Source organism: Macaca nemestrina, chromosome 12 (assembly GCF_043159975.1).
Source record: "Macaca nemestrina isolate mMacNem1 chromosome 12, mMacNem.hap1, whole genome shotgun sequence".
Lineage (NCBI taxonomy): Eukaryota > Metazoa > Chordata > Mammalia > Primates > Cercopithecidae > Macaca > Macaca nemestrina.
Genome location: NC_092136.1, coordinates 69,104,957 through 69,177,045, shown reverse-complemented (window position 1 = coordinate 69,177,045; position 72,089 = coordinate 69,104,957). Strand labels below are relative to the sequence as shown.

The 72,089-nt window shown below is 38.7% G+C and overlaps 3 protein-coding genes across 3 annotated transcripts; all 3 read right to left on the bottom strand.

Moving 5' to 3' along the window:
* Positions 1-990: 990 nt before the first annotated feature.
* LOC105481481 (hemoglobin subunit gamma-like) lies at positions 991-2,589 on the bottom strand. The gene is made up of 3 exons (XM_011741090.2): positions 2,438-2,589; positions 2,092-2,314; positions 991-1,207 (listed from the first exon to the last, which is right to left on the bottom strand). The coding sequence occupies exons 1-3, from the start codon at positions 2,527-2,529 to the stop codon at positions 1,079-1,081; spliced, it is 444 nt and encodes a 147-aa protein (XP_011739392.2). The 5' UTR covers positions 2,530-2,589; the 3' UTR covers positions 991-1,078.
* Positions 2,590-17,550: 14,961 nt separating this feature from the next.
* LOC105468621 (hemoglobin subunit epsilon 1) lies at positions 17,551-52,466 on the bottom strand. Its single transcript, XM_024788747.2, has 4 exons — positions 52,313-52,466; positions 19,009-19,480; positions 18,664-18,886; positions 17,551-17,802 (listed from the first exon to the last, which is right to left on the bottom strand). The coding sequence occupies exons 2-4, from the start codon at positions 19,098-19,100 to the stop codon at positions 17,674-17,676; spliced, it is 444 nt and encodes a 147-aa protein (XP_024644515.1). The 5' UTR covers positions 19,101-19,480; positions 52,313-52,466; the 3' UTR covers positions 17,551-17,673.
* A 273-nt stretch (positions 52,467-52,739) lies between these two features.
* Positions 52,740-53,667, bottom strand: LOC105468908 (olfactory receptor 51B4). Its single transcript, XM_011719404.3, is given in 4 exon segments — positions 52,740-52,885; positions 52,888-52,937; positions 52,939-53,037; positions 53,039-53,667. Coding segments are annotated over 4 exon segments (924 nt in total).
* Between the last annotated feature and the right edge of the window lie 18,422 nt (positions 53,668-72,089).

The following is a 72,089-nucleotide window of genomic DNA, read 5'->3' as shown; positions in this document are numbered from 1 at the left end:
TAATTACTTTTCCAAAGCCTCCCAGACAAATGGGGCCAACTGGGAGTTGGGGATTTAGCATGTGAATTTCCTGGAGACACAAGGGTTAGGTTCATAACACCATCACATTAAACTAAACACTCGCTTATAAACATGCATTAACTTTCAATTATATAAGAATTCCAGTGAATCTGCCTTCTCAATTAATGTTATACAAATTCTTCACACTACATTTTCATCTGACAGTGCTGGTCTGCTGCTCAGGCATGACACTATGATGCTGACTTGTGAGCCTCTGCTGGCTCATTTCCTTCACCTAAGTCCCCACCTCCCCTAGAAGCTTACAATGAGGTCTCTTCCTTGAAATGCTGTGACTTAAGGGCATGGGATTAATTTCGCCTCTTTAGGCATGCATCAACACTTAAAACGAAAAGTTTCTTAGTAAAGTAAGGATCACTTCATTGCAGTTACTGTGGAAAGAAAAATCTGTTTCCTGCTCTGATCTCTAACACCTCAACCTCCCCATAGAGCCTCACAAGGACTGAGAAAAGTCAGATGCCATTAGAAATAGTATTGCCCCTAATAAAATAGAATGGCTATCCCTGCCTAAACCTTGACTTCCTAAATTTGGAACACTTTGTCTTCGTTGAGCCCCTTCCTCGCTGCTGTGCTGCAATCCAGCCCCCAGGTCTTCACTGAACCTTTCCCCATCTCTTCCAAAACATCTGTTTCTGAGGAGTCCTGTCCTACAGAGGTCTTTCGTCCCACCAGATTTCTCCTACACTTTTTATTCTCACTTGCATAACTCCCATGTACAAGTTTCTTTATTGTCTAGTTCTTTTAATTGCTCATCAAAACCCACATCTCATGTAAACAAAAAAGTGAGGAATATGCACATGACACTAACACACACAGCCATGTACAAATACACATACACACATCCCTCAACATAAAACCCTTTGTGGTTCATATATTTAAAAAGACATAAAAAAAGAACTGAAGACAACCATGTGTGATCGCTTAGCAGAATAGATTTATTGTTTTTATTGCTTGCAGAATAAAGCCTATCCTTGAAAGCTCTGCATCGTGGGCAGGGGGCTCAGTGGTATCTGGAGGACAGGGCACTGGCCACTCCAGCCACCATCTTCTGCCAGGAAGCCTGCACTTCAGGGGTGAATTCTTTGCCGAAACGGATTGCCAAAACAGTCACCAGCACATTTCCCAGGAGCTGTTGAGATGAAAGGAGACAACAAAAATGAACCCATAGTGAGCTGGGAGCTCCAGCCTGGCCTCCAGAAACTACACACCCAGCTTCCACCCAGAATCAAGCCTATGTTAACTTCCCTCAAAGCCTGAGATTTTGCCTTCCATTAAATGCAGGTAGTTGTTCCCCTTGCAGCACTAGTCACTGACCAAAATTTAAAACTTGCTGTCTTCTTGCCACCACAAACCCTGTATGTTGTAGGCTGAAAACATTAAAAGAAACACAAGCGCGCGCGCGCGCACACACACACACACACACACACACACAAACCCCTGGCTTTCAAAATCTACTCTAGCCCAAATGTTTCAATTGATCCTCACCCCTGGACACACTTTGCCCCCATCTGGAATTAGAGGATATAAGTTTGTAATGAAGTGATAGTGGCATTTTGTATGTGTCCAGCTGATATAGGAATAGCCTCAGACTCTGTTTGGTCACCAGAGTTCCCCACTTTGACTGGGCCAATATATGCCTTCTGCCTGCATCTTTTTAATGACCATACTTGTCCTGCCTCCAGATAGATGTTTTAAAACAAATAACAAAAATGAGGGAAAGATGAAAGTTCTTTCTACCGGAATCTAATAAAGAAAAGTCATTTTCCTCATTTCCACCTCTCTTTTGTCAATGTCAAAATTGTCCGTCTAGATTTTTAGAGGCACTCCTTAGGCCCTAAAACATTACCATTCGGTCTCAGCCCAGTTAGTCCTCTGCAGTTTCTTCACTCCCAACCCCAGTATCTTCAAATAGCTCACACCCAGCAGGTAGATTCGGCTGTCCTCAGATCAATACTCAGTTGTCTAAGTTGCCTTGAGACTGAACTCTAAAACTGCTGAAACTCCTGGACTCACCCTGAAGTTCTCAGGATCCACATGCAGCTTGTCACAGTGCAGCTCACTCAGCTGGGCAAAGGTGCCCTTGAGATCATCCAGGTTCTTTATGGCATCTCCCAAGGAAGTCAGCACCTTCTTGCCGTGTGCCTTGACCTTGGGGTTGCCCATGATGGCAGAGGCAGAGGACAGGTTGCCAAAGCTGTCAAAGAACCTCTGGGTCCATGGGTAGACAACCAGGAGCCTGTGAGATTGAACAAGAGCAGTTTGACAGTCAGAAAGTGCCACAAATCCTGAGAAGTGGCCTGGACTTTTGCCAGGCACAGGGTCCTTCCTTCCCTTCCTTGTCCTGGTCACCAGAGCCTACCTTCCCAGGGTTTCTCCTCCAGCATCTTCCACATTCACCTTGCCCCACAGGCTTGTGATAGTAGCCTTGTCCTCCTCTGTGAAATGACCCATGGTGTCTGGACTAGGAGCTTATTGATAATCTCAGCCGTTCCAGAAGCGAGTGTGTGGAACTGCTGGAGGGTGCTTCCTTTTATTCTTCATCCCTAGCCAGCCACCGGCCCCTGGCCTCACCTGATACTCTAAGACTATTGGTCAAGGTTGCCTTGTCAAGGCTATTGGTCAAGGCAAGACTGGCCAACCCATGGGTGGAGTTTAGCCAGGGACCGTTTCAGACAGATATTTGCATTGAGATAGTGTGGGGAAGGGGCCCCCAAGAGGATATTGCTGCTTAATTTTTTTATAGCCTTTGCCTTGTTCCGATTCAATCATTCCAATTTTTCTCTAATTTATTCTTCCCTTTAGCTAGTTTCCTTCTCCCACCATAGAAGATACCAGGACTTCTTTTGTCAGCCTTTTTTACCTTCTTGTCTCTAGCTCCAGTGAGGCCTGGAGATTAAAGTTAAAGCATGTACCAATTTTTGAAAAGTTCGGGGATTGTGACACGTGTTTTAGGCATAGGTCCAGGATTTTTGATGGGACAAGTCTTAGTCTCATTTAGTAAGCATTATGCTATACTTATCTTTGAAAATACTCTCTGTGGTTTTAGGCCATTATCTCTTAAGTTCTCATTAGTGTAGTGAAAAAAAAAATCATATAAAGCAACGGTTTCAGTGCAGGAATAGATTAATGTTATGTAATATAATATAATACTTAATCCTTACTTTAGTATCTACTTCTCTGTACCTATTTGAAATAAATCATGTGTGTTTCATCTCAGCAAAGGTATTTTTTTTTCTTATTCAGGTATGTATGTAGGCACCCGATGATGTGTATTTATCACTGGATAAGTGTGTGTGCTGGCTGATGACCCAGGTTTTTGGTGTAGCTCTTCTGTGTTCAGTAAAGATGATGGTAGAATGTTCTTTGGCAGGTACTATGGCTTAGAATTAATTATCTTGTATAAATGCTAGGTTCAGTTCTCAGGGAATCTTATTCTAAGACATAAGACATGTAATTGCATGGAAAACAACTCTAAAGAGGCAGGGACTGCTTTAATTGACTAATAGGCCACACACTGTGACAGTTGGGATGTCACTTTAGTTTAGACATCTTTATCTGTAACTCAGTGCTATTTCTGACATATTGGCCACTGAACATGGCAGGAAGTATTCATGGTGTTTTTTCCTTTATTTTTTCTTTTGGATTTTTGTTTCTTGGTGGGTTTGGTTTTGCTTTTGTTTTTTCTCTGAAAGTGATCCATGACCTTGGTAGATTATGATGTCAGAAACTCTGGAAATCTGTTTTATTGGACGGGAGGTCTACTTCCCCTAACCTATCAGATTAATACTAATTATAATAATATTGGTGGAATCCTTTCAGCCTTCATAATCTTGTGTAAAGCTTATATCTGCTCAAAGTGTGAGACGGCTAAAAGACCAGAAAGATACATGTTGACCCATGCAGCAAAGCTGCACATATTGCACTTGTTCTTTGGAAGTTAAAATAAAAGTTGAATAAAAAAGGAAAGAAAAAGATTTGTCAACATATCGGTATCTTCCAGTTATTCACATAATAATAAGTGACTTCTCTCAATCTAAGGGTGGGTGAGAAAGATTTTTATTGGTATGCAGGTACAGATTACAGAGACTGAGGTGAATCCAAATTAGGGTCTCTTTAAGACAGGGGATCTGTGAGATGGGTAGATGGGTGTGTATAGATCTTTGACCATATCTGGGAATCTGGTTGGGTTCCATTTGTAGAATGTCTCAGAGACTGGTGTCTAAGCCCACTGAGGTTTAATCAAGTGAATCTTTTGAATCTGTTTTTGTTGTTGTTGTTGTTGTTGTTGTTGTTGTTGTTGTTGTTGCTGTTGTTTTTGAGATGGAGTCTTGTTCTGTCATCCAGGCTGGAGTGCAGTGGTGTGATCTCAGCTCACTGCAACTCCCGCCTTCCAGGTTCAAGCATTTCTCCTGCCTCAGCCTCCCAAGTAGCTGGGATTACAGGCACTTACCATCATGCCCGGCTAATTTTTGTGTTTTTGTAGAGACGGGGTTTCACCATGTTGGCCAGGTTGGTCTTGAACTCTTGACCTCAGGCGATCTGCTTGTCTTGGCCTCCCAAAGTGGTGGGATTACAGGCGTGAGCCACCGCTCCTAGCCTCTAAACAAGTGAATCTTAATTGCTCCTCCTCAGACTAAGGAATATCTAGGATCCCTCCTGTTTTCAAACAACTTCCCCCTTTATCCAGAAACCAAGGCAGTGATCTAAAAGTCACATATAAACCCTTATTTCCTCTTATGCTTTTGAGGCAATATCTTTTAAGAGTTTATTGATTTCTCCTTGTCCATAACTGTCTTATTCCTCAATTTTTCCTATATCATTGCTTCTGACATTGATTAAATCCTCACTGATAAAACTGTTTCTTTATACCAGCAATTTCAAGTGTTTTCAAGCATTCATTCCCATGTATTTTCAAACATTTGTTCAACAAATATCTGTTTAATAAATGTCATAATTTTTAAAGTACTGGGCATTTAAGTTAAATAAGTCAGAGAATAAAGTTTTCCTCTGAAGATTATAATCTAGGTAGAACATACATACAATTAATAAGTTAAACAGCAAAATAATTTCAGATATTATCTACTAAGAAGAAAATTAAGGAGAAAGTATTCCAACAGAGGCAAAATGACAAGAAGGAATCTGCCATGGGAAGGCATTGCCAAATAAAGTTTAGAAGCTGAAATAGTAAATTTAAAGCTCTGAAGCAGAAGAAAACAAACTCCTGCTGTGCCAGAGAGATAGATAAAGAACCAGTGCCGTTGGTATGTAAATAGTAAAGTGGAGAATAGCAGGTGGTATTTTTTCAGGGAAGCATAAACCTAATGACAAAAACTTGTCTTCAGTGGTAGGGAGTGAGAAGGCATTATAGAATTTTAACTCTGGTAATGACATAGTCTCTAAGCAATCCGTACAATTGGCTGGATTACTATTCTAAGCATGACCTGTTTATCACAACTGTTTTGCTTAAAAAGCCCTTATTGCCTGCGGACAACAATTAGTTATTCTTACAACTATTAAAAATCTTGTCATGCAGATGTGTGTGTGTGTGTGTGTGTGTATTCGTTATGAATTTGCTTTCAATTAAGTTATATTGAATTGGCAATATTTAAATCTAGATATAGCTCCCTAAGGGGTAAAGAGTGTATCCACTGCCCACCCCCCAACATCACCATCCTTGACTCCTTGATATCAAAGGGCAGTATAGTTTTGGGGGACAAGAAAGAGAGAGAAAAAAGAGAGATTGATTAAAAATGCATATTACTGACAAATTAGAGGATAATGACAGATGGGAGGCAGCAGAACTAGATTGCAGCTCCCACTGGGATGCACAGAGCAGCATGTGAAGTCTCACATCATGAACTTTTTTGCAGAACCACATGCAGAAACAAATCAGGAAAGTTGAGAGAACCCACAGATCCTCCGAAAGAAGCAGATTGCTCCTGCAAGACCTGGGAAACACCCCAAATATTGTGAGTGCCCAAACTGTGGAAGTGGGAATGGGGGACCATCCACTCCCAAACACACATCCTCACTGGGGAACTTGAAGGTCTAGACCACAGGAGAAGATTCTGACCTTACCTGCAGCTGAGTCAATTTAGAGGGCCAAGCAAAATACATGGGTAGAGGAAGCAGCAGGAAAAGCCCTGTGGGCTTTCTGGGTCCCTTAGGAAGCCATTTCTGCCTTGCCTCACAGGGGTCCTTTGGGAGGGCTGCCAGAGGAACTGGGAAAAGATGACAGGAAAAAGGAAATCTCCACCTGGCCAGAACTCGGGGCTGGGCAGTGAGGGTTTGGTGGGGGGACATGAATTTGGTGTGCAGACTCCACAGGCAGGGAAGTAGGACAGCCCTACTTGCTTTCACAGCTGGTAGCCTGGGGCAAGTTCTCAGCCTTGCTCACTGACTGCATGGAAACAGACTCGTGCTATTGCGGGGGAGGGTGCACGCTGGAAGTGAGACCAACTTTTTGGGTTGCTTGGGAGCTGTTTGAGTCACGTGACTGCTTGCTTTCTCCCACTTTCCTGACAACCTGCATGACACAGCAGAGGCAGCCATAATCGTCCTAGAAGCATAAATCCATTGACCTGGAAACTACACCCCCATCCCCCACAGTAACCACAGAAAGACCTGCCCAAGGAGACTCTGAGCTCAGACACGACTAGTCCTGCCCCCACCTGATGGTCCTTCCTTATTCACCCTGGTAGCTGAAGACAAAGGGCATATATTTTTGGGAGTTCTAGGGCACCCCCGTCCCCCCAACCATCACCACCTGACTGCCTCTACTGATGCTCTCTAGAAAGTGCCACCTCCTGGCAGGAGGCCAACCACCGCAAAAATAGTGCATTGAACAACCAAAAGTAAGGACCCTCACAGAGTCCATTTCATCCTCTGCCACCTCCATTGGAGCAGGTGGTTGTATCTATGGCTGAGAGACCCATAGATGGTTCATATCACAAGACTCTGTGCAGACAAACTCCAGTATCAGCCCGGAGTCGGTAGACCTGATGGGTGGCTACATCCAGAAGAGAGATAACAATCACTACAGTTTGGCTCTCAGGAAGCCACATCACTAGAAAAAGGGGGACTGTGCTACATCAAGGGAACACCTCATGGGACAAAAGAATCTGAACAACAGCCTTGAGGCCTAGACTTTCCCTCTGACAGAGCCTACCCAAATGAGAAGGAACCAGAAAGCTAACTCTGGTAATATGGAAAACAAGGTTCTTTAACACCCTCCAAAAAATCACACTAGCTCACCAACAATGCATACAAACCAAGAAGAAATCCCTGATTTACCTGAAAAATAATTCAGAAGGTCAGTTATTAAGCTAATCAAGGAGGCATCAAAGGAAGGTGAAGTCCAATTTTAAAAAAATCAAAAATATGCTTCAAGAAATAACAGGAGAAATCTTCAGTGAAAGAGATAGCATAAATAAAAAACAATCAAAACTTCAGGAAACAATGGATGAATGAATGCACTTATAGAAATGCAAAATGCTCTAGAAAGTCTCAGCAATAGAATCAAGCAAACAGAAGAAATTCAGAGCTTGAAGACAAGGTTTTTGAATTAATCCAGTCCAACAAAGACAAAGAAAAAAGAATAAGAAAATATGATCAAAGCCTCCAAGAAATCTGGGATGATGTTAAACAATCAAACCTAAGAATAATCAGCATTCCTGAGAAAGAAGAGAAATCTAAAAGTTTGGAAAACTTATCCAGGGAAATAATCAAGGAAAACATCCCCCGCCTTGCTAGAGATTTAGACATCCAAATACAAGAAGCTCAATAAACACCTGGGAAATTCATCACAAAAAGATCATTGCCTAGGTACATTGTCATCAGAGTATCTAAAGTTAACTAAAGACAAAGAGAATCTTAAGAGCTGTGAGCCAAAAGTATCAGGAAACCTGTGAAAGAAAATCTATCAGATTAAGAGCAGATTTCTCAGCAGAAACCGTATAAGCTAGAAGTGAATAGGGCCCTATCTTCAGCCTTCTTAAACAAAACAATTGTCAGCCAAGAATTTTGTATTCAGTGAAACTAAACTTCATAAATGAAGAAAATATACAGTGCTTTTCAGAAAAACAAATGCTGAGAAAATTCGTCACTACCAAGCCAACACTACAAGAACTGATAAAAGGAGCTCTAAATCTCGAAACAAACCCTGGAAGCACATCAAAACAGAACCTCTTTAAAGCATAAACCCCATAGGACATATACAACAAAAATACAGATTAAAAAGGTATATAGGCAACAAATAGCATGAAGAATGGAATAGTACCTCACACCTCAATACTGATGTTGAATGTAGACTAAATGCTCCACTTAAAATATACAGAATTGCAGAATGAATACGAATTCACCAACCAATTATCTGCCATCTTCAAGAGACTCACCTAACACATAAGGACTCACATAAACTTAAGGTAAAGTGGTGGAAAATGACATTCCACACAAATGGACACCAAAAATGAGCAGGAGCAGCTATTCTCATGTCAGACAAAACAAACTTTAAAGAAACAGCAGTTAAAAAAGACAAACAGGGACATTATGTAATGATAAAAGGCCTTGTCTAATGGGAGAATATTACAGTTCTTAATATATATGCATCTAATACTGGAGAACTCAAATTTGTAGAACAATTACTGCTAGACCTAAGAAATGAGATAGACAGCAACACAGTAATAGTGGGGACTCCAATACTCCACTGACTGCACTAGGCAGGTCATCAAGACAGAAAGTGTACAAAGAAACAATGAATTTAAACTATATCCTGGAACAAAAGGACTTAACAGATATTTACAGGACATTCTACCCAACAACTGCAGAATATACATTATATTCATCAGCACATGGAACTTTCTCCAAGACAAGCCATATGGTATGCCACAAAACAAGCCTCAATACATTTTTAAAGATTGAAATTATACCAAGCACTCTCTCAGACCACAGTAGAATAAAGTTGGAAATCAACTACAAAAGGAACCTTCAAAACCATGCAAACACCTGGAAATTAAAAAACCTGCTCCTGAATGATCATTGGGTCAACAACGAAATCAAGATGGAAATTTAAAAATTATTTGCTTTGAAAACTGGCACAAGACAAGGATTCCCTCTCTCCACTCCTACTCAACGTAGTATTGGAATTTCTGGCCAGGGCAATCAGGTAAGAGAAAGAAATAAGGGTATTCAAATAGGAAGAGAGGAAGTTAACTTGTCTCTGTTTGCAGATGACATGATTGCATACTTAGAAGACCCCGTCGTCTCAGCCCAAAATATTAAGCTGACAAATAGATTCAGCAAATTCTCAAGACACAAAATCAATGTGCAAAAGTCACAAGCATTCCTATATGCCAACAATAGACAGAGAGGCAAATCATGAGTGAACTCCCATTCACAACTGCTGCAAAGAGAATAAAATACCTAGAAATACAACTTATAAGGGATGTGAAGAACCTCTTCAAGGACAACTACAAACCACTGCTCAAGGAAATAAGAAAGGACACAAACAAATGGAAAAATATTCCATACTCATAGATAGGAAGAATCAATATCATTAAAATGACCATACTGCCCAAAGTAATTTATAGATTCAATGCTATCCCCATCAAGCTACCACTGACTTTTTTCAAAGAATTAGAAAAAACTGCTTTAAATTTCATATGTAATCAAAAAAGAGCTCATATAGCCAATATAATCCTAAACAAAAAGAACAAAGCTGGAGGCATGATGCTACCTACAGTAAAAGAAAACAGCATGGTACTGGTACTAAAACAGATATATAGACCAACAGAACAGAACAGAAGCCTCAGAAATAATGCCACACATCTATAACCATCTGATCTTTGAAAACATCACAAAAACAAGCAATGGGGAAAGAATTTCCTATTTAATAAATGGTGTTGGAAAAACTGGCTAGCAATATGCAGAAAACTGAAACTGGACCCCTTCCTTACGCCTTATACAAAAATTAACTCAAGGTGGATTAAAGACTTAAATGTGAAACCTAAAACCATAAAAACCCTAGAAGAAAACTTAGGCAATACCATTCAGGACATAGGCATGGGCAAATACTTCATGACTAAAACATCAAAAGCAATGACAACAAAGGTCAAAATTGACATAGAGGATCTAACTAAACTAAAGAACTTCTGCACAGCAAAAGAAACTATCATCAGAGTGAACAGGCAACCTACAGAATGGGAGAAAATTTTTGCAATCTATCCATCTAACCAAGGGCCAATATCCAAAATCTACAAAGAACTTCAACAAATTTACAAGAATAAAACTAACAACCCCATCAAAAAGTGGACAAAGGATATGAACAGATGCTTCTCTAAAGAAGCCATTTATGTGGCTAACAAACACATGAAAAAAAACTCATCATCACTGGTCATTAGAGAAAAGCAAATCAAAACCACAATGAGATACCATCTCATGCCAGTTAGAATGGCAATCATTAAAAAGTCAGGAGACAACAGGTGCTGTAGAGGATGTGGAGGAATAGGAACACTTTTATACTGTTGATGGGTGTGTAAATAGGTTCAAACATTGTGGAAGACACTGTGATGATTCCTCAAGGATCTAGAACCAGAAATACTGTTTGACCCAGCAATCCCATTATTGGGTATATATCCAAAGAATTATAAATCATTCTACTATAAAGACACATGCACATGTATGTTTATTGCAGCACTATTCACAATAGCAAATACTTGGAACCAACCCAAATGGCCAGCAATGATAGAATGGATAAGAAAATGTGGGACATTATACACCACAGAATACTATACAGCCATAAAAAAGGATGAGTTCATGTCTTTGCAGGGACATGGATGAAGCTGGAGACCATCATTCTGAGCAAACTAACACAGGAACAGAAAAACCAAACACCTCATGTTCTCACTCATAAGTGGGAGTTGAACAGTGAGAACACATGGACACAGGGAGGGGAATATCACATACCAGGGCCTATCAGGGGGTGGGGGACTAGGAGAGGGATAGCATTAAAAGAAATACCTAAAGTAGATGACAGGTTGATGGGTGCAGCAAACCACCACGGCATGTCTATACCTATGTAACAAACCTGCATATTCTGCACATGTATCCCAGGACTTAAAGTATAATAATAACACCACAATTATTTGAACTGACCAACAATAGTGACACAACCTATCAAAACCTCTAGGATACAGCAAAGGTGGTGCTAAAAGGAAAGTTCATAGCCCTAAATGTCAATGTCAGAGTCTGAAAGAGCACAAGCAGACAATATAAGGTCACACCTCAAGGAACTAGAGAAACCAAAAACAAACAGAACCAAAACCCAGCAAAAGAAAGGGAATAACCAAGATAAAAGGAGAACTAAATGAAATTAAAACAACTACAAAAAAACACAAAAGCTACATTCAATAAAAAGCTGGTTCTTTGAAAAGATAAATAAATCTGATAGACCATTAGCAAGATTATCCAAGAAAAGAAGAGAAAAGTCCAAATAAGCTCAATTAAAAATGAAACGGGAGATATTACTACTGATACCACAGAAATACAAAAGATTATTCAAGGCTACTATGAACACCTTTACCTGCATAAACTAGAAAACCTAAAGGAGATGGATGAATTCCTGGAAACATACAGCACTCTAGCTTAAATCAGGAAGAATTAGATACCCTGAACAGACCAGTAATAAGCAGCAAGATTGAAATGATAATAAAAAGTTACCAACAACAAAAAAGTCCAGGACCAGAGAGATTCACAGCTGAATTCTACCAGACATTCAAAGAAGAATTGATACCAATTCTATTGACACTATTCTATAAGATAGAGAAAGAGAGAATCCTCCCTAAATCATTCTATGAAGCCAGTATCTCCTTAATACCAAAACTGGGAAATAACATAACCAAAAACAACAACAACAACAAAACACTGCAGACCAATATCCCTGATGATCATAGCTGCTAACATCCTTGACAAAATACTAGCTAAAAGCATCTGACAACATATCAAAACCCAGGATCAAGTGTGTTTCATACAAGGGATGCAGGAATGGTTTAACATATGCAAGTCAATAAATGTGATACACAACAAAAACAAAATTGGAGACAAAAATCACATGATTATCTCAATAGCCACAGAAACTGCATTCAACAAAATTCAACATCCCTTTATGACTAAAACTCTCAGTAAAATTGGTTTACAAATGACATACCTCAATGTAATAACAGTCATCTGTGGTAAACACACAACCAACATTTTATTGAATGGGAAAAAGTTAAAAGCATTCCCTCTGAGAACTGGAATGAGACAAGGATGCCCACTCTCACCACATATTTTAACATACTTTAACATATTACTGTGTGGTGTAGCATGTATTACACCACACACTTTAACATATTACTGGAAGAGCAATCAGTCAAGAGAAAGAAATAAAGTGCATCCAGACTGTTAAAGAGGAAGTCAAACTGTCACTGTTTGCTTGTGATATGATTGTGTATCTAGAAAACTCTAAAGACTTTTCCAAAACCTCCTAGAACTGATAAAAGAATTCAGCAAAGTTTTTGGATACAAAATTAACGTACACCAATCAGTTGCTCTCTTACATACCAGTAATGACTAAGCTGAGAATAAAATCAAGAACTCAACCCCTTTTACAATAGCTGCAAATAAAATAAATAAATAAATAAATAAACTTAGGAACGTATACCTAACCAATGAAGTGACAGACATCTACAAGGAAAACTACAAAACACTGCTGAAAGTAATCATATAAGACACAAACAAATGGCATTCTCATAGACAGGTAGAATCAATATTGTGAAAATGACCATAATGCCAAAAGCAACCTACAAATTCATTGCAATTCCCATCAAAATACCACCATTATTCTTCACAAAACTAGAAAAAACAATCCTAAAATTCTTATGCAACCAAAAAAGAGCCCACATAAACAAAGCAAGACTAAACAAAAAGAACAAATCTGAAGGCGTTACATTACCTCATTTCAAACTATACAATAAGGTCATAGTCACCAAAACAGCATGATGCTGGTATACAAATAGGCACATAGACCAATGGAACAGAATAGAGAACCCAGAAATAAACTCAAATACTTACCACCAACTGATCTTTGACAAAGCAAACAAAAACATAAAGTGGGGAAAGGGCACCCTATTCAACAAATGGTGTGGGGATAGCTAGCAAGCTGCATAGCTAGGAGAATGAAACTGGATCTTCATCTCTCACCTTATACAAAAATCAACTCAAGATGGATCAAGAACTTAAATCTAGGCCCGAAAACTATAAAAATTCTAGAAGATAACATCAGAAAAACCCTTCTACACATAGGCTTAGGCAAAGATTCCGTGACCAAGAACACAAATGCAAATACATAAAAGCAAAGATAAATATCTGGGACTAAATTAAACTAAAGAGCTTTTGCATGGCAAAAGGAAGAGTCTGCAGAATAAACAGACAACCCACAGAGTGGGAGAAAATCTTCACAATCTATATGTCTGACAAAAGAATAATATCCAGGCTCTAAAATGAACATAAATAAATTATCAAGAAAATAACAAACAATCCCATTTAAAAAGTAGGCTTAAGGACATGAATAGACAATTCTCAGAAAAAGAGATACAAATGACCAACAAACATATGAAAAAATTCTCAACGTGACTAATGATCAGGGAAATGCAAATCAAAACCACAATGCAATACCACCTAACACCTGTAACCATGGTCATAATAAAAAAAAAAAATTTTAATTGATGCTAGCGTGGATGTGGTGAACAGAGAACACTTCTATACTGCTGATGGGAATGTAAACTAGTACAACCACTATGGAAAACAGTGCAGAGATTCCTTAAAGAACTGAAAGTAGATCTACCATTTGATCCAGCAATCCCACTACTGGGTATCTACACAGAGGAAAAGAAGTTGTTATATGAAAAAAATACTTGCACACACATGTTTACAGCAGCACAATGTGCAATTGCTAAAAGGTGGAACCAACCCAAATGCCCATCAATCAATTAGTGGATAAAGAAACTGTGTATATATGTGGCATATATATGTGTGGGGTGTGTGTGTGTATATATATACACATATATATACATGGTATGTATATGTATATATATGTGGTATAGAAACTGTGGTGTATATATATAGTGTGTATATATATGGTATATATATGGGCTGTGTGTATATATGCCATATATATATGATGAGTATATATATGATTCCATCATATATATGATGGGATATATATAATGGGATATATATATATATATGATGGGATACTACTCAGCCATAAAAATGAGTGAATTAAAAGCATTTGCAGCAACCTGGATGAGATTGGAGACCTTTATTCTAAGTGAAGTAACTCAGGAATGGAAAACCAAAAATTATATGTTCTCATTCATAAATGGGAGCTAGAACTAGGCTATGAGAATGCAAAGATATAAGGATGACACAAGGGAAAGCGGGTGAAGGGAATGAGAGATAAAAGACTACAAATTGGGTGCAGGGTATACTGTTTGGGTGATGGGTGCACCAATATCTCACAAATCACCACTTAATAACTTATGCATATAACAAAACACCACCTGTTTCCCCAATAACCTACGGAAATAAAAATTTTTTTAAATGCATGTTGCTTGTATGTTTTTATTTTATTTTTTGCTCTTGAGTTGCCTGAGTTCTTTTCATTTTCTGGATATCAGATCCTTGTCAGATGAGTAGTTTGCAAATATTTTTTCCTATTCAACAAGTTGACTCTTCACTGCAGTGATTGTTTTCTTTGTTGTGCAAAAGCTTTTTAATATATATCCGTTTTGTCTATTTTTGCTTTTGTTGCCTGTGTTTTTGGGGTTCCAGCTGTAAAATATTTGCCTACACCTGGGCAAAGATTAGTTCTGAGTAGACATTTTTCAAAAGAAGACATGCACATGGCCAACAGATATATGAAAAAAATGCTCAGCATCCCAGTCATTAGGGAAATACAAATCAAAACTACAATGAGATATCTACTTACCCTAGTTAAAATGGTTATTAACAAAAAGACAAAAAATAACAGATCCTTGTGAGGATATGGAGAAAAGGGAACTCTCTTACACACTCTTGGTGGGAATGTAAAATAGTACAGCCGTTATGGAAAACAGTATGAAGATTTCTCAATAAACTAAAAATAGTACTACATACAATCCAGCCATCTCACTAGTGGATATTTATCCAAAAGAAAGGAAATCAGTATATCCAATGGACACATTACACTCATGTTTATTGAAGAACTATTCACAATAGTTAAGGTTTGGGATCAACCTAAGTGTCTATCAACAGACGAATGGATAAAAAAAAAAAAAATTGACATCTTTGCACAGAACTATTTTGCCATGAAAAAGAATGAAATCTTGTCATTTGTAGCAACATGGATGGAACTAGAGGTCATTATGTTAATTGAAAGTTCTGAAGCAGAACAAAAACAAACTCTTGGTATGCCAAAGAGATAGATAATAAAATAAGCCAGACACAGAAAGTCAAATATGACATGTTTTTATTCATCTGTGGGAGCTAAAAAAGTGGGTGTCATGGTGGTAGAGAGTAGAATGATAGTTATCAGAGGCTGGGAAAAGTGTGAGCGTGTATGGAAGGGGATTTAACAGATGTTGGTTAATAGGTACAAACACAGTTAGAAGGATTAAGCCATAATGTTTGATATTTGAGTACAGTGACGATAGTTAATTACTATTTATTATGTATTTCAAAATGGCTAGAAATGAGGACTTGAAATTTTCTCAACACATAGAAATGATAAATGCTCAAAGCAATGGATATCCTAAATATCTAGACTTAATCATTACATGTTCTATGCATGTAAGTATCACATGTACCCCATAAATATATAGAAATATTATGTTTTTTAAAAATGCACATTGCTCTCATTTGTTGACTGACTGACTAGGTGAAAATATTTAGTATGATGAATAATCCCTGTTTACTCTGTATATGGGCATATTGAAAGGTTATAAGGCTCAGAGAGACCAGTGTTATTGATAGCCTGCAACTACAATAATTGTTTGTCTCTCTTCCACATTCTGGATATATATAGCCAAATTCAAAAGTAATTCTCAGGAAAAAGTCTGATCAATGTGGGGGAGGCAATAAAATTACTAATAAAGTTATATTTGCCAAAATATGGCACTCTAACTTTGAAAATGCGAAGGTCCCTTTATATGAAAGACACAAGACCTGAAGGTCAAAACTCCCTGAGCAATCTAGCACTTCCTCGAAAGTAAATCCGTTAATATCCCTCTACCCTTCATACATGAGAGTCCCCAGGTCAGTGCCTGGTTTCCTCCTGTTATCTTCATCAGCCTCGGAGCTTTCAGTCATTTATCGCTTCCTTCTTCCTTCTCATCCCCCACCGTCAATCGAATACTATGTCTTTCTCACTCCACCTTGGCCATCCTTCAAATTCCACAGACTCACTGCTCATCTTGGGTTTGAACTATTGTATCTGCCCCCTTGAATCATCATCCATATTTTATTTTATCTGCAAACTTAAATCCATTTTGTGCACATAAGCAGATTACTTTTTCCCAAAATCTTATTTCCTGAGTCACTTAATATCCTAATGTTTATTGTTTAGTATTGCAATAGCATAGTAAAAGCTTGTATTTTTGTAGCCAGGCCCTGTACTATCTGGTCTTTCCTAGTCCTCCCTACCTATGTCTTACTCTCCCTTCTACTTCCAGAGAGCCAGTTTCATGCAAGTCACAAAGCCCTAGCTAGCTGGTTTTAGAATTTAAGCCTTTATCAGTATTCTATCTCCTACAGAAAGTCTTCATCACACCCTACAAAAACGTTCCCACTTAGATCCTAACTCTAACTTTATTTTAGTGCATGTTACATTCTATCAGAAGATAATGCACAATGATATCATGTGTCTTAGCCTCGGCTAACCCATGAAATAATGGAATCCTTCAGGAAAGAGCAGGCTATTGTTGATACACACTCAATTCATCTTCTTATCTCCAAATCAATTTCATAAAACATGTGACAAGCTAGTTACTTCAAAATGTAAATAACAGTAAATTAAAATAGTAATTCTAGCCTATATCTTGGCTATCTACAAAGTTTTGTTTTGTTTTGTTTTTGTTTTTAATGAAAAGTGACATGTACCACAAATCTGCTTTCTCGGGTACCACTAACACCTCCTTCTTTCCCCTGTGCAGTAAAAACTGTCTAGGAGTCTCTGTCTACTTAACTAACCATTTTCCCACCCTTATAAAGATTTTTCTTCATCATATCATCCTCCTTGGAATCCTGGAATTCTCCCATAACATCTGCATTAATTTTACAAGCCCCCATACATTTCTTAAGGAAGCTCTTGGTTCTTCCTATGTTTCTCTCCATCCCTTAGCCCATGAACACTTTTTCCTTTAACACAAGAGTAAAAGATGGAGTATATAAAATTGCAACTTTTGATTACTGAAGAAAACGTGCTTTATTAGACAGAAGACTTTCTCTCAAGGCCAAGCCCAGTCCCCACGTGCAGAAGGAGGGTGTCAGGGTCATAGGAACACTGGCAAACTGGAAGAGAACTCAGTGGTACTTATGGGCCAGGGCAATGGCGACAGCAGACACCAGCTTCTGCCAGGCAGCCTGCACTTCAGGGGTGAACTCCTTGCCAAAGTGAGTAGCCAGAATAATCACCATCACGTTACCCAGGAGCTGTTAGGCAAAAGACAAAATAACACATAAGCATGTTGAGTAGAAGTTTCCGAAAAAAACTTGCTGAAAAAACAAACAAACAAACAAACAAAAACGGCTTTATACCTACATTCCTTGACAACCCTGACCTCAAACTGTTCCAAGGTTTGTGCCTACCCAGAAAATTCAGATAACCTTAGGTTCAATTTTATTTTATGAGCCCTACATTCAACATTCTACCTACCTGCATCCTCACCCTCTCTTCCCATTTTACCAGTATTATTGGGCTCCCTCTCTCCCTATTTTTCTTTAAGCAGTTGTCTAATTTCTGTAAATGTAGAATGGGAGTGCAGCAAGAGTTCTCAGCGGGAGTTTAAAATCCCTAACAAATTCAGAAACAAGCCTTCACTTGGTTACAATACTGATGGGAAATTTAATATCTTTTAGAAAATGTGTCTTATTTTTCTTTGAGAAAATCTTTTATTTTTTTTGCAAAAATCTCTTTCTAAACCTCAATTATCATGACCCACATAAAATAAGGCATTTCTATTTCCTTGAAATGGACTTTCATCTACCAAAAGCCAAATTTCATTCTTCTTTCACAAGTCTACAATTCTATAATACAATTCTCCGGGATAAACACATCAAGTTCTGGCAAGATTTCCTGAAAAGTTGAGCCAATTCAGGCTGTTAGTAGTCCTTTACTGTCACTAGTTCTGAATCAGGTTAGTCTTGGTTATGCTCACTAGAAGTCTGCTGTTCTAACATCAAACTCGACCCATGATTTCTGAGATCTTTGTTGATCTTTCCAATAAGATCCTAAGCTTTAATTAATGTCAAACTATAAAGCCAAAAAATCATATCACCCACAACTGAACTCACCTTGAAGTTCTCAGGATCCACATGCAGCTTGTCACAGTGCAGCTCACTCAGCTTAGCAAAGGTGGTCTTGAGGTTGTCCATGTTTTTAATAGCATCTCCAAAGGAAGTCAGCACCTTCTTGCCATGGGCCTTGACCTTGGGGTTGCCCAGGATGGCAGAGGGAGATGACAGGTTTCCAAAGCTGTCAAAAAATCTCTGGGTCCAGGGGTAAACAACGAGGAGCCTATGAAATGACACCATATCAGATACAAAATTAGAGATGCAAAAAATCTTGAGGACTTTCCCAATCAACTTGCTAGGGTAATATTCACCCTTCGCTCCCATGCATTAAGAACCAATGCTTACCTGCCCAAGGCTTCACCTCCAGTCTCTTCCACATTCATCTTGCTCCACAGGCTAGTGACGGCAGCCTTCTCCTCAGCAGTAAAATGCACCATGATGCCAGGCCTGAGAGCTTGCTGGTGACTGCAGCTGTGTCAGAAGCAGATATGTGCTACTGCCTCTCTGTATGGCCTTTTATTCTTTACTGTCAAAGTTCTGGCCCCCTGTTCTCCATGGTACTTAAAAGTCATTGGTCAAGGCTGACCTGTGTCCCTCAGGGGTGGAGTCAGGTCCGGAGAGGGTCAGTAGTGATGGATGTATAGCAAGTTTGTGATAATGTGTGCTGGATCCTGAGGCCCTTTTTTGTTGGCTCCTCATCTGTCTGCAACACAAATTTCCATTTGTCCCCCTTTTTTACCTTCTTCATCATCTTCCAAAATGATATCCATCTATCCCATTCTCCATTTCCAAGAAAGCCTCATATAAAGGAGCAAATCTCAAAAGAGGAAAAAGAAGTTTCAGCCAAAGCACATTCAATATTTACCTTAAAGGTGGTGACAGTGACAAAAACAGGGCCAAGAAAAAGAAAATAAAGCTGTTAAAACAGAATCTCACCCAGTTCTAGCTCTCTTAGGGAGTGCATTGTAAACAAAACGTCTGCACCTTAGTTCCTCTAGGGACACAAAAACCATACATAGTTCCTTCTAGAAACTGAACAGAATAGCAAGGAGTCTACAGTGGGACTAAAACCTTAATCCCAAAGTACAATACCTTGGGGTGATTCCCTGGAGAGGACAGACAGAAAAGATTACATCCAATGCTTCCAGGGAATCCTCTCTCTTTTCATTTTTCTATGACCACAGGGGACATTGCCCACTTTGTGAGTATGGCCTGGGGCTCTCTTCTTGCTTGCCTGTCTGTCCTGCTTATACTTCTCACTGGGAAGGGAGCTGAGAAGCCTAAACTCCTAAAATTATTTAAAACCAAAATTTGTCATCAGGGAAAAAAGTGAATCGATATATTAATTAGGCTAGGAGTCAGGGTATATTATTCCTCTGGTGTCTTTTTTTTTTTTTTTTAATGTCCCCATTGTGATGACTTGCTAGCTCTTTACCTGGTAGAGCTGAAACTGGAAGTTGAGATTTACAGTGTATTCAATTCGATCCATGTGCCTGAAGAACATTGCCTATGGTATATCACTTAATCTGCCTTTATAATACCATTGTCATTATCCTCATATTTTAGAATCAAGGAATAAAGTCACAGAAGTTATTTAACTATCAATGTGACAGAAGTAATGATTGGGGGAATAACAGAAATAGAGTTCCACAAATTCCAGCATTGTTAATTCTAGAAAAGTCCCTTACATCACCATAATCTCATTGCCCCAGCCCAGTTCCTCCTTCTGGCTTGTTCTCCATCCATTTCTTTTCTTTCTTTCTTTTTTTTTTTTTGTTTGAGACAGAGTATCACTCTGTTGCCAGACTGGAGTGCAATGGCACGATCTCAGCTCACTGCAACCTCTGCCTCCTGGGTTCAAACGATTCTCCTGCCTCAGCCTCCCGAGTAGCTGGGACTACAGGTGTGCACCACCACACCCAGCTGATTTTTGTATTTTTAGTAGAGACGGGATTTCACCATGTTGGTCAGGATGGTCTTGATCTCTTGACCTCATGATCCACCCACCTCTGCCTCCCTCTCCATGCATTTCTATCATTTCTTTCGCCTATGACTCCCCTTGCCCTGCCAGATCTGGGAATTTCTCTTCCTACAGTTTCCTACATCTTCAGGCCCTAGAGGTTCTTGGTCTTTTTTACTTAGCAGTATGGCTTCTGTCTCCCAAGTCAAGTGCCTTTGGGGATTCTATATTCCAAGTTTACTAAGAGTGTTTCTCTATTCTATAACCTGACCTTGTTATTTATTATATTTTCTTATGTTTGTGATTTAAAAAAAAAAAACAAAAACAAAAACAAAAAGAACCACTTGTGGCAATTAAGAATGTCTCCCTTGCTTTTCTCCCATGATTGCAGAAGTCTTCACCTGACTTAATGACTGCCCAGATTGTTATTATTCCAGGCCACTGAATTTCTACTCCATTTTCTTTTAGCTATTAACCAAGGGTATCTTTCTGGACATATATTCTAACCATTGGCTAACACAGACATAACCAGGAATTCCTAAACTTGTTTTGTGTCACAGGCTAGTTTGGCAGACTGTAAGTGCTAAAAAAATATGTTTTCTTGCATAAAATAATATACATTGGATTGTTAAGTTTAATTATACTGAAATACCATTATCAAACATCCAAACTTCACATTCGTGGTATAGTATTTATTATATTTGCTTCTTTATGAAAGCATTAGACCTAGGATTGGGTCTACAGCTACCTTAAGATCCAAGTAGTGATGCAGATGAATGTTAATTAAAAATATCTGCAATGGGCCGGGCACAGTGGCTCACACCTATAATTCCAGCACTTTGGGAGGCCAAGGAGGGCAGATCACCTGAGGTCAGGAGATCGAGACCAGCCTGGCCAACATGGTGAAACCCTGTCTCTACTAAAAACACAAAAATTAGATGGGCATGGTGGCGGGCGCCTGTAATCCCAGCTACTTGGGAGACTGAGGCAGGAGAATCTCTCAAACACAGGAAGGGGAGGTTGCAGTGAGCCAAAATCGTGCCACTGCGCTCCAGCCTGGGCAGCAAAAGCAAAACTCCGTCTCAAACAAAAACAAAAATATCTGCAATGACTATGGTGTAGTATGAAAATATCTGTGGTTTCTCTTTATAACTATGTAATAGGTACTGATTATATCACTCTAGTTTGTTCTTTGCATTCAAAGTAGAAGAAAATGCTAAATTTCAGTTACATGTATGTAAAAATACAGATTTTTTTCTATAAACTTCACCAGCCCCCTAGTGTTCTGTGGACCCCAGATTAAGACTTCCTGGGACAAAATATATAGCCTAGGAAGACAGGATTCTAGGTTTGTAGAGAACATACTTGATCACTCAAGTAAAAGAATAATGAATAGACAAAAAGCTAGCTCAGCTGCTTGTAGCTTGAACCAAGCTGAGCTTGGCTACTCAGAGAAGAACAGTCCTTGAGATAACACAATTTCTTTAACCAATTAAGATACAGATCCGGGTTTTCAGGGGGAATTTGCTACAGATGCACAGTATGAAGGCAGTGGCCCTTCCTCAGAACTTGAATGTGAGGGTCAGACATTGCCAAAGTCCAAGGAATAAGGACCAGGTCTCTCAAGGTCAAGAGTTTAGAGAACGGGTTTCTCCTAAAACAAACCCTATGGGTAATCCCATCATTCTTCCCATTCAGAGTGTGGACACCAGTCTTCTCTTAGATTCAGAGTATGGGGCTGATCTTCTCCTGCTCCCTCAGAGCCAGTTGCAGGGCCTACATTTTCTTTTCTTACAGGTTCCAGACCTGGCTTGCATCCAGGGATCTGGCCCATTCCATGCTTCCTGGTGGCTAAAGGTGGTAGGGAGGAGCTTCAAGAAAGGTTATAGCATTGAAAGGCCCAGGTTTGTGTCTCAGTAACAAGGCTTATAAATCCTGACTCAGAAGTCAGGTAGGCTGCAGGCAGTCTCATTATTGCTTCGATGCTTGTTGGTTCAAGATAAATTGCTTTACCTGCTCATTTTTAAGCATTTTATTTGTTTATCATAGGAGATACCATCAAAAATGGATTATTGCCTTTCTTTCCTATATTAAAAGCCCAAAGTTTAGAGATAAGTGTTATGGCCATCCAGGATAGATCAGAAAGATTAGATAGTCAGAAAAAGTAATCAGTAAGAATATTCATTTATTGTCTATGTAATTAAAATTAGTAAAATAAAATCTATGTTTGTCTTAAGACATTTAAGTATAAAGGACTTTTAGAAAGAAACACCCAAATTTAATGAAGATTAATTCCTGCTTCTTTGGGTTTGCTTTAGCATTTGTAATTTCATAAGTTCTATGCAGGATTCTGAAAACTGTAAGATGCCTAATTTAAACAAAGAAACATCCAATATTTTCTCTTTTTTTTTTTTTTTTTTTTTTTTTGAGATGGAGTCTCGCTCTGTCGCCCAGGCTGGAGTGCAGCGGCGGGATCTCAGCTCACTGCAAGCGCCGCCTCCCGAGTTTACGCCATTCTCCTGCCTCAGCCTCCCGAGCAGCTGGGACTATAGGCGCCGGCTACCTCGCTTGGCTAGTTTTTTGTATTTTTAGTAGAGACGGGGTTTCACCGGGTTAGCCAGGATGGTCTCGATCTCCTGACCTCGTGATCCTCCCGTCTCGGCCTCCCAAAGTGCTGGGATTACAGGCTTGAGCCACCGCGCCCGGCCACATCCAGTATTTTCTTAAATCTTTCTGGCTAATTACGACATGTATTTAACCTAAAGAGTCAAACATTGTACTGTTGTTAGATGCTATTAGTATGAAAAATTATATGAATTAGATTATTGTTAGGTAAAGTAGGCCCTTCACTTCACTGAATGTTTTCCATGATATTATCTAATAAATACTTTAATGAATATTCTTTACCACAAATAACTTACTTTATTTTTAATTTTAAAATAGGAAAATTGTTAACAAGGCTTGTAAACCACTGATGGGAAAAGGGCTGCTTAGGATTCTAAATTAGCCAGATTTTAAATTATTCTGCTTCCATTATTTTCTGAATTTATTTTCTCAGAACAGAAATAGATGTAAGCAAATGATTCGACTAGATTTTGTATTAGATTTTGCATTAGCCAGGAATGACTTAGATATCACAAGTCATATATTCTGTGGCTGCCTTGCAGGAAGCCTGTGGCTATTTTCTAGTGTCATTGTAAAGAATGAGAGAATAGACCATAACAAGTGTGCAAACGGTTGCTTTCTTTCTTTTTTTTTTTTTTTTTTTTTTTTACTTTTATTTTAAGTTCAGGGGTACATGTACAGGATGTGCAGGTTTGTTTCATAGATAAATGAGTGTCAAGGGGGTTTGTTGTATAGGTGATCTCATCACTCAAGTATTAAGCTTAGTATCCATTAGTCATTTTTCCTGATCCTCTCCTTCTCTCACCCTCCACCCTTTGATAGGCCCCAGTGTGCATTGTTTCCCTCTATGTGTCCACGTGTTCTCGTCATTTAGCTACTAACTGTTGTTTTCATAGTGTGCCTCTGCCTCATTTCTCAAAAAGTTTGCAGGTGAGTTTGAGCCAGGGCTGGGGCTCATTCTAAAGAGTGATCTCTCTCCCTGGCAACTTGGAGCACAGACATCCTATTGTGTGACGGACCTCGGGAGCCACTGTGCCTAAAGCAGAACCAGAGACACTTGTGAATGTTAATTAAGCAGGCGGGATCGTCAATGGGAAAAAGGAGTAGAAAGCCAGAATCAGCCAGTTATCGCCACACTTTCCTACATCATGGGCCTTGAAGGTTAAAACTTGAGTCTGTCAACTTAGAAAACTCATAAATATCCCATTTTCCTCTGAAATATAGCTTTCCTTTCCTGGTTTCTTTGACCTTTTGAGACCTTGAGTAAATAAAGTTGTCTTCATTTATTTTCATGATTAAAATTCTAAAAAATTCTCGGGGTTTTTAAATTAAATTGCATTGCCTAATGTATTCTATGAACTAAGAACATAGAAATAAAACAATACTCTAAAGTAGTTCAGAATGTGCTTTCAAATTATATAAAGAGTTAATTCAAATGAGACTATTTTAAGTGCAGGGCTTTGAATCCTATGTCTAGAAATTTTGAAAAACATCTGAGTATATGCTAAGATTCCACCTCTAGCGCTGAAACTGAGAAGGCCTTGACTTGGTGATCTTTTTTAAATTCTGAAACAACAGCAACATAAAGCTAATGACTTTTTCTTACCTACGCATGCTATCTTCAGTACTTTGATTATTTAGTACTGAAACTATAACATAGTATGTTTCCTGAATAAAAAAAAATGTGTATTTCTCTAGGGAAGGTTAAAACTGAGGATTGGCACGTGAGCAAGGCTTAAATGGAAGAAGCAATGATTTCGTCAGACCGCTTTCATTAACAAGATCACCCACCATGAGGAATTATGGGAAATCAGGTCCCTTTGTTTTGTGTTACTAAGGGTGAGGATGCTTAATGATTTTTCCCTCCTCCAGGCTTCTTTTAGCCATCGATAATTCTAGCCCCACACGAGTTTGTTCTGAAAGTAAATTCCTGCAACCCTGAGCTTATTGAGGCTGAGGCGTCTGTAAAGGAAACAAACATCTCCTCTAAACCACTATGCTGCTAGAGCTCTTTCCTATACTCAAGCCTCATTCAGACCCCAGTGTCACCAGTCTCTTCATGTACCTATTGTTTTTGCTTCTTCTTCGTGCTTATTTGGTCATGTTTTTTGGGAGGTTAGGGGCTTATTTTATTTATTTATTTATTTTTTTAATCAACAGAGATGGGCAAACCCATTTTTTTTTTCTTTAGACTTGGGATGGTGATAACTGGGCAGCGTCAGAAACTGTGTGTGGATATAGATAAGAGCTCAGGACTATGCTGAGCTGCAGTGAGGGAGGGACCTAGCTAAAGACAGTGAGAGTTAGAATGCTCCTGCTGTTGCCTTCTCAGTCCCCATGCTTAGTTTCTACACAAGTAGATAAATGGGAAAAGCTGTAGGTTAGTGTTTGAGAGTCCTGCATGATTAGTTGCTCAGAAATGCCTGATAAATATGTCATGTGTGTATATGTGTGTATGTATGTATGTGTGTATAGTGTGTGTGTGTGTGTTGTGTTTACAAATATGTGACTATCATTAAAATGTGAGGGCTAAAGTGACCAGATAACTTGCAAGTCCTAGGATACCAGGAAAATAAATTACATTCCAAAAAACTAACTGAGACTTAAAAAAAAAAAAAAAAAGTGATCCATGGACACAGGGAGGGAACATCACACACTGGGGCCTGTTGGGAGGTGGGGGACTAGGGGAAGGACAATATTAGGAGAAATACCTAATGTAGGTGACAGGTTGATGGGTGCAGAAAACCACCATGGCACGTGTATACCTATGTAACAAAACTGTATGTTCTGCGCATGTACCCCAGAACTTAAAGTATAAAAAAAAACAGTGATCATAAAAGAGGCTCAAATTTAGCTATAAGAGATGGAATGACTCCCAGAATTCTTAAATATAATCTGACAGGATATTCTCATGTATAAATAGAGTATGTTTATCATTAGAGATTTGGCCAGCCAGGAAAGCACAGAAAAAAAAAGGAAGGAAGGAAAGAAGGAAAGAAAGAAAGAAAGAAAGAAAGAAAGAAAGAAAGAAAGAAAGAAAGAAAGAAAGAAAGAAAGAAAGAAAGAAAGAAAGAAAGAAAGAGAGAGAAAGGAAGAAAGAAAGAAAGAGAAAGAAAGAGAAAGAAAAGAAAGAAAGAAAGAAAGAAAGAAAGAAAGAAAGAAAGAAAGAAAGAAAGAAAGAAAGAAAGAAAGAAAGAAAGAAAGAAAGAAAAAGAAAAAGGAGCTCTGTTGCCCTACAGTACGGAGATGTTTTGAACCTTACATAACACTGATGTCCAGGCCGAGGCCATCCTCCCTATGAAGATGGATGAATAAACCATATCTGACACCTATGAAATAATGTTTATTTTAGTGGCATGATTGCATTAGGCTACCTGCCTTGGCACAGTTTTTCTTTACTTTTACCTGACTGATGAAAGGAAACAATTAATTGCTTACATAAACATGACTGCGCCAGTTATAAATTTCAGTGTAAATAAACATCCTGGTTTTGATATTCATCTTTTGGGTCTTTTATTTTGGTCAGAACAAGTTTTCAAGAGCAAATCTCTGCCTACAAAACAAATGAGTCCAATTCTAGAACTCAGTAATCCCATCAAGGCTCTGCCTGCTGAGGGCTAACTAGCTCAAGTCAGGCTTAGCACTTCCAGCACTACTCCACTGGCTTCTTAGTGTGTGCAAAGCAGTGGATGTGTCAGCATATATCCTTTTACTTGCAGTTGTATGTGTGTTTGGCTGCTCATTCATTCATTCGAAATTGTAAAATTGCTAAGAATAGAGCACAAAAACAGAATAGAGGAATAAAGTTCCTGTTTTCATGGACTTGATAGTGGAAAGAGCTTGACACTAAATAAGCAAATGAAACATGTTATATACCGATGAGGTTAGGTGCTATGGAGGAAAAAAAAAAAACTGAAATGAAGGCCAGAGTATGATTAGGACAGGGTGAAATGGTATTGCTACTTTAAGCAGTATGGCAGGAAAGTCCTCACTATAAAGTTAACACCAGAGAGGGTACCCATAGATGATGAGGAACCTATTTATATGAAACTGTGATTAAATATTTAAGGCATAGGGAATGGCAAATGTAAATACCCTAAAGATGTAAGATGCTTAGAATTTTCAAGGAATATCAATAAGGCCAATGTAGGATTAGATTAAGTGAAGGGGAGAGTAAAAGATGAGTTCATAGAAGTCCTAAATTAAAAAATTTGGGACACTAATGATACCTACATCATAGAGTTGTAAGAAAAAAACTCTACACACATGCACACACACACATATATATATATTTATATGAGAACTATATATATGTATCTGTAATAAACACAATATATGCATGAACAATTATTGTAGAGAATTGTAAAGAATTGACTTTATTATAAGTGATATAGGAAGCTATCAGAAGACTTTGAACAAAGAGGTGACCATATATGACTTACATTTTGAAAAGATTAATTTGGATGCTATATTGGGAAGAAACTGTAGTGGGGCAGTGGTAGAAGCAGGAAGATTGTTATGAGTCAACAGCTATAATTTAGTTGGTGGTGATAGTGACTTAGACCAGAGTGGTAGCATTGGAGGTGAAGGCAAGGGGTCAGTCTCTGAACACATCCTTTAAAGAAAAAACAACAAGATTTTCTGACAGAGAATATGGAACTGGTGTGTGTGTTGCACTCATGCACACTCTAGTGCATGCTAATTTCTGGGAGAGAGTATGTGTCAGAGTAAGGATTTTGAAGCTAGGCAAAATGAGTCTTTGGGTTGAGTTTTGTCAAGGTCTTTGTTCATCACAGTCTCTACCTCAGAATCGGCTTTAAAGTTGGAAAGCTGTGGATAGGGAAATGAGAAACCATCTGTGGAGCTTGTCTACACATCATGCCTTTAGCCAAAGTGACATCAGCAAGTATTTCTTGAATGCTGACCACAGGCTTATGAGCCAGGCCCCTCTACCTGAAGGAAGTTCACAGTTTCTTTAAGGAGGGAAAATGGTAAGATAAGTCAGAGAACAATCAGACAGAATTCTGTCCAGTCAGGGAATTTGACGGTTTTTTTGTTGTTGTTGTTTTGGTTTTTTTTTGTTTGTTTGTTTTTCTTGAGACAGAGTCTCGCTCTGGAGGCTGGAGTGCAATGGCACGATCTCTGCTCAGTGCAAACTCTGCCTCCCCCGTTCAAGCAATTCTCCTGCCTCAGCCTCCCAAGTAGCTGGAATACAGGCTCCTGCCACCACATCCAGCTAATTTTTATATTTTTTAGCAGAGACCAGGTTTCACTATTTGGCTGGGCTGGGTCTCGAGGTCCTGACCTCAAGTGATCTTCCCACCTTGGCCTCCCAAAGTGCTGTGATTACAGGTGTGAGCCACCACACCTCAAGGAATTTGATGTTTAGGCTGTGACCTCCACACTAGGAAAGGAAGGTTAACCACTCCCACCCCCGCTTCTTCCTGCGAATACTCAATCACACTGCAGAACAACACCTGCCTTCCCTAGAGGCATGCCTCCATCCCTGATGAGTTATTCCTCCATGTGTAGAATGGAATAAGAAGGATAGAATTCAATTTAACAAACTTTGAGTACTTACTACAGCCTAGGTATTGTGTTGACAACTATGTTAGAGAGAGAAATAGACAAGGTATAAACTTTTCCTCAGGACCATCTACATCATTTCTAGCCCCAATATAAAATGAAAATGAATAGGCTCTTTGTCAAAAATTATTAAGGATTTCATGTCAGGAACAGCAAGGATGTTAAACCAAGCATGGGGCCATCAGGCTATATCTGCTATTCACGGTATGAAAAAATAGATAGTATTCTAGTTATTTAGTGACATCTTTCAAGTTTAGTCTGATGTCACCCTTTAAACACTTCCACTCAACCCAAACGCTGCTAGTCTTTCTAGACCCATCCATGGAATTTTTTCCCTACTGTTTTGTTTCTAATTAATTTGTGATTTAAATGGCTCATATTCCAGCCTGTGCCATAGTTATTACACATTTAACTCACTCTCTGTATTCTGTTGTCTGTATAAATACTCTTGAGGTTGATTTCCTTTCTTAATGTTTGCGTTTATGTTAGACATGCATCATGTAGCCTGTCTTCATTCCTATCACAAACATATACTTGAATCAAAAAGTAACTTTTAGCATAACATCACTAAATCTTCTCTCTGTGCTCTTAGCGAAACCAAGCAGACTGACAAGAGGTCATTCATTCACCAATGAATACAAAAATCAATGTCAAGTACATGTGAGGTCCTGTAATGGGTCCTGGGCCTGCAAAACTGTCACAGCTGCTGACCTCAAGAAGCTCAGTGGAGATATAAAATTCATCTGAAAATTCCTTACGGGTCTGTTGAACTAATTTATCTGCCTCCTTTATATTTGTCCCTTTTTGTATAGTTCCTTAAATCATGTCACATTTCTGAAACATCTTTGCCACTGCGAACTCCTACAGAAGCCAGTTTCAAAGCCATTCTTCTGGAAGCCTTCTCTGACCCTTGACCTGTTTTTTCTCCCTGCGAGCATTATCTCTGTCATTGTTTTTCATCCTCTTGTAGTCCTGCACATTTACCCACACAGGTGAACCCTTTTAGCCCTCCTGGAGGAATGTTTCTTTCATTTCAGGATCAGAGTTGCCTACATTTTCCCAATAGCACCACAGCTGGCCTGAGATGTGTCCTTAAGGTGAGAGCTTCCCAGTAGCACCCCTAGTCAGATCTGACCCTGTATATGAGCATGTGTCCTCTAACAGCACTGGCCTTTTGTCACCGAGCTGTCCAGGGGTGCCTTAAAATGGCAAACAAGGTTTGTTTTCTTTTCCTTTTTTCATGCCTTCCTCTTCCATATCCTTTTTTCAATCCATGTCTCCAGGACTCTGTGCAATGTACATATTCAGTATGTGAATCCTAGAAAGGTGAGAGCTGAAAAGATCCTTTAGCCACCCAACCCTGCACATAATTATATATAGGAGGAAACCTGTAGGTAAGGTTTTGCCCTGGATTATAGGGTGCATGAGAACATGTCAGGGAATTCACTAGCATAGGCTGTATGCTTCAAACGACTCTAATAGTATTTGATTAATGACAATACATTTTATGAACTAAAAATCTATACCCATGTATTAATAAAGCCTGATTCTGCCACTTCTAGGTATAGAGGCCACCTGCGAGATAAATATTTGATTCACAATAACTAATCATTATATGGCAATTGATAACAATAACAAATATATATATATTTTTTTTTTCCAGGAAATAATATATTCTAGAATATGTCACATTTTATCTCAGGCATCCATTTTCTTTATGATGCTGTTTGAGGTGGAGTTTTAGTCAGGTGGTCAACTTCTCCTTTTTCTTGCCATCTGTCCTATAAGCATCCTGCTGGGGACCCAGATAGGAGTCATCACTCTAAGCTGAGAACATCTGGGCACACACCCTAAGCCTCAGCATGACTCAGCATGATTCAGCATTGCTGTGCTGGAGCCAGAGGGTTTGCCTAGAAGTTTACACAGAACCAGAAGGCAGGGGACAGGGCATTGACCCCAAGTGGAGCCTGGCCAGAACTGCTCATGCTTGGACTATGGGAAGTCACTAATGGAGACACACAGAAATGTAACAGGAACTAAGGAAAAACTGAAGCTTGTTTAATCAGAGATAAGGAAGCTGGAAGGGATAGAGGGAGCTGGGCTTGTAAAAAGTAGAGTAATCATTCAGTAAATGGTTTTGAAGCACCTGCTGGATGCTAAACCCTATTTTCAGTGCTTGAATCATAAATAAGAATAAAACATGTATTTTATTCCCTGCAAGACTCCAAGTAAAAAGTAATAATTAATTATAACACGTGCTCTGTTACCTAGGCTAGAATGCAGTGGCACGATCTCAGCTCACTGCAACCTCCACCTCCTGGGTTCAAGCAATTCTCCTGCCTCAGCCACCCGAATAGCTGGGATTACACGTGCACACCACCTTGCCAGGCTAATTTTTGTACTTTTTATAGAGACAGGCTATCACCATATTGTCCAAGATGGCCTTGAACTCCTGAGTTCCAAGCAATCCACCCACCTTAGCCTCCCAAAGTGCTGGGATTACAGGTGTGAGACACCATGCTCAGATTTTCCATATTTAATAGAGGTGTTTAAGGATGGAGGAAAAGAATGTTTCTCTCACCATGGATTATTTTAGAGGGTGGAGAATGGTCAAGAAGTTTTTTTTAAAATTAAGAAAACATAAGTTAGACCTTGAGAGATGGAAATTTATTTTTTGGATGGAGAATACCCATTCTCTACCTCCCATCAGGGCAAGGTACAAGGAACTGGCTACGACACAGTGAGACAGGGTGGCTTAGTCTTAGGGGCCCCACTGGTACCTAGATGAGGAGGCACCTTCATCACTCATCACAATCAGCTCTGCGTTTCTCCTCTCTTCTACATCAGAAATTTTGTAAGTCTACTAAGGTCAGCAGATCACACAAGAAAAGAGGATGCCAGGTAAGGTCTGCAATGAATATGAGCCCATCCCTGATGAATTAAGGCAATCAACACTTTAGCCAGCCAAATGTTGCCATGAGAGATTAGGAGGGGCCCAATGAGCCCAGAAATACCACCTACTTCTTAGATGATCTTGAGCAAGTTGCTTAACTTCTTGAAGCCTCTGAAATATAGGATGATAATATGTATTAGCTAATAGAATTATGAGGATGAGATTGGTTTATTGTGTAAAGAGCTAGGGACACAGTATATATTCAGTAAGTGTTTTCTGTTACAGTATTATGATAAATATATACTTGCAACAATTACAGTTGCATGCTACCTTAAAGAATAATTGGAAGTACAGTTATTCAGAGGTAGTTCTTGACTGTGAATGTTGGCAGCAGATTCAGCTTATTTTACAACACGATTCAGACCTCCCACAATAATTCCCTAGGAGACATTTAGACAACAAGCCATCATGTTGTAACTTCTCATCTGTCTTCTCTCTCTTACCCTCTCATTCACCCACCTCTTTTGCTCTCTGTTTCTGTGAAAGTACCCTTCTACTTAGCCTGCTTCTGACCGGTGTGCATGTCACTGGGTAATACAAGACCTCTAAGCTTTGGCTTAGAAGAAAATACAATAATAGCTAATTTTTTAGAAAGAGGAACTCTAGCCCATCATGGATGATATAGGGAGTTCTGTAGGACTGAGTTCTTCCATTCTTTTTACAGATGAGATAGACAATGTGAAGCCCAAAATGATTGTAAAGTAGTTAGCATATGGATAAATGGCTTGCACTGGTAAATTTTGGGGAAACTTTGTTGTCAGACCCTGAAAAGGGAGATGCAGAGAATTTGCAGTTTCTTCTCATTTTTTTGTATACCTATCACAGTGTCACAGCACTATCCCTAGCATAGTTTAGGGCCCTCGGTTCTTGACCCTAGTTAGAATTTCACACAAACTTAAACTAGACAAATATACGTATGTTTCTGAGGCAGTGAGATTACTACAGGATGAAGACAGAGCCAATGGGTTAGACCAGAAGAGTAAATGAATACTATAACATATAAACACTCCCTTTAACCAAAGTTGCAGCTGACCAAGGGTTCAAAGGGTAATTTGGGCAGGCATGGGCCTTCAGTTTTTTCAAGTATCTGCTTATAATCTGTCATATGACAATCTCTGTAACCCAGGAGAGAGTCTCTTTATTCTGAAATTGTTTCTAAATTTTTATTTACCTCTTTCTCCCTCAAACTTTCCTGAGGAGATGAAATTATGTTTGAGGAAGTATGATCTGCAACTGTGGCTTGAACCATAACTTCCAGTCGCCAAGAAGTAAAAGTAAGAAGAAAGAGCCACAGGGCAGGAATATCTACTTCTAATTTCTTGGGTCCACAGTATCTGAGTTGGTGTTTTGCTGCTGAAAAAACACTGTCTTCAGTGGTTGTAGAACTGCGCCTACATCCTAGCCTCACTATTTGGTGGCTCTGTAAACTTGGACAGATTATTTCATCTCTTCGATCTTCAAGTCCCCAGTTAATGAGAGCTCATGTAATGTAGACAGTAGGAGAGCTCAGACCATCTGGCTTCTAATCACTAATTATCTACTTATTAGCTTGTGCTTTCCATAAGTTGATTTACACTACAAGTACATTGGGCTCCTCATCAATAAATGAGGTAATAATCTACTCCTGAGTATTGGTGTGAGTAAAACTAAGTTAATTCATATAATACACTTTTTTAAAATGAAAGGATGTTTGATGTTTATTTCCACCTTGCGCTCAGGCCTGAGCCACAAGTACATTAAGACATTGAATGATATCACCCAGGGAATACGTAACCAGACAACATACAAGACAGAGATGCGCAAGTGGTGGTGGTGGTGGTAATTCATGCAGAAGGAACCAGACGGTAAAACAAAAATTGCAGAACACACCAAATGATCAAATCTGACACCTTTAGGATAGGCAAACTTGATTGCTGGGTTAAGAACCCTAGAGGTCAGTTAAGGTGGGCAGTGAAGGGGTTTTCTCAGATTAGATTGAGAAACAGGACACTGACATGTACTGTTAAACTTTTACATCTAATTGCCAGCAAGTGCTACACATATGATTTCATGAGAAACCAAGTCCTTAAAGGGAAAGGTATCCCTTTGACCAGATCTTATGGCTTAAATTGGTCAGATTTGGAAAACCTCAGAGTCTCCATAACCAAAGCTAGGGAGAGGCTCTATATGGTAGAAGCAGTACCTCATCACTGCAGGTGGTCTGGGCTTTAACCCTCTGCAGGGAGACTGATTGCAGCACCAAGTACCTGGCTTTTTAGACACGATATAGGAATTCCACCATAATTAAAAGATGTATAAACTTGACCTACAGACTAAATCCCAATATGCTTCCCTCAAGAACACCAACAGTGTTCAAGCTTAGCTTTGTTACAGAAAATGAGGTCGGGTGCAGTGGCTCACACCTGTAATCTCAGTAGTTTGGGAGGCCAAGGCAGGTGCATCAGCTGAGGTTAAGAGTTTGAGACCAGCCTTGTCAAAATGATGAAACCCCATCTGTACTAAAACTACAAAAATTAGCTGGGCATGGAGGCACATGCCTGTAATCCCAGCTACTCAGGAAGCTGAGGCACGAGAATCGCTTGAACCCGGGAGGCGGAGGCTGCGGTGAGCTGAGATCGCGCCACTGCACTCTAGAAAAAAAAAAAAAAAAAAAGAACGGTAACAGATGTTTCAATTTGTGACATTAGTCATCTTGAAGAACACCTCTAAATGCATGAACTCAGTGCACCTGGTCCAACCTCTTATTTCTGGCTCCTTGCTTTTCCTGCCTCTGCCTACCTTTAAGAGACAGGGTCTCACTGTGGCACCCAGGCTGGAGTACAGTGGCATAATCATAGCTCACTCTGGGCTCAAGCAATCCTCCCATGTCAGCCTCCAGATCAGCTAGGACTAGGCATGCACCACCAGGCCAGGCTATTTATTTTTTGTAGAGACAAGATGCCAGGACCTGTATGCTTTAGGATGAAGTTCTCATCATCAAATTTCTCCTCGTAGATGGACTTGCCGCCAGTGCCATTATGGCATGTGAAGTCACCACCCTGACACATAAACCCTGGAATAATTCTGTGAAAGCAGGAGCCCTTATAACCAAATCCTTTCTCTCCAGTGCTCAGAGCACGAAAATTTTCTGCTGTCTTTGGAATCTTGTTTGCAAACAGCTCGAAAGAGATGCAACCCAACGGCTCGCCGTCGATGGCAATGTCGAAGAACACGGTGGGGTTGACCATGGCTAATAGTACAGGATTTTCCTCAGTGGCAGTGTCTATAAAGCCAACTTTTTTTTTTCTTTTTTCCGGGACGGTGTCTCACTCTGTTGCGTAGGCTGGAATACAGCAGTGCAATCTTAGCTCACTGCAACCTCCGCCTCCTGGGTTCAAATGATTCTCCTGCCTCAGCCTCCTACGCAGCTGGGATTATAGATGCGTGCCAGCATACCTGGCGAATTTTTTGTGTTTTTTAGTAGAGGAGGGGTTTCACCATGTTGGCCAGGCTGGTCTGGAACTCCTGACCTCAGGTAATCGCATTGCCTTGGCCTCCCAAAATGCTGGGATTACAGGCATGAGCCACCATGCCCGGCCTCATATAATAAACTTAAATTTGATTCTAGCATATACTAAGTACTCGAGAGGTGTTATTTATCATTAGTATTAATTACAATATGTTCAATAATACATACCTCACAGAATTACCATATGTAATGAGATTATTGAATATCATAAAATGGCACCTGACGTATAGAAAGATTTCAGTAAGTATTAACTCCCATTTCTCTTTCATTTACCTCCAGCCTAAATCTACACTATTTCCTCGTGTCTCTCATGTGGTTTCTAGTCCCTTCACCATCTTGTTTCCCTCTCAACTCCTGTGCAGATTCCTAAAAATTTCTCATGTTCAGAACCTTGGGCTTCCATGTTTCCAGTTAAATGAGATTTTTTTAGATGGCAAAGTTGCTGTTAGACAATTTCATCTGTGTTCTGCTTAGGAGCTTAATCTTTAATGAAAGCTAAGTTTGGACTTTGACTGAAGCATCTGGTTAGATGGTTCTTCTGGAGGAGGGTCCCAGTCCGTTGCTAAATTAACATCAGGCTCTGAGACTGGCACCATATCTCTAACAGTGGCTGGTACTATCTTCTGGAACTTGCCTGCTACGTTGAGACCACTGACCCATAGGAAGCCCATAGCTCTGTTCTGAATTGTTAGGTCACTGGTCCAGAGAGTGTGCATCTCCTTTGATCCTCATAATAACCCCACAAGATAGACACAATTATTACTCTTACTTTATAGATGGTGAGCCTGAAAACATCAGAGTCAAGGCACTTGCCCCTAGCTGGGGGGATAGGGGAATAGCCCCATGTAGTAGTAGAATGAAAAATGCTGCTATGCTGTGCCTCCCCCACCTTTCCCATGCCTGCCCTATACTCATGGTCTATCTCTCCTGGCTCCTGGGAGGCATGGACTCCACCCAGCACAACCAACCTGACCTAACCACCTATCTGAGCCTGCCAGCCTATAACCCATCTGGGCCCTGATAGCTGGTGGCCAGGCCTGGCCCCACCCTCCCTGGGACCTCTGATAGACACATCTTGCACACCAGCTCCCAAAGTCACCATGAGGGTCTTGGGTTTGCTGAGTCAAAATTCCTTGAAATCCAAGTCCTCAGAGACTCCTGCTCCCAAATTTACAGGCACAGACTTCTTCATGGCTGCCTCCTTTATCCTCAGAATGATTCATTTGCTTCATTGCCCCATCCATCTGATCCTCCTCATCAGTGCAGCACAGGGCCCATGAGCAGTAGCCACAGAGTCTCACGTGGGTCTGGCACTGCCTCTGACATGTCTGACCTAAGGCAAATGCTTGACTCTTCTGAGCTCAGTCTCGTCATAGCAAATTAAAGATAATAATAGTGTTTATTTATGGAGTTAGTACAAGGATGGAAAACAATAGCAAAATTGAGTACACTTCAGACTGTTAAAGGTCTCAACAAATAGTAGATTTTATCATCCACTAATCCTTTCCCTCTCCTCTCTTACTCATCCCATCACGTATGCCTCTTAATTTTCCCTTACCTACAGTGATTTCTCTTATTATATTCTTCTTATAGTGATTCTGGATATTAGAGTGGGAATGGGGTCAAGCCAGTAATGAAGAAGATGTTTCTCAAAGAAGCCATTCTCCCCACAGATCATCTCAGCAGGGTTCAGGAACATAAGGGAGGATCAAGGTCAAAGGTAGGAGCTAAGGAAGAACATTGGGCAAGCAGATCCAGGTTGTCCAACGTTGAAAGTGGGAATCTGAATACTTGTCTCTGGATTCTAGGAGGGCCTCCACATGGGTAACTCTTTCAACTAGCCAGGGCCTAGACAGTGGAGAAACCATTCCCAGATAGAAGTGAGCAGATTTCAGCAGGAAAGACTTCAGAGAGGGATCCCTGGAAGTTTGGGGCAGGCAGGAGGCTCCCTGTCACAAGAAGGAAACCTGCTCAGCATAGGCTCTGGGTTCTTTCCTACTCTTATCCAATGGGGCTTCTGATTTTAAGCCAGGCTTCACAAAGCCCCAGATTTCTACCTGCTGGAGCCCTGAATGGGGAGGAAGAATTGTGGTTTCCATTTCACTCAGAGCTCTTTCTTGCTCTGCTTCCCCATAGTTTGTCTCAACATTTCTGTTGATAATCTGATTCATGCATCCAAGACTTATGAGAGAGCCTTCAGTCATGCCTAGGCCTGCGTTTATTGTTGTGTATATGATGGGGTAGCAGACAAGAAAACGTAGTAGCATAGACCTTCTCAGAGCTATATGAGTTTGGGAATTAATCAGGACCAGCATTTTGCTTAGGGTAGGAATCCCCTATGGGGATTTATTCAATGATGGGTTAAAAGCTTTCTATATGGTGAGAAGCTCACATATTTTCCAAGCCCTTGTTTTTGCTAGACAGCTTAATGTTTACAAAATTCTTACATACAGAAGAATCTTCTAATCCTGGGTTACATATTATAACTTGATATGTTATTCCTGAAGATAAAATTCCATATTCTGAAGCATTCATGCATTTGTTAAACACAAATAATAGGCATAGTGACAAGTGCCAGAACTCTAACAGTCAACCAGAGAGCCACAGTTTTCAGCTTCACAAAGTTAACCATCTAACTGAAGATAGCAATCAAAACCCCCACACCTTCTCCACATGGTGTAGTCTTTCCTGATGTCAGGGATGTTATGCTCAGGTTAGGAACATCAGACTATCATCCCAGAGCAGGCCACAGAGGAATGTAGTGTATTTTTTACTACATGCAGTATAATTTTTTAGTCATTTAGGAAAAACAGTGGAATGCAGAGATTAAAAAATGCTTTCTGAATGAATAACTTGGCCTGGGAGGCCTTTGGAAGCAAAGACTGGAGTTTAAATTTTAACACCTTTGTATCCCCAGCATCCAGCATACAGACTGCCAAGAAGTACATGTCAATAAATATTTATTGGATAGTGAGCAAAGAGATACTTAGGACCAAATCTCAATTCTACTATTTGCTAGTAGTTTATGTTTGCATGTGTGAGAGAGAGTGTACATGTATGCTTGAGCAAGTTGAGAAGTAGTTTTTTTAACTGTAGTAAAATGGGATAATAATAGTATCTACCTGAAAGAATCCAAGAGTATTAAATATGATAAATTATGCAAAGCACTTATTACAGTCTCTGATAGCCTTCAATAAATGTCAGTTATTTTTATTATTACTGTTCAAGATGAACAGGCATAAAGTACAGAACAATAGTTTTCAGCTGCAGCAAGAACGAGTGCAGTTAAACAAAAAATACTAGCAAACATTTCTAGAGTAGTTAGCATTTATAAGGCACTACTTTAAACTCTTTGCATGTATTAAGTCACTCAGGCTGCACAACAATCTTATGAGCCTATTAAAACCCCTGTAATCATGCTTATAATCCCAGCACTTTGGAAGGCCAAGGCAGGCAGATTGCTTGAGCTCAGGAGTTTGAGATCAGCCTGTGTAATATGTGAAACCCCATCTCTATCAAAAATACAAAAAATTAGCCAGGTGTGGTGGTGTGTACTGTGGCTCCAGTTACTCAGGACGCTGGTGAGCCTGGGAGGTAGAAGATGCAGTGAGCCAAGATTGTGCCACTGCACTCCAACCCTGTCTCAAAAAACAAACAAACAAAAAACCCTCCATTTTGCAGATGAAGAGACTGAGTTATACAACTACTAAGAGAAACTGAGTCACTAACGACTCAGGTAGTCTGGCTCCAGAGTCTGTACTCTTAACCTCTGCTGTATACTGCCCAAGACTTTTATAAAGCCAAGGGTTGAATCACTGAAATGAGTTATTGGGATGGCTATTTGGGAAGGGTGGTAAGTTCTTTCCTAAAGGTGTGTGAGAATATAAAGGAAAGAAGTATCCTCTTTTTTACACACATGAACTAGTGCATGCACATCTGATACTCAGTGGGCCTGGTTGAAGATGAGAATTTTATTGCCGAGTGAGAGCCTTGGGGGACATCTTGCCAGTCAAGGAGTCTCAGGTTCAATTTCCTTCTCAGTCTTGGAGTTAATGGGGGCTCATGAATGGAATCAACAGAAATTTTGTATTAAAATGAGAGGTATTGGAAATCATTCACTCCCGACTACTACTTATAAAAAAGGAAACTGAGCCTCAGAGAAGGGTGGGGGCTTTCTCAGTATGATGTAATTTATCATGGAAATGATCAGGCTTGGATTCAAAGCTCCTGACTTGCTGTCCAGTGTATGTGCAGTGAGCTCGTTTGCCTCTCACTGAGAGAAGGAAAAAAAAAATGGAACCTAAAATATTCTACATAGTTTCCATGTCACAGCCAAGGCTGGGCAGTCTCCTATTATTTCTTTAAAAATGAATATATCATTTAAATGCATAAATAAGCAAACCATGCTCAGAGATGGGAGGGAGAGTTTCTGGAGTCCACCCCTTCTCGGCCCTGGCTCTGCAGATAGTGCTATCAAAGCCCTGACAGAGCCCTACCCATTGCTGGACCTTGGAGTGAGTCAGCCTCGTACAGGGGCAGGGCAAGCCATCTCATAGCTGCTGAGTGGGAGAGAGGAAAGGGCTCATCATTGATAAACTCAAGCCATGACTATTCTTATTCTCCCACTAAGAAAAAGAATAATATGAGATGTCTACATATACCCTGCATCCCCTCTTGTGTACTTGGGCCCCCAAGAGCTCTCTAAAAGTGATGGCAAAGTCATTGCACTAGATGCTGTCCCATCTATTATAAACCCGCATTTGTCCTCACACACCAGTCATGGACAATAACCCTCCTCGCAGGTTCATGTGCTTGTCTTTGTACAATACTCAAGGAATTTCGGAACATGTATTCTTTCAATCTTGTTCTGTTATTCCTGTTTCAATGGCTTAGTAGAAAAAGTATATACTTGTTTCCCCATAAATTGACAATAGACAATTTCACATCAACGTCTATATGGGTCGTTGTGTTTGTGTAAATTCACAATAACTTTATATTGTTACTACTCTACGAAAGTTACAATATAGTGAATAAAAGAGAAAGCTATTACAAGTCCAGAAAATGAAAGTTATCATCTTGAGAGCTAGCTTTCTAGGAATAATACCAATATCAGAAAATTAATCTAATAATTGTGAACAGCAATGAGATAATGTGTACAAATTACCCAGACCTACATGGTAGAGCATCAAGGAAGCGCATTGCAGAGTATTTTTGTTTGTTTGTTTGTTTGCTTGTTTTTGTGTTTTGTTTTGTGAGGCAAGGTTTCACTCTGCCGTCCAGGCTGGAGTGCAGTGGCAGGATCATGTCTCACTGCAGCCTTGACCTCCTGAGCTCAAGCAATCCTCCCAATTCAGCCTCCTGAGTAGCTGGGACTAAACGTATGCATCACCATGCCTGGCTAATTTTTTTTTTTTTTTTTTAAGTAAAGACGAGGTCTTGCTGTGTTTTCCAGGATAATATCAAACTCCTGAGCTCAAGCAGTCCTCCCATCTCTACCTCGCAAGTGCTGGAATTACAGACATGAGCCATCACTCCTGGCTTGCAGACTGTTTAAACGACTCATTCCTGACACTACCTGAGGGATACTAGACAGTAGACAACACATCTTTAATGTACCAAATGGGTGACTGTAGGGTTGAGAGGGAGATTAGAATTCAATTTTTTATGAACAAAAAGGGCTTAAATCAAGCACCAGCTTAGGTCTTTTCAACTGTGGGGACCGGATTGAAAGAGTGCAGTTCAAGGTCCTGTAGTTGCTGTTTAACTGTTCCCAGGTGGAAGTCTCTTCAAAGAACTACTGGTGCAAAAAGGGAACTACCTGGAGACAAACATTTCCTCCAGAATGGGGGAAAGTGCAAGTTCCCCTACCAAAAGCACCAGGCAAGTCCTTGTCTACTTTCCCTGAAGTTATCAAAGAAGTAAGACCCTTGTTTTAGAGAAGATTAGAGAAGGCTTGAAAAGTTTGAGCTGCGCCTTTGGAGGCCAACATACTTTTCTCCTCTTTTGACCAAGTTCAGCTCCCCTGTATACTTCCAAGGTCTGTTGCATCAAGAGTGAGAATTCAAGGTCTTAGAAGCTGGGATCTCAGATGTAGGGAAAAGAGATTTCCTGTCCACTCACTGTTAACATGTGGCTGAAACTTTTTGATCTAGTTATCTACAAAGCATGAGTTGTGGGTCAGAAATTGTTTTTCACATCTTTTTACTTCCTTTGACATCAGAATATAACCTAGGAATTGACGACTTAAGTGAAGGTAAGGTACTTTGGTCTGGGCAGGAGCATTTTGAACAAGGTAGGGAGACAGCTATGAAGGCAAGCATTTATTCTATCTATCATCTATCTATCTATTTATCTATCGATCTATCTATCTATCTATTCTTTCATCCACTTATTTATACATTTAAACAAAAAGTATAGAGCATAGTATAATATGTAAGTGCTCATGGATTGCTTGAAATCAAACTAAAGTGGGAGTATAATTCTACTGCTACCCTAACCCTGTGGTCCCTACACTACCCTGCAAGACTCTTAGCTGCTTAGCTTAATTGTGAGGCTGTTTGGGGGGATAGCACCCCATCCTCTCTGTCTTTCGACATCCTCATAATAACTAGAGAATAATTTTATAAAATACCACAATAGGGTCATGTTTAGTAGGGTGATATATAAAATTAGATAAGCCACAGTTTGAGTTTACGCTTTTGAATAAATATATGACAAAAGGTATTTAATTATCTTTATGACTCTAGAGGTATCCAGTATGAAATATAGATAATACCTGCCTTCTAGTATTGAAATTAGAACTTAACGATATAATGCATCGATGAACTTATAGTTTCTAGCACAAAGTAAGAACCCTTTCAGTGTGTGTGTGTGTGTGTATTTATCTGTTACTAATAGGAATCTTATGTGCATTATCTCACTTAATCCTTATTAATAACTATGAAGCAGGTATTTATTTGAGTTTTCCAAGTGAGTAAAGTATAGCCTACAATAAGTAAGGAAATATCCACAGATTACATAGCTAGTATACAACTGAGAAATAATTTTATTTATATTATAAAACAAACTAACAATACAGATGCATGTAAACTAAAAAACTGAAAGGGCTCACGCAACCCTACCTTCTCAGTATCACTTCTCTGCTTAGAAAAAAACAGCCTTAGCTGTCTGCTGTGAATCCTTTCAAAATATATTTCTGAGAAATGAGAGAGAGAAATGGGGAGGGTGGAAGGAAGGAAGACAGTGTAAGAGACAGAGAAGGAGGTGTGGGGAAAGAAATTAAATTATTCTTTTCTCTGTCTCTCAAAAGAACTCTTTCCATTACATTGAATCAAAGGTGATGTTGCCATTTCTGGACTCTTGGAATAAAGAAAGACCAATATATGAAATCATTTCAAAAGTCTATGGGGGCCGGGCGCGGTGGCTCATGCCTGTAATCCCAGCACTTTGGGAGGCCGAGACGGGCGGATCACGAGATCAGGAGATCGAGACCATCCTGGCTAACACGGTGAAACCCCGTCTCTACTAAAAAATACAAAAAAAAAAACTAGCCGGGCGAGGTGGCGGGCGCCTGTAGTCCCAGCTACTCAGGAGGCTGAGACAGGAGAATGGCCCGAACCCGGGAGGCGGAGCTTGCAGTGAGCTGAGATCCGGCCACTGCACTCCAGCCTGGGCGACGGAGCGAGACTCCGTCTCAAAAAAAAAAAAAAAAAAAAAAAAAAAAAGTCTATGGGATTTTCAAAATGCAAGGTGATGTCTTACTAACTAGCCTTGCTTTATTATTAGGAATGGGGAAGTGAGTATAGACATTTTATCAGGAGATATACTAGGAAAATGGGAAACTGGAGAAACTGGGAGGAGTATGCAGATGTCCTGTCCCTGTGAGGTGGGGGCACCCAGCTTCAATCAAAAGGCCTCCTTGGCGGGGCGCGGTGGCTCAAGCCTGTAATCCCAGCACTTTGAGAGGCCGAGACGGCCGGATCAAGAGGTCAGGAGATCGAGACCATCCTGGCTAACACGGTGATACCCCGTCTCTACTAAAAATAAAAAAAAAACTAGCCGGGTGTGGTGGTGGGCGCCTGTAGTCCTAGCTACTTGGGAGACTGAGGCAGGACAATGGCGTAAACTCAGGAGGCGGAGCTTGCAGTGAGCTGAGATCCGGCCACTGCACTCCAGCCTGGGCGACAGTGCGAGACTCCGTCCCAAAAAAAAAAAAAAAAAAAAAAAAAAAAAAAAAAGGCCTCCTTAACACTTTCCTTGCTTGTGGCTCCGCCATCTTGGACCATTAGCTGCACAGGTATCTTCTTCCCTCTAGTGGTCATAACAGCAGCTTCAGCTACTTCTCTAAAGAGTCCTGCCACATATATGTCAGGAAATCTAATCCGTTAATAAAAATAAAAACAATATTTTGACTGTAGTTATTTGTTTTTTGTCACTGTGACTACCAATAACATTCTCACTCTTTCATTAGTAATCACTCAGGTTATTCTGTGATCAACAGACTGTGGGAAAAATCAGAGAAGAAGGCATCCTTGTACTTACTAGCCTAAACTGAAATTGCCACAGCAGCGTGAACCAGGTTTACAGATATTTTCCACAAAGAGTAAACGGATTGAAGCCTTCTCCAGATCAATGCATAGGAAATAATAATGGACCATATAACCCATATTATGATGAAAAACATAAGGATAAGTCCATATCAATTTTTAATCCAGACATGAGCACAGACTACTTGAGGCATGTCCAAATGTCATTTTTTATTTTATTTTAAATTGACAAATAATAATTGTGTGTATTCATGGGGTACAACATGATGTTTTGGTATATGTTTTCTCATTAAATGGTTAAATAAGGCTAATTAACAAATCTACCACTTATTTTTTGTGTTGAAAAGATTTAAAATCTACTCTTCTCATTCAAAAATCTGGAACATAGTTAAAATGTCATATGTGTCGGAATGCAGTAATGGATTTAGAAAACATTGAATGATTCCTTGCAAATCATGACTAATGATCAATCGAAGAAAACCTGTGAAAATGAGAAAATTTTGGAGCCTGAACTAAAAATATCTTTATCACTTTTGGAGTTCAGGAATTCAGATTCATTTTTCTCAGCCTGTAAGGTAAGAGCTTGAAATGGCATTATAGCAGAATGTAGGCCTTGAGTGGACTGATGTGGAAGCAAAACAAGCCACAAATAAAGACAAACGTGCAACATCAGAAACATGAGTTGTGCTGTTAATTTTAAGCAGTTTCATATGAAATGTGGGTTTGTTTATTGCTACGTCAAAGTCAGATGGTGATGGTCCTGAGTGCTCTCCTCCAAGCAGTGGGCCAGGAATCCAGGTGCCTTCCTGTGATTGACTTTATTATTTCAGAATCTTTTACTTTCTGCCACATAGAGGAGGGGAAAGAAAATGATAGAAGGGCACTCTGCCTTGGGGAGTAACACATTATTATTTCCACATTATTTTAGTCACAATCAGTCACATGGCCAAGTTAATTGCAAAGGCTGTTGGAAATTGTTGAGAAGTATATTGATTTTAGTTACTCATATTGTTTCTGCCATACTAGTCACTAGTAATTAGCATTATCCCACACCCTATGCTTCCAAAAATAACAGGAATATTATTGTAAAATCAAAGGCATAATAAGTCATATTTTTATTATGTTTAAGCAGTAAAAGTAAAACCTGGAGTGCCAAAAGACTACCAAATTCTGTAATATTTCATGGTATCTAAGCTTTCTCACTCAAACTATATCTTATTTCAGAGCAAATAACTTAGGCTTTAAAAAATGTTTCCTCATGAATTATTATTGTATAATGGTTCAGAGCATATATTCTAGAGCCAAGTATCATGAGTTGAATTATGCCCTCTGTCAATTAGTAGCTGTTTTATCTTGGAATATTAATTTAGGGCCCTGTGCCTCAGTTTCCTCCTCTTAAAGGGTATTACAATAGTATTTGAGTCACAGAGTTACTGTGAATACTAAATGAAGTAATATATCAACAGTGCCTTGTGCATAGTATAAGCTATAATCATTTTATTGTTATTATTACTACTACTATTATTACTACTTTTATGCTATCCTAGTATACATATTGAGGATGTAGGGGCTTACAGCAAAGACATGAAGGTCACATATGGGTAGAGATGGGAATAAATAAATGAGATTACATTGTCAAGGATTACACACGAGTCTTTCTCTGCGAAGAAAGAGGGAAGGTTAGTCTCTTTCAGAGAGCATCATGGCAAAAACAACATTTTTTTCAAGAGAACCCATGCATTTTACGTCCACGTAGTTGCAAACAATGCCAAGTAGAACTCTGATCCAGAGCTAAGTGGGGCTGTAGGAACTATGTACCAATTGACAGACACGCTAGTTTTTGACTCAGAGGTGGATAAGAGACAAAACTCTTGTCTTCTTAGATGTACTAAAAAGTAGTTAATCTAGAAGTATTTAGAAGACTTTGGACAGGAAAGTGATTTTATCAGGTAAATCAAAAATAGAGGATATTTCTGAAAGAAGCAACTAGAACCAAGTTACACACAGGAAATACCTGTAATGTACATATATTTTTGACTAGAGTAGCATGTGCAAATTTGTATAAAAGTATTTGCAGGTAAGTTAGGTAATGCAATATGTGAGACTCTAAGTTTGTAGGAAACTTAGAACTGTTTCAGTTTTCTACATTGTTCTTAAATATTTAAAATGCTATGAAATTATTTTGCAGATTTTTCTGAGATGTTTATACTGATAAGTGAGAATATATGAGATAGTCTATTCCCGTGGTGTATAACTCTGTTTAAAATATCTTTTATAAAATGATAAAAAATCTGTCTCTTTGTAAGTTACCACAGCAGATTTGTATTATTTTATGTGAAGGAACTCAGAATATGGATTATTGTTTTTCCTTAAATTACCACTTTTATAAGGAGCTGCTATCTATCCATCTTATTTTCTTTATGTAAACCAGTTTTTTAATGCTTCTCATTTTCTATGATTAGTAGGTCTTTGTCATCTTTATTCTCTTTTTCTTTCTCCAACTTTTTGTATCTACAGGTTCCTATCTTAATTTATATTTTAAAGTAGGTGAACAAATGCATTTTAACACCCCAAGATAGATTTAGATTAAAACATCTAACCAGGATAAACATTGCTGTCTAAATGTATTTGTTGTTTTAATCTCTTCCATCATTGTAACATGATGAGGAGATATGGAAAGAAAACTTCTGCTAATTTCTCCTTTAAAGTCACTTCACATTAGTTATCTCTTACATATGAGTCCCTGGCACTGTCAGTTGACCATTCCTTTTCATGACCCTGAAGACTTCTGATAAATATACTGCATTTTTCTATAGCTCATTTCAACCTACACATGCCTTTATCCCTAACTAGGCTACACAGCTGTTTAAATTAGGAATCATACATTTTGCCAGATAATTCTATATCTGATACAGATTAGGCATTTAATAAATTTTGATGAATAGGTAAACACTAAATTGTTCCTCAAACACTTATCAGATATTCACTATGATACATACTGATTGAGAAACAAGTAAATAGAGATATTCAGACACATTAGAGAAGTATACACTTACAAACTCAAAGTGTTTGACACCCCTAGGCACATGAAATGCTTATGAGTGTATAGCACACTTTTACATATACATTATTCATAAACATTGCCAATGCAGGCAGAAAGAAGCTTAATGGGGATTTTACATATACTTTCATGAACATAGCCTTGCCAACATCCTTTCCCTTTCTGTTAGACTCACCTGCCTTCATGCATCCCTTGCATATGATACCTTGAGTTATTCCCACACCCAAATCTTCAACAGACAGAAATGTAAAGTCCCATCTAATGTGTGATAGGTGAACTAAATATTCTATCTCAGTATTCATCTGACTGCATAGGAAGGAGAGAAATCCCTCTACCTCACTTATACCACATATTGTGTTTCTATGGCTGAATTAGCTTAGGTTCTACATTGTGTGGTTTTGGATAAATTACTTAACCTACCTAAGTAAGGCACCTACGTGTCAGTCTCTTCACGTGTAGTCAGAATTATAATGAAAAGTAACTTGAAGTATTTTTGTGACAATCAGTTAGATAAAAATGTGAACTTCTTAAGACACTAGCAACTTAAATACATAATTGATGTTTTATTCTATTATAATTATATACTGAACTCATGTGAGGATCCAGTTTCTATATCTAGACTTTTCAAACTACCTTAGAGAAATACTTGTATATCTTCCTTGTAGTTATGGAGTAAAATACTAAGCTCAGGTTTAGTACCAACGCTTATCCCTATTATGCAAGTTTTATTTTCTGTTCCTTATTGGTCACTACTTTTGGATCCAGCCGTTCAACTGTGATAACACTTGATAATAATGCCAAGAGGCTGGGGTGAGCTATAAGAGGAGTTAAGGCTAATGAATACAGCAAGAGTAATGAATAAGAAGCCAGATAAAGGGAATGGCATGGGAGGGTGTTTCCTGAGGGAATATTTATGAGACAAACAGAGAAGAAAGGAAGGGAATGATAAATATAATATAGACATATTAAGATACAAGTGATTTCTAGAAAGTGCATGAATAAGACAGCTAGAAAGATAGAAGGACCTGGCACTTCAAGTGAATGTAAACAGTTCTGGCTGAGAGAAATATCTCAGGAATGGCCATGGGAAAGGGTGGTCAAAATGGAACAGAAGTAGAGATTACCACTAACCAATGGACAATTATAGGGAAATGGTAGGAAAACTGTTACCTCCATATAATGAAACATTCATATAAGGAATGTTACTCAAGTAAAGAGGAATATTGATAAAGATGTCAACTGATCTGAATCTCAAAGTTATGCTAAGTCAAATCATCTGACCTCAAAGAGTTACATACTGTATCGTTTTTGTTGTATGACATTTTGAAAAGACAAAACTATCATAGTAGAAAATAGATCAGTGGTTGCCAGGGGTTAGAGGTAGGTGTGTTATTTGGGATGAGGGAGTTATTTGGGGATGATAGAACTGTTCTTTATACTGAATACGTCAATTTTAAAGTATGCTAATTAAGAGTGAGAGAGACAGAGAGTGACAGAGACAGAGATAAAGGAAAACAAAGAAAGAGAGAAAATGCTCTAGTTTTAGAGACAGGGAAACTGATGACTGAGGCCTGGAGAATATCACATGGCCAGAAAGATGGGAAACACACCCCTGCCACACACAGCCCCCCAACAGGTAGGTGTATGCATAGGCATGCCCATGTCTGTGAGCCACCCATGAAGGAATGGGAAGGAGACAGGGCCCAGAGAAAGGAGATTTTTAGAGGCTTAGTAAAATATTTGTTAATGTACTAGTAAAAAATATTTCTTAGATTTCAAGCAAAAAGAAAAGAAAAACTACAACATTTTGTTACCATGTTTAAGTCATTAAACATCTAAAACAATAACCTCCCACTTATGAATCAGTATTGTTAAATTTTTGCCTAATACTGTCTTCATAAATAAGATGTTTGAAAGTTAAATGTTACTTTTGTGTGTGTGTATATTCCTGTGTGAGTGCATTTGTCCCTTCTTAAGTAAGAAGGGGTCCAAACATGAAATAAATTGATTCATGTAAAACTTGGAACAACAGCTGAAATAGGATGTTTCCTACAACTGTAAGAAATCAAAGTCTCTTGTGAATTCAATAAATCAGTTCTGTGGTTGGGTGCAATGGCTCACACCTCTAATCCCAGCACTTTAGTGAAACAGGAAATTTTCCTTTGACCTCTTCATGGGCCTCAAAACAGGGGTGCATCTCTTACTCAGCCTGCCACTCTCAACCCCTTGCAGGAGGGGGAGCATGCAGGTGAGACAGTGCAGGAGCTGGGTGAGTGCTTTTGGGTACCAGCAGGAGCAAAACTCCATGCAGGTCCCCCAGCAGCATCCATGGGGAGTGTCTGTGACCTCCCAAGTCCCAAAGGGCATGGTTGCAGTGCGCTCTTTTAGCTTTTTAGCTTTGCCTTCCACAAATGGCTTAAGCTCAGTGGACCCTCTGTCTTTTCCTGAGGGCAGAGGGCCAGTGTGACAGCTTTCTGTATCCTAGGCCCTTATCTAGCATCCAGGAAAAATCAGGTCACAGGAAAGAATTGCAAGATAGTAAGTGCAGGGGATTTTACTGCCAATGGAAGTGCTTCTCAATGGGGAGGGGAGCAAGGAAGGGGATGGGGCAAGAAGGTATTCTTCCCCTGAAGTCCAGCTGTCCCTGGCTGGGCTCTTCTCAAGAGTTCTACCATCAGGCCATTCCCCTAAAGTCAAGCTGCTTCTCTCCGACGACGTTCAGCTGCTTTCTCCCCTTCTCTGCTCTCCGACAGTGGCACCTGGGGTTTTTATGGATCCAGGATGGGGGGCAGGGCAGACCAGAAGTTGTTTGGGAAAACGCAACATTGGAGTGGGGAAAACAGGAATGTAGAGTTCTCACTTTGGGCCGTGGTTCCAGGCTTGAGGGTAGGGCGCACACCAGGGATCTCGCCCTTTTCTGCCTAAAACTTCTCTTCCTCCTGTCCCTATTATTAGGAGGCCAGAGTGGGATGCTTGCTTGAGGCTGGGAGTTGGAGAGCAGCCTGGGCAACACAACATGATCCCATATTTACAAAAAAGAAAAACATTAGCCAGGTGTGGTGGCATGAACCTGTAGTCCTAGGTACTCAAAAAACTGAGGCAGAAGGATTGCTCGAGCCCAGGATTTCAAGGTTGCAGTGAGCTGTGATGGCACCACTGCACTCAGGCCTGGGCAACAGAGCAAGATCATGTCTATAAAAATAAATAAATAAATAAATAAATAAATAAATAAATAAATAAATAAGCTTTAGCCACACCAGACAAATAACATTGTGTATTTTTAAAGAACTGCATTAATAACTTTGGGGGTTTATAGAATGGCAGGTAGTTATCCTTGGGAAGACAATCTGCTGATAAGGAAATACAATTGCTGCCCTGGCTGAACTAACAGTGTGACAGAGAATTAACTGTGCTGACTTGATAATTCCTCCGAGCAGAGCTCTAAGAGAGCTTATAGACACAACGCCTGCTTCACAAAGGTCTCCAGTATGGCAAACTTGTCAGTCAGGGTAAGAGTGAGGATGAGGTCTAAGAGACTTGTCTGGAAGCTGCACTTGTTTGAAAGCACACTGATTTTACTTCAATGGTGCAGTAAATGTCCTTATATATCACTGGATCAGCAGGTGGATGTTGGCTTAATAATCGAAAAGGTTTTTCAAACTAAGAAGCTGTAAAAAATAATATATAGGTTATGAATATAATTAAAATTAAAACCCATAAATGTACATTTACCTAAGAAAATGAGTGATTTTTAAAATTTATCCTTTTTAAATGATTTTTGGCTATTGATACAGGCTGTTTAAAGATCAATAGGCTATAATATCATATTATGCCATCCCTTGCTAACACATGAGAAAACCTGAGTTCTCAACTTGATCTTACCACTTCTTCTTATTTATAATTAGATACCTCTGCTTCTTAGACTTCACTATCATACCTAAGTTTGCATTACACATTTACACATCGTTGTAGGCTGTCTTCTTATAACAATCAAGAAAATAGCATTGTAATCCCCTACTGACAAATACATTGCATTTGCCACTTTTACAAAAAAAAAAAAAAAACCCTTATTTGCCTGAAAATTTTAATAACACTATGTTTTTTACTCTTACAGACATCCTTTCAGTGGTCAATAGAGATGCGGCTTTCCTAAATGTAGTTTGTATGTTAGTACAATGTGCATTTTAGACCAGATAACAAAGGTAACCAGAAAATGATGTTTCTAAATAGAATACACTCTGTATGCCAACTTGGGAAAAATAAATAAATAAATTTTACACAGAGAATAACAACTAAAATGACAATGAATAAACCCCCTAGGTCTTACTTTCAAAGAACAAACCATTAGCACAATAACTGAATCCTTCAGGAGTAGACATTTATTAGTTTTGATTTTTCCTGCATCCAAATGGCTCTTCTAATTTGGGGAAATCCTACATTATTTAGCTTTAGTTTTTGGTAAGTATTTTCTTATCAAATCTCTGGAATATTTTCAGAGTGCTCACTGCCCAGATATAAAATAAATATGAAAGATTTCTTAAGTGAGGCAGAGAGAATTTAGAATGGAATAATTATATACTGGGTTCTGAACATGGACTTTCAATCAAAAAAGAAGATATTAGAAGCAAGCTTGACGAGAATTTAAAAATAGGAAGAAACAGCTGTCTTCAGAGGGGAATGAATGCAACTTTTGAGACTGGTTTTCTATAAGGAGACCAGCTGCAAATACTAGCATAGAACTAACAGTAGATGGAGAAATTGTCATCCCTGTTACATTAATAGCAAGTAGTAGACTGTGGTTTAGCCACAATGAACAGCATAAAAACTTACAAGCACTTTGAAGAAGGTTGAAGGAAAAAACTATTCCATCAGTGAAAACTTCCTAAAATATAATATTACTTTTGCCAAGTTTTTGCATTAATTATCAAAACTATTTCATGAAGTGAAAAAGTCCCGAGTGTTTTTATGTGAGAAGCAAGAGGGGAAATAGAAATGGGTGGTGATATCTAAATCTACAGTTGGTTATTTTTTTTCAGAAGAAAAATGTCAGGAGATAAAATAGAAAGCTAGAAAGAAGAAAAATTATTAAGTTAGTTTCAGCAAACAATGGGAAGAAGGAAAACGGGGCTGAGATATCTGGATTCCACCAGATGATAAGAAATGTGTTTGGTGCTATTTAGCTGTTAGTCTGTATCACAAGCCTTTTAGTAATAAATATGCTGATATACTAAGTGAAATTACATTTCAGGAATAAGCTTCCTAAAGTTCTAGATATTTGCTGTTTGGCCTCACACAAGTGTGCTTACTAATCAAGCAAAATCCTTTTCACAGTAATTAGATTCCAAGTATGGAGATGAAAATATGATCATGTGTTATTGAAATTCACGTTTATAAGACACATAAAATGTACCTCCAACCGCACATTTTTCTTTACATGAACTGTATTTGACCCAAGCTGCTTTAGTCCACTTATCTTGACTATTTCTGAAATCGTAGTTACTCTTCTTTTGGATACAGAACCCAGATTGTTCTATCTCCTCTGCTTCCTGTATTCTTTTTCTTCAACATCACTGGGGAAATAGCAAGAGGGGAAATAGAAATTGGTGGTGATATCTAAGTCTATAGTTCGTTATTTTTTAATACATACACGTATGTATTTTTAATACATACACATAAATGTATAAAAATTTCTTGCTCACATCAGCTTTTTCATATAATAATTACAATTGAATCTAACTCTGAAGAAAAAAAAGAGTGTGGATATAAAACCAAGATTCCCTTTCAGTAATGGGAGAGGGACAGAAATCCCAGAGATCTCGAGATTCTGAAATAAGGGTTCAAGCCCTACTCTGCCCAGAACATAGGCGAACAATGCTTCTTTGAATCTGCTTGGTCTTGATGCTGTAAATGATAGGATTCATGAATGGAGGAAAGAGAAAATGGACATAGCTCATGGTAATGAGGACCATATGAGGTGCATGTTTCCAAACCTGTGAATGACTGACAGTCCCATCACAGTGATGTGAAATACTAGGACAGTCAATATGGGAGACACGAGTGTTGAGAGCTTTAGCTTGCTCTTGTCCAGACGCAATGCCCATCACTGTCTTAAGGATTAGTATATATATTAGAGCATCTAGCATCTAAAAACACAGTTAAAGCAGTCAGAATAATTGGATATATGTGATTAAACATAATATCAGGACAGGCAAATTTTATGACATCTTGGTGAAGGCAAAATGTGCGCAAGAGAACATGGGAACCACACTATGGGTAGCAGTAGAGTGAAAGAATTAGGGGCAAAATGGACATAAAACCTCTCATCAGTACCCCCAGTCCTATGTTCATCACTCGGAAATTGGTAAGAATGGAGTTGTACCTCAGTGGTGTGTGGATGGCAATGAAATGGTCATAGGCCATAAAAAGCAAGATACCTGATTCTACTATGGCCAGTGAATGAATGAAGAAGGACTGAGTGAAAAAGGCAGCCTGGGCAATCTCCCTCTGGTCTAGCAGCAGGACACCCAGGACAGTGGGCATCTTAGTGAGTGTCATCCCAAGGTCCGTGCCTGCCAGCATAGCCAGGAAGTAGTACATGGGCTCATGGAGGCTGTGGTCATTCCAAATGAGGACAAGAAGTGTGCCATTTCTAAAAAGGATGCAGAAGTAGATGACAAAGAAGGGAATAGAGATCCAGTGGTGAATTGCCTCTGAGCCCAGGAAACCAGTCAGCAGGAAGGGGGTAGCACTGTTGTCAGATCACATGGTAGGTTTTGCAGGTGGAGAGGATCTATTTTAGGGATTATGACTTCCAAATATCCAGTTTTCTTTTTTTCTCTCACAATCTTCTTGTAGCACATCATCAGGCCACTTTTTACCTCAAAGCTTAAATATTTTTCTGAATTGTCTCATACTTAATTAATCGTAAGCCTGTATTCACAAGGCCTCTCCCTAGAAAAACAAATAACAATAATCATAGTCAGAATAATAATTCCAATTCACTGTGAAGCATACAACCTTTATTTTTTCAACACTCATCTTATGTCTATGCTCCTAGCCTTGACTCTTGGTCGCAAATAGGATCCTTGCTTCTCTTTCATTCCCTTCACTCTTCTATTCCTCCTCATATTATTTATCATATGGGATCTTGTGGTATTTCTATCCAATTTGAGTCAGTTCAAATTTTTCCACTTGAAATTAATGAGATAATTGTCTTCAGAATTAATTACCAAGCAAAATGCCTAATAAATATAAATAAGCCAACTACCATGAAACAATTGAGAAATATTGTAATCAATATTGCTATATCAAGTGGACTGTGAATAAAAAGAGAACTCAGACTGGCAAACATAGCAAGAGACATGAAATTAATGAGATATTTGTTTTCAGAATTAACCACCGAGAAAAAAATGCCTAATCAACAGAAATGAGCCAGCTACCATGAAATAATTGAGAAATGTTTTAATCAATATAGCCATATCAAGTGGACTGTGAATAAGAAGAGAAATCAGCCTGGGAAACATAACAAGACCCTGTCTGTAAAAAAGAAAAAAATATATTCACTGGAAATGATAGTATGCATCTCTGTTCCTAGCTACTGGGGAGGCTGAGGCAAAAGGATCGCTAAAGTCCAGGACTTTGATGCTACAGTGAGCTATGACCACACCACACCACTGCACTCCAGCCTGAGCAACAGAGTCAAACTCTCTCTCTCTCTCTCAAAACAGGAAAGAACTTATCTCATGACAGTGTCTACAGAAATCTTGACAGGTGAGCAGTTAGTAAACTCATTTTAGAAAGATGAAATGACTTAGTGTACTTGAAATTCAGCAAATTCTCAGTGCTGTAAAAAGTCTGAGACCTATAACATCAGAGACAAACTTTAAAACAGGAAAAGAGACTCAAGTTGGAAGCTCCTAACAGAAATATTTTAAAGATAGATTGCTACAATGAGGACCTCCACAAAAGCCTAATACTTATATAGAGTCATAGATTTTAAAATATGTTCATCTGAAGGGCAATAGTAACACCAGAAATTGGTGACTGAATTCATAAACTTCACAAAGCCAGTTCTAGAGAAAATATAAGGACACCTAGAGAGAAAATATGGCAACTATATTGCTGATAGACACAATCATATAGACCCTCTAATCATTATGAATCTACGAAGCTCATATTGAGAAAAATGTATAAGGATCTTCATAGGGAACTTTGAAACATAACCTATTTATAATTACACTCTTTCAAAATCAGGCTTTCTTTGTTTGCATGTCACCAAGAAATTTTGTAACAGATTTATTATAATAATAACAAAGAGAATGACAAGGGAAACATCAGTTTCTCCCCAATCCCACATAGAATATGATTCTATATGTGTCCAGAATCTTTTAAAATACCACTTGCTATTATAAATGTTACTACTGATACTATGAAAAAGGAACTCAGAAAAAATAAAATGAAACAATCTGTGCACCATTTTCATTTTAGAAAAAAAGAAACAATAATAATTATATGTCTGAGAATATGGGCACATAGTAACATCTAACAATAAGCAACTACTGGTGAGAGGAGATGGATAGAGAAAATATGAAAGGACTTTGGAAATGGCTGTCACTTCACGAGACACCGTTGATGACAAAAATGTTAGTCTGGGCACTGAAGTAGCAGATACCCTGTTGATGTGAGTGCTAAAAATACTGCCAGCTAACTTGATCCTCTGAACTATGACGTATGTGGGGCTCACATTGGCAACACTGACCTGCCTCCACAGGAGCGACGTGTATATCATTATAAGTCCTCTTAACCTTCCAAATTGCCTTGTAAGAGAATGGATAAATGCCACAATTTGCTGTACAGGATAGGGGTTAACCACATATTTAGGTTTACTGTCACCCAGAAAGTTAACCCGAAGGAGGAAGAGGAGGAAGCGGGAGAAGACCCAATTATACTTAAAACTGTGTTTCAAAGCCTGGGATGCTCTGGCGTTAGGAACTAAAACGGCATGGTAATCACTTGCAGTGATTATACAATTTATGAGTATGTTTGTATTAACCTAAAGATAGTACCCTATTTATTATCTGTAGTCCCTAGCAGCAGCCACACTGGCATTTGATTGTGGCAAATTTGGTAGTACCAGAAGCTGTCCACATACCCAAATATTCTGGGGGAACAGCTACTCAGTTTAGCGAGTCTCCTAGAATATGACACATGACATTAGTGACAGTCATAACTTGGGTGGAATTTATCACTCTGAAGCAAGCATAGAGGCCCCATGAGGGATTCAAGCATGACTGGAGCTCACTATTCTCTTGCCCCTTTCTGAGTGCCTTTAGACTGATTCTTTGAAAGCAACTATCCCAGAGTCCTTAAGAGTTTCTGAAGGTAACATAGATCCATCATCCAGAGCTTCTTCAACTTGCCATGCTGACTAGAGGCCGAGAAAGTGTTTCACAAACCATTCATAAATACATAAATTGAAAAGTGAAGACAGAAAGGGTGTATTAAGATCCTGTTAATCAAACGGAAAAGAAAGTCTTCTACTTAGTTCCAGATAATCTGCAAGCACCCTGTACAATCAGTATCCCCTGAATCCACACCTTTTCATCTTCATGTATTGCCCAAGAATTGTGTTCCTTTAGAAGAAATTAACAAAATGAAATAAAATTTAAAAGTCAACTGATAATGGGAAGCCATTGGGATGAAGATGGTTATCTGAAAATTCTCAACTTTTAAGTGATTGTATATATCGTACCTTAAGTACAAATTAAAATGGGAGAGTAGTTGTGGAGAGAACGTTGGGAACCTAAGAAAAACTTCACTTCAGAATAAAAAGAGAAAAGATCTCAAATGAGATAGACAAAGCAGTAGGCAGAGATATAAGAGGGTAGCAAAGTTGATTTCTATTTACAAAAACAAGTGAAAAAGAAAGTTTATAGGAGTAGATAATATGGTGGTTTCATAGTGAAAAATATCATACCATTGTCAAGTAAGATACAAATAGAGAAAGTTCATTGTTTTGAGAAACTAAGCTTTTGGTGAACTTCACCAATTTCTTAATGGCTGTGAGAGAAAAAGTGAATTAAAAAAACAAAAAAGTACAGACAATATATTATTTACATTCTTCTGGAGAGGAAATTGAGGCTTAGACAAGTTAAGAAATTAACCTAGGATCACGCAACTGATATGTGTTATAAAAGAATTCAAATTAGGTTAATCTAACCCAAATCACAAACTCATATTCTGAACCAACATCCATAGAATAGAAATAGTGGTTCTCCTGTCCAAGTTTACCTTTCTATATAGTGGCCCCTTTCCTGAATTCCTTATGCAATTTTTTTTTTTTAAAAACCTTTTGCTTTTTAAGTCTTTATTCAAGAATTAGCTGCATAAACCGGGTATAAAAGCAATCCTTAAACTTGCTTGCTGCACTTGAATCCTTGGATTTCCTTACCTGAGCCACAATTTTCTCTTTGTGGTTTCTGAGCATGAGCTGAGTATTGGTTATTTGCTACATCCTGCATATTTATTCAGTATTTTGATAAGAAACATATTTGTTAAAGAAACAACTCCCAAAGGGTAATTCTAGCTCATTTCCACATAGGCTATTTGGGAACACTGTGTCAAATAATCCTGTTTTTCTCCTTCACCTAGGAAAGATCGGGGTCATTGAAGTTGGTCCCCATGGCTTTCATTTTTTCTTTGGAAGGAGAGTCTCTAAGAGGAGCTGTGTCCCTAACATTAGATGAAGCACGACCTTTGTGAGTTGCTGTCAAGTGTTTTAGAAGTGTTAAAGTGGGAAGATCAGCCACTTTGTAAATGTTGACTTTTAAAAAACATCGCCCCTTTTCAAACTGTTTATGTATTGTATTCTCAAAGACCACAGTACCTTTAAAAATAAGATCTAACTCAATACTTTGCAAAATCCTTGAGCCACCACTTAACCTTTTAATGTTTTCTTTTTCCTTTTAAGTTAAGGAGCACATGTGCAGGATCTGCAGGTTTGTTACATAGGTAAACGTGGGCCATGGTGGTTTGCTGCACAGATCACCCCATCACCTAGGAATTAAGCTCAGAGCACATTAGCTACACTTTCTTATGTCCTCCCTCTTCCCACCCTCTGTCTCCGACTGGCCCCAGTTTCTGTTGTTCCCCACCATGTGTCCATGTGTTCTCGTCATTCAGCTACCACTTATCAGTGAGAACATGGGGTGTTTTGTTTTCTGTTTCTGTAGCAGGTTCCTGAGGATAATATCTTTGAGCTCCATCCATGTTCCTACAAAGAACATGATCTCGATGATTGTGCATCAGACATATATTTGCTCTTTCCACTGATTGGAAACAAACTACCCTGTGGGATAACTCATATATATGCAAACACACACGATATAATGATCATACTTCACTGAAACCTTGAACTTTTAGGCACTCATATAGATGATAGATAGATAGATAGATAGATAGATAGATAGATAGATAGATACAGATATTTATGTGAATCTTTTAACTGTGTATCACATAATGATTTGTAATCCTGATTCATTTCTATGATGCTACTCCTTATTGCACATAATAATCCCTATATTGTCATAACAGTTCCATTCTGAACCTTCTTTTTGCATTGGATCATGTGCTGAGTTTCTATTAAAGCAGTCCAAGATTGGGCAGGCCCACAACTCTATACCCTAAATTTTTGTCTGACAACACATATAAAATTCAGTCTTTCAGATTTATAAAGTAATAATGGCATATTCTACATAATATATATGGCACTTGCCACGAGTAACACTCTGTCAACTATCATCTGTTTATACTCAGGGAATAAAAACTAAATATCCTCTCATATATTCAAGTAAGAATTTGCCAAAATATGATTTTTGATCGTTCAGCATTAATGCATTGCATAATTCATTTTGCAGAGCCTTTCTGTTTTAGAATTATAGTTAAGCAGTTGTAGCTTTTTAAGTAACTTTATTATAGAGTCAATTCGGATTGCAATCACAGTAAAGACAACTTCTCAAAGATGTTAACTCAGTTGCATTTTCAGTGCTTAACCCAGAGGTTGTCACATGGTGGGTGCTCAAGAAAAAATAGTTGAGTGAATCAATGCTGTTAATGTAATCAAGCCATTGTGGGGTTTTTTGGCCAAATTGTAGACCTTTACATTTATTTGTAATAAAATTCATAGTTCAAGCAAGTCAAAAAATGCTATCTTCTTTTCTTTATTGTTTATTTTTTCTGTGCCTTCAACTTTTATGTCAATTATAGTACAGAGAGAAATACATAACAACAGCTCAAGAACAGACTTTGTTTAAATGTTATTTCTTTATTTTATTTTTAGAGACAGGGTCTCACTCATCTCCCAGACTAGAGTACAGTAGCATGATCATATTTCACAGGAGCCTCAAATTTTAGGTTCAAGTGATCTTTCTTCCTCAGCCTCTTCACTAGCTGGGATGGCAGGAGAAGAGAAATTTATGTGTCGATGGATAGCAAGATGGCTGAATAGGAACAACTCCAGGCTACAGCTCCCAGCGTGAGAGACACAGAAAACGGATGATTTCTGCATTTCCAACTGAGGTACCCGGTTCATCTCACTGGGGCGTATTGGACAGTGGGTGCAGGACAGTGGGTGCAAGGCAGGGTGTAGCCCACCCAGTGAGAGTTGAAGCAGGGAGAGGCATTGCCTCACCCAGGAAGTGCAAGGGGTAAGGGAATTCCTTTTCCTAGCCAAGGGAAACTGACACACAGCACCTGGAAAATCGGGTCACTCCAACCCTAATACTGCGTTTTTCCAAGGGTCTTAGCAAACAGCACACTAGGAGATTATATCCCTCACCTGGCTTGGGGGTCCCACGGACACAGGGCCTACCTCATTGCTAGCACAACAGTCAGATCTAACTGCAAGGCACCAGCGCAGCTGGAGGAGGGGTGCCCGCCATTGCTGAGGCTTGAGTAGGTAAACAAAGTGGCAGGGAAGATGGAACTTGGTGGAGTCCACTGCAGCTCAGGGAGGCCTGCCTGCCTCTGTAGACTCCACCTCTGGGGACAGGGCATAGACAAACAAAAGGCAGCAGTAACCTCTGCAGATGTAAATGTCCCTGTCTGACCGCTTTGAAGAGAGTAGTGGTTCTCCCAGAACAGAGTTTGAGATCTGAGAACAGACAGGCTGCCTCCTCAAGTGGGTACCTGACCCCTGAGTAGCCTAACCAGTAGGCACACCCCAGCAGGGGCAGACTGACACCTCAAATGGCTGGGTACCCCTCTGAGACAAAGTTTCTAGAGGAATTATCAGGCAGCACCATTTGCTGTTCAGCAATATACACTCTTCTGCAGCGTCCACTACTGATACCCAGGCAAACAGAGTCTAGAGTGGACCTTGAGCAAACTCCAGCAGACCTGCAGCTGAGGGTCCTGACTGTTAGAAGGAAAACTAACAAACAAAAAGGACATCCACACCAAAACCCCATCCATACATCACCATCATCAAAGACCAAAAATAGATAAAACCATAAAGATGGGGAAAAAACAGAGCAGAAAAGCTTAAAATTCTAAAAATCAGAGCACCTCTCCCCCTCCAAAGGAATGCAGCTCCTCACCAGCAACAGAACAAAGCTGGACAGAGAAGGACTTTGACAAGTTGAGAGCAGAAGGCTTCAGACAATTAAACTTCTCCGAGCTAAAGGAGGAAGTTTGAACCCATCACAAAGAAGCTAAAAACCTTGAAAAAAGATTTCATGAAAGACTACCTAGAATAACCAATGAAGAGAAGTCCCTAAATGACCTGATAGAGCTGAAAACCACGGCACGAGAACTACGTGATTAATGCACAAGCTTCAGTAGCCTATTCGATCAACTGGAAGAAAGGGTATCAGTGATAGATCAAATGAACGAAATGAAGCGAGAAGAGAAGTTTAAAGAAAAAAGAGTGAAAAGAAATGAACAAAGCCTCCAAGAAATATGGGACTATGTAAAAAGACCAAATCTATGTCTGATTGGTATACCTGAAAGTGACGGGGAGAATGGAACCAAGTTGGAAAACACTCTGTAGGATATTCTCCAGGAGAACTTCCCCAACCTAGCAAGGCAGGCCAACACACAAATTCAGGAAATACAGAGAACGCCACAAAGATACTACTTGAGAAGAGCAACTCCAAGACACATAATTGTCAGATTCACTAAAGCTGAAATGAAGGAAAAAATGTTAAGGGCAGCCAAAGAGAAAGGTTGGGATACCCACAACGGAAAGCCCATCAGACTAACAGCAGCTCTCTTGGCAAAAACTCTACAAGCCACAAGAGAGTGGGGGCCAATATTCAACATTCTTAAAGAAAGGAATTTTCAACCCTGAATTTCATAACCAGCCAAACTAAGCTTCATAAGTGAAGGAGAAATAAAATCCTTTACAGACAAGCAACTGCTGATAGATTTTTGTCACCACCAGGCCTGCCCTACAAGAGCTCCTGAAGGAAGCACTAAAGATGGAAAGGAAGAACCAGTACCAGCCACTGCAAAAACATGCCAAAACATAAAGACCATTGATGCTAGGAGGAAACTGCATCAACTAACAAGCAAAATAACCAGCTAACATCATAATGACAGGATCAAATTCACACATAACAATATTAACCTTAAGTGTAAATGGGCTAAATGCTCCAATTAAAAAACACAGACTGGCAAATTGGATGAAGAATCAAGACCCATCAGTGTGCTGTATTTAGGAGATCCATCTCACATGTAGAGACACACATAGGCTCAAAATAAAGGGATGGAGGAAGATGTACCAAGAAAATGGAAAACAAAAAAAAAGGCAGGGGTTGCAATCCTAGTCTCTGATAAAACAGACTTTAAACCATCAAAGATCAAAAGAGACAAAGAAGGTCATTACATAATGGTAAAGGGATCAATCCAACAGGAAGAGCTAACTATCCTAAATATATATGCACCCAATACAGGAGAACCCAGATTCATAAAGCAAGTCCTTAGAGACTTACAAAGAGACTTAGACTCCCACACAATAATAATGGGAGACTTTAACACCCCACTGTCAACATCAGAAAGATTAATGAGAGAGAAAGTTAACAAGGATATCCAGGAATCGAACTCACCTCTGCATCAAGTGGATCTAATAGACATCTACAGAACTCTCCACCCCAAATCTACAGAATATACATTCTTCTCAGCACCACATCGCACTTATTCCAAAATTGACCACATAGTTGAAAGGAAAGCACTCAGCAAATGTAAAGTAACAGAAATTATAACATACTGTCTCTCAGACCACAGTGCAATCAAACTAGAACTCAGGATTAAGAAATTCACTCAAAACTGTTCAAGTACATGGAAACTGAACAACCTGCTCCTGAATGATTACTGGGTACATAATGAAATGAAGGCAGAAATAAAGATGTTCTTTGAAACCAATGAGAACAAAGATACAACATACCAGAATCTCTGAGACACATTTAAAGCAGTGCGTAGAGGTAAATTTATAGCACTAAATGACCACAAGAGAAAGGAGGAAAGATCTAAAATTGATACCCTAACATCACAATTAAAAGAACTAGACAAGCAAGAGCAAACACATTCAAAAACTAGCAGAAGGCAAGAAATAACTAAGATCAGAGCTGAACTGAAGGAGATAGAGACACAAAAACCCTTCAAAAAATCAATGACTCCAGGAGCTGGTTTTTTAAAAAGATCAACAAAATTGACAGACCACTAGCAAGACTAATAAAGAAGAAAAGAGAGAAGAATCAAATGGACACCATCAAAAATGATAAAGGGGATATCACCACCAACTCCACAGAAATACAAACTACCATCAGAGAATACTATAAACACCTCTACGCAAATAAACTAGGAAACCTAAAAGAAATGGATAAATTCCTGGATACATACACTCTCCCAAGACTAAACGAGGAAGAACTTGAATCCCTGAAGAGACCAATAACAGGCTCTGAAATTGACACATTAATTGATAGCTTACCAACCAAAAACAGTCCAGGAGCAGACGGATTCACAGCTGAATTCTACCAGAGGTACAAGGAGGAGCTGGTACCATTCCTTCTGAAACTATTCCAATCAATAGAAAAAGAGGGAATCCTCCCCAATTCATGAGGCCAACATCATCCTGATACCAAAGCTTTGCAGAGACAAAATAAAAAAGAGAATTTTAGACCAATATCCCTGATGAACATCGATGCAAAAATCCTCAATAAAATACTGGCAAACCAAATCCAGCAGCAAATCAAAAAGCTTATCCACCATGATCAAGTGGGCTTCATCCCTGGGATGCAAGGCTGGTTCAACATACGCAAATCAATAAACATAATCCAGCATATAAACAGAACCAAAGACAAAAACCACATGATTATCTCAATAGACGCAGAAAAGGCCTTTGAGAAAATTCAACAGCCCTTCATGCTAAAAACTCTCAATAAATTCGGTATTGATGGAATGTATCTCAAAATAATAAGAGCTATTTACTACAGACCCACAGCCAATATCATACTGAATGGGCAAAAACTGGAAAAATTCCCTTTGTAAACTAGCACAAGACAGGGATGCCCTTTATCACCACTCCTATTCAACCCAGTGTTGGAAATTCTGGCCAGGGCAATCAGGCAAGAGAAAGAAATAAAGCATATTCAATTAGGAAAAGAAGAAGTCAAATTGTCCCTGTTTGCAGATGACATGATTGTATATTTAGAAAACCCCATCATCTCAGTCCAAAATCTCCTTAAGCTGATAAGCAGCCTTAGCAAAATCTCAGGATACAAAAATCAGTGTGCAAAAATCACAAGCATTCTTATAGACCAATAACAGACAAACAGTAAGCCAAATCATGAGTGAATTCCCATTCACAATTGCTTCAATGAGAATAAAATACCTAGGAATCCAACTTACAAGGGATGTGAAGGACCTCTTCAAAGAGAACTACAAACCACTGCTCAATGAAATAAAAGAGGACACAAACAAATGGAAGAACATACCATGCTCATGGATAGGAAGAATCAATATCGTGAAAATGGCCATACTGCCCAAGGTTATTTATAGATTCAATGCCATCCCCATTAAGCTACCAATGACTTTCTTCACAGAATTGGAAAAACTACTTTAAAGTTCATATAGAACCAAAAAAGAGCCCGCATTGCCAAGACAATCCAGAGCCAAAGAACAAAGCTGGAGGCATCATGCTACCTGACTCCAAACTATACTAAAAGGCTACAGTAACCAAAACAGCATGGTACTGGTACCAGCAGAGAAATATAGACCAATGGAACAGAACAGAGCCCTCAGAAATAATACCACACATCTACAACCATCTGATCTTTGACAAACCTGAAAGGAAAGAAATGGGGAAAGGATTCCCTATTTAATAAATGGTGCTGGGAAAACTAGCTAGCCATATGTGGAAAGGTGAAACTAGATCCCTTCCTTATACCTTATATGAAAATTAATTCAAGATGGATTAGAGATGTAAATGTTAGACCTAAAACCATAAAAACCCTAGAAGAAAACCTAGGTAATACCATTCATGACATAGGCATGGGCAAGGACTTCATGTCTAAAACACCAAAAGCAAAGGCAACAAAAGCCAAAATTGACAAATGGGATCTCATTAAACTAAAGAGCTTCTGCACAGCAAAAGAAACTACCATCAGAGTGAACAGGCAACCTACAGAATGGGAGATAATTTTTGCAATCTACTCATCTGACAAAGGGCTAATATCCAGAACCTACAAAGAACTCAAACAAATTTACAAGAATAAAATAAACAACCCCATCAAAAATTGGGCCAAGGATATGAACAGACATTTCTCAAAAGAAGACATTTATGCAGCTAACAGACACATGAAAATGCTCATCATCACTGGCCATCAGAGAAATGCAAATCAAAATCACAATGAGATACAATCTCACACAAGTTTGAATGGCGATCATTAAAAAGTCAGGAAACAACAGGTGCTGGAGAGGATGTGGAGAAATAGGAACACTTTTACACTGTTGGTGGGACTGTAAACTAGTTCAAACATTGCGGAAGACAGTGTGGCAATTCCTCAAGGATCTAGAACTAGAAATACCATTTGACTCAGCCATCCCATTACTGGGTATATACCCAAAGGAGTATAAATCATGCTGCTATAAAGACACATGCACACATGTGTTTATTGCAGCACTATTCACAATAGCAAAGACTTGGAACCAAACCAAATGTCATCAATGACAGACTGGATTAGGAAAATGTGGGCACATATATACCATATACCATATACCATGGAATGCTATGCATCCATGAAAAAGGATGAGTTCGTGTCCTTTATAGGGACATGGATGCAGCTGGAAACCATCATTCTCAGCAAACTATCACAAGAACAGAAAACCAAACACCACATGTCCTCACTCATCGGTGGGAACTGAACAATGAGAACATTCTGACACAGGAAGGGGAACATCACACACCGGGGCCTGTAGTGGGGTGGGGGGAGGGGGGAGGGATAGCATTAGGAGATATACCTAATGTAAATGATGAGTTAATGGGTGCAGCACACCATGTATACATGGCACATGTATACATATGTAACAAACCTGCACATTGTGCACATGTACTCTAAAACTTAAAGTATAATAAAAGATAAATAAATTTTTAAAAATTAAACAAAAAAGTTTTTTAAAATTTAAAAAATAAATCAAAAAAATAAAAAAGAAAGATATAAAATCTGGGATTCATTTAAGAAAAAAATTCATAAGGATCAAACTAGATATCCAGAGTACAAGTACTTTCTTTTCTTTTTTTTGTTATTATACTTTAAGTTCTACAGTATATGTGCACAACATGCAGGTTTGTTACATATGAGTACAAGTACTTTTTTAAATGTTTGTGAGCTTTTCCTTAAGAAACAATAACATCTTTAGAGAAATTGCCCATAAAACACTTGAAACCAAAAAAGAGAGTTTTTTATTTATGAGCAGAAAAAATGTTTACAGTCCTATTTTTCTTGAGAAAATGTAGTAAATAGTGAATCTATTACACAGTCTACATAAACAAGTGAGAGAGGAAAAAACATGATTCCTCCTTTCCTTCATTTTCTCATTTCCTAGTCTGCCTTCCTTCTGAATTGGATGGAAGATGTGCCCCCACAGAGTCTAGGGAGATGGGCCATGTCTCCAGAATTTTTCTAGTGAGTCCCACTGACTTACTCATGCCATCTCTTAGAGCAGTTATTCCAACAAACACACAGACAACACATGCACGTGTGTGTTTCAAGGTCTGTTGTTTGGATCTTATATATTAAATTGTTATATGTTAAAAAGGTGACTTTTCTTTCTATAAATTTCAGGATCTTAGCAGAGTGCAGAAGCTCAGCCTGTTTCGGTTCAGAACTCTGTGCTCTCATGCATTGTCTTTAATCTTCAAAAAAGTGAGTCCTCCATTTGGCCCCAGTCCCAACTCTCAGACTTCTATTGTCCACAAGTAAAATTCTTCCTGCCTTCTCCAACACAGTCCAATATATCATCATCTGCCATCCATATGATTTCATTTTCAATCCAATTTGCTTTCTTAGATCTTAATTTGGTTGCCCTCTTGATCTTAATTTGGTTGCCCTTTTCTAAGCTTTTCAACTCTATTTAGAATTTTTTTGTCTACTCTTCAGAGAAAAACTATCAACAAAGAATCCTCTGAACAGGAAAGTTATCAATAAAAAATAAATGTAAAATAAGCCCTTTCCGGATAAACAAAAACTGAGTTGGTTTCAACTAAGTTGAAATCAAATGACCAAAGATAATCATTTGAATCTACATAAAATGACAAAAGCACCGGTAAAGATAATCATGTCATTATCAAAGACATTATTCACATATAGTCCTTTCCGCTTACTTCATTTTCAAATATGAATGTATTACAATAAAAAACAGAATTACATTGCTGGAACTATTACAAATATAAATTTAATATATTTACCAATAATTGAACAAAGGAGGGAAGTGATAACAGAGCTGTTTTGGAATGAAGAAATATTCTCTGAAAAAAAAGCTATAAATATCTACATAGAAAAATGAGTAAGAACACACAATGACACATGCAGTTCTGAGCATTAACAATTATACTTATACCAATCCAAGGGTCCCAGACTAGAAACCCTAAGTCTATCATAGTTCCTTACTCTTTCAAAAAAGAAAAAAAAAAATCCGTACTGTAGGATATCCCACCTCAGCTGTGATCTTTACCTCTAGGCAGACCTCTGGAAAACCTTGTATGCTTTCCTTGAGTGCATCTCACATCAGAAGAGAGAGGAATCATTCCATATTCATGTTCCTGGCACTCACCCACTCACAGTATTGTGGCTAAAATAGGAACCTATTCCTGTCCTCTTTGAGGACTCAGTTCAGATCAGTCACTCACAGAGCTCTCATGAGGCCCATTTTAAAGCTTATGCATGTGGAAATCACCTCCCCTGAGTTTCATCTTTCCAGCATCTCAGGAGACCCCTTGATCTCCCTTCCCTCTCTTCTCTGTTCAGGAGGAACAGGGCCCCACAACTGTTGTCGGGATTTTCAGGTGTTTCCTGAGGAATGGATGAGGAAAATTTGAAACTCAAAAACTAGCTGATGTAAGGTTGGGAACCAGGGCTTGGTTATATGACCCGAGGAGGCTCAGCATCATAATTTGATCTCCAAGGGTTAGCGGATATCAATTGTCTTCAGGGTTCGTATGTACCTCTACTGCTCCTAGAACTTATGGATTCCAATTGCATTTTTGTCCTTCCTGTTGACTTTGGTAAAATTAGTTCTTATCTACTGGAACTTCAATGGATCTGTTAATAGTCATGCAGATTCATGACATTCAGGTTTTTTGTTTGTTTTGTTTTGTTTTGTTTTGAGACACAGTCTCGCTCTGTCACCAGGCTGGAGTGCAGTAGCGCCATCTCGGCTCACTGCAAACTCCGCCTCCTGGGTTCAAGTGATTCTCCTGCCTCAGCCTCCCGAGTCGCTGGGACTACAGGAGCGCGTCACCACACCCAGCTAATTTTTGTATTTTTAGTAGAGATAAGATTTCACCATGTTGGCCAGGATGGTCTCGACCTCTTTACCTCGTGATCTACCCCTCGGTCTCCCGAAGTGCTGGGATTGCAGGCGTGAGCCACCGTGCCCGGCTGACATTCAGCTTTTTATCTTAAAATTATATTATTTGTAGCTCAATGCCCTTTTCTTTTGCCAGATACACAATAAGGAGCATAGTCTTTATTCACAGAATCTAAAAAAACAGAGTGTAATATAAAGAAAATAGTTGCCACAAATTTTCATAGCACTATCAATACTGCATAGATGGTAATATGCTAAAGGGAGCCCATAGAAAGCATCTTTGGGGCAGGGGGAAACTTCTCAAAAGAAATATTATTCAAACTAGTAATTGAAAAATAAGGAAGGTGACAAATATAGTGTTCGTATAAGTGGGGTACAGTTTAACTCTATAAAGAAAGAAAAAATACACAGGCTATGGGGAAAGAGAAAATATGACAAACTCAGATCAAAAGAATTCTAGCAGAGCTAGTACAACAAAACGTGAGAAAATTTAACACGAGAATTTGTGGTAGCCTGATGGTTTTTGTTAATCCAAAATCATATATTTTACTTTAATATTTGTAAAACGAAGAGCTTTTTCTACATGGTTTTCTTATCAGCTTTTCATACAACAGTCAAGTAGATTTCTTGGTACTAGTCAGAAATCATAACTTTGGAACTTCAAGGTCAGCTGGCCTCTATCAATGGGCAGACAGCGACCCTCACTGGTGAGAGCATCAGGTTTTAACCAAGGGATTTCTCATCAAATATTCTCCCAGAGGTTTTGGAATTTTTTCATGTATCTTTGCATCTTCACAGAGCTGCTCTGCTATATCACTGAAAGACAGCACCATTGTTCCTGCAACACGAGCAAACAAATCCCAGGGCCGACATCAAAGACTGGTAGCCTGTTTTAAGCATTAGAGTGTTTCAAATCTTTTAAGGTGTTTTAACTTTACCCTAAGCACAAGGAATATGAAGCAAGGGTTATGACAGGATAATCACTGTTATAAGTTTGTTTTGGCTAAAGAATGAGGAACACATTGGAAAAAGAAAAGAGTGAGTGAGGAGAGTATAAAATACAGGTGCAATAATCCAGGTGAGAAACAGTGTTGGTGTGGGTGTGAACAGGTGTTGTCAGTAAGCCTGGCTAGAAGTGATTGAAAGAAAGATTCTATGACACAGAAAGAAAAGAACTTGGTGACTGATTAAGATGGTAGATTCAGGAGAGAGAACAGTGAAAGATGACATCTGCATTGTGATTTTATGTGAGTGGAGAGCAGCTCCACTTACTAAGGGTAGGGATTACAGGAAGAGAACAACTTTATTAATTAATCATAGTTCTTTGTTGATTGGTTATTTTGCATTAAGAGCCATGTGACATACTTTGAAAAGAGATTTGAAAAGAGGGAGGAGAGCCAGTACACTTTTGAACATTCTGTGTGTGTGTAAGCAGTCAGGTAGAGATGTCTCCTAGTTGGCTTTGTATGCGTGCTCTTAGAGAACAACTAGGAGGAGAAAAGACAGGAAAATGATCAATAATCAGATTAGATTATTTAGATTAGAAACTTTATTGTAAATTACTAGTATTATTATTAAGAGCAAGGGCTCTGGAGCCAGTTTGCCTGACTGTAAAATCTAACCTGACAGGTTCTGAGTTTTCCAGATTCAGCATTTTACTTCCTCATCTATAAAATAGGAATGATTGGAGTTGCTGAAAGGATTGTTGCAGAGATTAAATAGATAATCTTAAGAATTATTGTGACAATTATATGACTCAATGTATATGTGTTAGCACAAGGTCTGAAAATATTAAAAATAAATGGTAACTTTGCTTTGTCTTGTGTTTTTCTAAGAAGAGTATATAAGAGGGAAATATTTAGAATGGATTTAAATGAGCAAAGAAACAGGATATTTACATGAGAGTCTGTAAAGAATCAAACAATAAAATTCATCTAGGATATAAAGGTAAATAAAGACAAGAAGGAATCAGAAAAAAGAAAAAGTCAATGTGTTGGAGGTCCTGGTGGTGTAAGAGAAAGTTGTATTAGGAGTAATTGAAGGAGAGAGCTAAAAAGAAAGTAAGATCATGTTCTAAGACTATTTAAAACTTCCCATGTTATTCTTAGTAGCTGCATATTTTGACATGATATATTTAATAACGCATGAAGGGGGCTGAATGCTCTTTCCTCCCTAACTATTAAATGTTGACAGGTAAAAAGTTTTACATGTCAATTTTTACCAATGACAGTGGTAAAATAATCAACAGAACATATGAGTTCCAGTAGGAATATCCATTCTCTCATAACCTCAGAGAAACACTCTTACAGGGTATATTTTGTTGTTTTTAATTGATGAGTGAAACAGGGCTCAGAGATCAAGTGATGTGCCATTTTATCAATTCCTTTTTCCATACTATGCCAAATATATGTGTGTTTCTTTGTTTTTAACAAATTTTCTTCATTTCCTAGAAATAATTAGACACAAGTAAAATTTACTGCATCCAAAAGTATAAAAGCTATGACATCTAGCCTTTTTAAATGAAATAGTGTTTTCTTTATGTCACCAGTTATACGCTATCCGTTTTATCTAGGTGAGTTCTGGGAGAAAAGTATATCGTAAAATCAGAATATAATTTTGAATATAAGATATTATAATAATTAGAATTGTTTAATAACTATATTTCTATTAAAATTATATATTTAGTAAATGTTTCCAGAGATACTTTGATATAAAGAATATAAAGACCACACATGTTACATCTTTTTACATATTTTGTAAAAATAGAATTATCTTGTCTATTTCATTGTTTACTTTTGAATTCATCTCCAGGTATCACTCTATTAGAAGTATTTACTATGTTGGACTTATTTATATCATGTTGCTTTATGATTCTTTAATGTATATTTCCCTTGCTTTTAAGATCTTGTTATAAATTCTGGGTTTTATTTTTATTTGTACACTGAGTGAACCACACATTTCAATTAGTTTACTTATTTTCTTCTTTCTTATAAGAAAAAAAAAAGGAGAAAAATCTAGTTAAAATGAGAAAAAGAGCTGGATGAATTATGAATAAGAGCAAACTAGATGGAAGATCTAAGTCAATTATTTTCAAAAGTTATTTCTGCAAATAACCATTTTCAATGGAAAAAAAAATTCTTCTACAAGAGAATCTATTAATTACAGGAAATCACTCCAAGAATGATGGTAAAACATAGGGTCATGCAATTCATCTTCCAATTTAACAAGAAAATTCATGAGCTAATTGCTGATTGAATACATTATTTCATTTGCCAATACATTTTCTATAGTATTGTTTAATGTACATCATTTTCCCTAGCTATCCTTACCTGTTGATTAATAAAATATGGTTTCTCTTCTCATTTATTGATACACAGATTCTGGTAATGTTGACTCCTTCAAGGCATAAAATGCATTGGAAGCCCTAATAAACTTTTTTTGAAAAGATTGCATTTGTTTGTAATTAAGCATATATTGAGGCTATACCGAACACAGAAAAAATGCAAAAAAGGAACAAAAATTCAGGCGTGCAAGAAATAGAAATTTATTTTATTATAGGTTATTTGGAACCTTCATCCCATTAGGTGGCAGACACCAGATCTCATCGACTCAGAAACTTCTCACTAATCCTTGGTGGGCATCTAGCCAAGCTGGCATCTGCTAGAATCCAAGTTCTTGTTTGGTCCTTGGTTGTATTGGCGGAATGACCTCTTTTAGTTTTAATATCTTACTTTCACCTCCTTCTGATTCAGTCTAGTGCCATGCAGTACCAGTAAGGCAGTCTAAGACCTTTCATTACCTCTGATACACTGTCAGGCATACAGTAAATTATTAACCTGTTTTCCACGCAGTGTTGGGAAACTCCATCAAGCTATGTCATTCTACTATGCCTGTATAGATTCTGTAACCATTTCAAGTATCCTTGACCTCAGATAGGCATGAAGAGAAGTGATTCTGACAGAGTGGAAAATGACAACATAAAGCAAATCTATCTACCAATCAGAGCAACAAAACTAAGGTCAATGCCCTTAGGAGTGGGATGGGGACACAGAGAATTGGAGCAATGATTCTGTGTCTTTTAAATGACAGGAATGTCAGGTCTT

What these genes read in the sequence shown, in the direction of transcription:
- LOC105481481 (XM_011741090.2), bottom strand. Translation starts at nt 2,529, where the DNA reads ATGGGTCATTTCACAGAGGAGGACAAGGCTACTATCACAAGCCTGTGG. An exon ending in GGAGGAGAAACCCTGGGAAG is followed by an intron (nt 2,315 to 2,437) that starts GTAGGCTCTGGT and finishes TCAATCTCACAG; the next exon opens with GCTCCTGGTTGTCTACCCAT. An exon ending in TGGATCCTGAGAACTTCAGG is followed by an intron (nt 1,208 to 2,091) that starts GTGAGTCCAGGA and finishes TCATCTCAACAG; the next exon opens with CTCCTGGGAAATGTGCTGGT.
- LOC105468621 (XM_024788747.2), bottom strand. Translation starts at nt 19,100, where the DNA reads ATGGTGCATTTTACTGCTGAGGAGAAGGCTGCCGTCACTAGCCTGTGG. An exon ending in GGAGGTGAAGCCTTGGGCAG is followed by an intron (nt 18,887 to 19,008) that starts GTAAGCATTGGT and finishes GTCATTTCATAG; the next exon opens with GCTCCTCGTTGTTTACCCCT. An exon ending in TGGATCCTGAGAACTTCAAG is followed by an intron (nt 17,803 to 18,663) that starts GTGAGTTCAGTT and finishes TTTGCCTAACAG; the next exon opens with CTCCTGGGTAACGTGATGGT.